General features: G+C 42.8%; 1 protein-coding gene across 3 annotated transcripts; it reads left to right on the forward strand.

The window, feature by feature from the left end:
- Positions 1-28,213: 28,213 nt before the first annotated feature.
- On the forward strand, positions 28,214-60,611 carry LOC140914908 (granulocyte-macrophage colony-stimulating factor receptor subunit alpha). 3 transcript variants are annotated; one of them, XM_073353909.1, is made up of 12 exons: positions 28,214-28,385; positions 38,591-38,708; positions 38,896-39,029; positions 42,235-42,361; positions 43,037-43,166; positions 43,252-43,424; positions 43,649-43,794; positions 50,389-50,424; positions 53,377-53,506; positions 55,111-55,210; positions 58,938-59,028; positions 59,963-60,611. In XM_073353909.1, the coding sequence occupies exons 2-12, from the start codon at positions 38,624-38,626 to the stop codon at positions 60,032-60,034; spliced, it is 1,224 nt and encodes a 407-aa protein (XP_073210010.1). In that variant the 5' UTR covers positions 28,214-28,385; positions 38,591-38,623; the 3' UTR covers positions 60,035-60,611. The 3 variants fall into 3 exon arrangements, with proteins under 3 accessions (XP_073210010.1, XP_073210029.1, XP_073210019.1); XM_073353918.2 differs by lacking the exon at positions 28,214-28,385 and adding an exon at positions 34,702-34,791; XM_073353928.1 differs by lacking the exons at positions 28,214-28,385; positions 38,896-39,029 and adding an exon at positions 34,701-34,791.
- The last annotated feature ends 337 nt before the right edge of the window (positions 60,612-60,948 follow it).

Raw genomic sequence — 60,948 nt, forward strand, 5'->3', positions numbered from 1 at the left:
AGCAGTGACTCATGGGAGTGGGGTGAAGCAGGAAGCTCTGCCACACGCTGCCCTCACCTGTGGGTACCACCCCAGAAGTTCCCATTGGCTGCAGTTCCCCCTTCCCGGGAAATGGGAGCTGCGGGGGGCGGTGCCTGCAGGCGAGGGCAGCTCATGGAGCCCTCTGCTGCCCCCACCCCCGTCCACAGGGGCCACAGGGATGTGGTGCTGGCCACTTCCGGGAGTCATGTGGGGCCATGGCGCCACAGGGGTGGCAATCCCATGGGCCAAATCCAAAGCCCTGAAGGGCCGGATCTGGCCTGTGGGCCATAGTTTGTCCACCCCAGCCTAGTCAATAGGGCACTGGGGTGAGACTCAGAAAAGCTGGGTTCCATTCTCAGCTCCGCTACTGGCCTGCTGGGTGACCTCAGGCAACTCATTTAATCTCTCTTTGCGTCAGTTTCCCCATCTGTAAAAAGGAAATAATGATTCTGACCTCTTTTGCAAAGTGCTTAAAGGTCTATGGATGAAAAATTAAGAGCTAGGTATTATTCACTGGTGCTCTGCGCACTTCATGGCTTCTCCGTTTCCAGTAGCTATCAACTTGGACTTCATCTACGTTGTCTCAGACCTGACTACCGAAGGGTAGGTCTATATTGCAGCGCATGCAGACATAGCTGGCTTGAGTACCGAAGGAATGACGCCATGACAGCGGGTAGTTCAGTGCAGGCTGGCCACCTCAGTTATTACCCAGTAATTGTAAGACCCATGCTGAAGCGCTTGCTGCTTCAGCTTCACTGTTTTGGTACCCGAGTGAGCTAGACCAGGGGTTCTCAAACTGGGGGTCAGGACCCCTCAGGGGGTCACGAGGTGATTACATGGGGGTCACGAATTGTCAGCCTCCACTCCAAACCCTGCTTTGCCTTCAGTATTTATAATAGTGTTAAATATATAAAAAAGTGTTTTTAATTGATGTGTGTTTTTAATTTATATTAATTTATTTAATTTAAAAAGTGTTTTTAATTTATACACTCAGAGGCTTGCTGTGTGAAAGGGGTCACCAGTACAAATCTCTGGGAACCACTGAGCTAGACTAATCTCTCTCGGGCATGTCTGCATGAGATGCAATCACACTCCATGGCTGCAGGACAGACATCTGGTAAGAGAGAGTTTTTTCCTGCATGCATCACTGTGATGGCTGAGGCAGCCTCTTACTCCTAGACTTGAACTCTTGGAGACTGAGGGAAGAACCCTTTTGATGGAGGGTCCATGAGTGGGGAATTAGCTTCCCCAGGTGGCGTCAAAGGTTGGGGGGCAGACAGATCTTTTTGGCCAATCACCTGACTATGGATCATCACTGGGGACATTTTTCTCCTGACTCAGGCAATATAAGGAGTGGTGCTGTTTATGCTGTCTTCTCTGTGCCATGTAATTGAATCCACACAATGCAATCAGATGCTGTGATCATGGACAGAAAAATAATAAAGTAATAAATAATCACATATGAATACATTTCCCGCTCCAAAAATAACAACTTGATTTTTCACAAGGTAGCAGTTTAGAAACCTAAATCAGGAACCTTTTTTTCTCCTCTGCCTCGCTGGTTGTGCAGCAACTCAGATGTGGGCTCTCCCTTGCTCCATCTACTCCTCACTAACCCCAGAGGCCTACAAGAATGAATTTCTTTAAACAGCCACAGAGTGAGTGTGGGGGAGAGGAGTGAGCAAGAAAACGTGGGGTTTTACAGCCCAATCCAATTCCCGTTAAAGCCAATGGAAAGACTCCCAATGGCTTAAAGCAGAGTTTGATCAGGTCCATAGAGTCCAATTCTTCTCCAAATTTAATCAGTGAGAGTTTTGCCATTGATTTAATGGGAATTGGGTTGGACTGGAAAACTCAGGTTGAGTCCAGTCAGATAGAGCTGAGACAAAAACAGAGGGCACTGACAGGCACCCATTTATTCCATTTCTTCAGTCCACTCAGCAGGGCGTTGGGGAACCTGGGCATGTTTCCCAAGTTACATACTGGGTCTCTAGAAAGAATCCAGTGTGACTTCAAAACATATTTGTTTACCCTTTCTGTGGTTTACTATTGAACTACTTCCCGAAGAGTGTATGTGCTAGAGAAGGGCAAGAAACTACACAAAGCTATTTCTTGGAAATTATGCATCACTCTCCTTCCCCAAATTTTCAACCACAGTATCTAGCCTTTTTCTCCAGGCAGGTCAGCTATGGTAGTGCAGGTTACATAGTCCAGGTTACAGCATAGCAACAATGTCACTGATCCTTGTGGAGTAGAACACAATTCCTGAGAGAGAAGATGACACCTTGGAGTGTCTGTATGCCATTTTGGAGAGAAACCCAACTCTATTAAAGTCCTAAGACTAGAATACCCACGGTAAAGTGGGCTGGAACTCCTCTCTTGCCTCAGTGATGAGAGATTGCTGAGAAATATCGTTTCCTAGCAGCCTATGGGAGTCCTAGGTTAAGGTAAAGTATGTTTGACAAGGGGCTATATAAATTCTGCCTTCTTCCACCAGAAAGAGAGGCTTAAAAGGACTTCAAAGTAAAACCTTGTGGGAGGACGCTATGCTAGCTTCAGCACTAGGAATGGAAAGCCCCGGAAAGGGGAAGTTTGGGTATGTGTTTGTTTTATATAAAGGAACTCCATGGGTGTGGCTATTTGATTTGTTCTCCTACAGCATGTTACTGCACAGCGAAGGGAAACCAGACTTCCTTATCTATTATAGAATCATACATTATAGAATAGTTATAGAATCAGAAATGTAGAGCTAGAAGAGACCTCACGAGATCATCTAGTCCATCCCTCTGCAGGACCAAGCATACCTAGAACATCTCTGGTGTTTGTCTAACCTGTTCCACATCCTCCCCTACCTAACTGTTCAAGTGCTTAACTATTCTAAAGCCAGTCTACACTACAAACGTACATTGGTATAACTAATGTAATAAAACATCCACACACGCTGAGCAACATAGTTATACGGCCCTAACTCCTGGTGTAGACAGTGCTGTGTTGGCGGGAGAGTTTCTCCCATCAACATAGCTACCGCCTCTCCCAGAGGAGTGTTAACCACGCTGAGGGGAGAGGAGAAGCTCTATCCTCAACGTAGTAGCGTCTTCATTCAAAATGTGCAGCTTTTTACATGTAGACTTCCTGTTATAGTTAGAACATTTTCCTAATATCCAACCTAAATCTCCCTTGCTGTGAGCTAAGCCTGTTAATTCTTGTCCTACCCTTAGTGGATGTGGAGAACAATTTATCACCATTTTGTTTATAACCTTGAACTGATTTGAAGATTGTTACCATGTCCCCCGTCTACCTTCTCTTCTCTAGACTAAGTTCTTTCACACAGTTCTTTCAACCTTAGTCATAGGTCATGTTTTTTAAACATTCCTTATATTTTTGTTTGCTCTCTTTTGACCTTTTTGCAATTTGTTCACATCTTCCTTAAAGTGTGGTGCCCAAAATGGAATACAATACTCTAGCTGAGGCCTCACCAGTGCCGACTGGTGGCACAATTACCTCCCATGCCTGTCATCTCATAACTTTAGGTTAGTTGAGAATGTCTGTTGGCTTTTCTGAGCACTTGAAGTAAATTCTGCCACCACCTCTTTGACCAAAAAGGCTCAGCTTCCCCAAAAAGGAGAGTGGGGACAGAATTCTGGGAGTGCAGATACTCTGCAGGGTTAGATGAGGAATGAGGAATGGAGACAGAGGATACATCACGACGTATAGCTGCCTGAGCTCCTCTGCAGATTGTGGGATAATTTGGTGGACCCATTGAAAGGCTGGTAAGCAATGCCAGCTCAGTATTATTGCTATTATTATTAATATTGCAAATGCACCAACAGGTCCCAACTAAAATTGGGGCCCCAATGGACTAGGCATTGTATACATGCATAGTAAAAGCATCCCTGCCCTAAACAGTTTATAATTTAACTAGACAAGAAAGAAAAAAAAGCAGGAGAAATAGCATGCTATTATCCCCATTTTAGTGGTGAGGAACTGAAGCAGGGAGATTAAGTGAGTTGCCCAAGGTCATGCAGGGTCTGTCTACACTGCAGTTGGAGATGTGATTACAGCACAGGTAGGCATTCTCCTGCTAGCTTTGTCCAAACTTGTGCAGCTAAAAATAGCGGCAGGATGCAGCAGCATGGACTGTACAAGCCTGCCTGGAGCCTCGGGTCTTATTCCTGTTCCTACCCCACACTGTCCATGCTGCTGCATCTTCACTGCTCTTTTTGAGTCATGCTAGCTAGATTAACGCTAGCAAGGGAATGCCGACCTGTGCTGTAATCACAACTCCAGCTGCAGTGTAGACAGACTCATAGAACATCTATGGCATAGCCAGGAATTAAATCCAGATCTCCTAAGCCATTATCTAGCCACAAGACCATCCTTCCTCTCTTTAGGGTAACAAGTAGCTTATGGTTAGACGTTTCTTCTACCGCTGTAGCACTTAATCTGGTTAGAATAAATATGACCAAGGAATGAAGGAATATAATTGGGCAGTGTAGGAGAACAAGGAAAGTTTTTATGGTATGTTCAGTTTTTTCTCTGTATTATCATACACGTCCCTTACCTGAAGTCCTAACGCAGTCAAAACTCCCTGTTACTTTACAGAGTAAGATATTTAGGAATAGGCCCGCTGTGAACAATTGGATTCTGAAGAAAGATCATTTATTCATTTAGCAAATCTCTTCCTTTGACAGGACACCATTCTCTTTTACTTTACACTTAATTCCTACTATTGCTTCAGTGGGTATTCTTTCAAAATAGCTTCGTTATATGTTAGCTTTCATTTGGTATACAGCAATGTATCCTTTTAACTGGCTCGTAAATCCTTTCACCTTATGAAATCTTTAAAACCTCAGGCCTTAATTTTCACAGTGGTTCTATAAAACCCCAGGCCAGACTCCGTTAATGCTGCTATTGATTCACGGGAAGCTAGTTTTAAAAGGCTGTTTCCTACTCTCAGTTCCAGGGATTTATTTACAGGGCTACCTTTCCGGATCCCCAAGCTAAATTGTTTGTCTCATAAATCATGTAAGGGCCTTGACAGGAAGTGTGCAATAAAAATGGTGCTATATTGTGTTCCGAAGGCACTCGCACTGGTCTTTTGCTAATCTGACACACAGTCATCTCAGCAGAACCGGGAGAAAAATTCAACCCCCCCTGATAAATCCATCTCTTTTGGCTGCATTTCCCAGCCCTCTGACATTCACCCACAAACTCCAGTTGCTCAGGATGATCAAACCCAACCCTCCACACTCAGTCAAAAATAAATAACTAAATAAAGCAATTGTAGGTGGTGGGCCTTTTTCCATCCATTGTCACTGCAGAATCAGGAAAAAGACACGGTGTGTCTCAAACGTTTTCTCTGTCTGCAACAAGAAGTCCTAAGATTTGTACAGGAAGGGTATGTCTACCCTGCGGATGGAGAGAGCCTCCTGACCCAGGTAGATAGACTTGTGTTAGTGGCACTCACGCTAGCATGCTAGAGCTAGCTATATGGACATTGCAGCTTCCCAGGAGATACGGTGGGTCTGAACTTGGGTGGCTGGCCTGAGCCTCTACTGGTGCTGCATGGTCCACACAGCAATTTTTAGTGAGCTAGTGCAAGCCTCACTAACACAAGTCTGTCTCCTGGGTCGGGGGGCTTGCTCCCATCTGTAGTATAGACATACAATTCAGAAGTGGCTTGTGCTAATCCCAGCCCCCAAACATCCCAGCTTCTTCCAGAGTGGGAAATGAGAAAAATGTAATAGAATCATAGAAGATTAGGGTAGGAAGGGACTTCAGGAGGTCATCTAGTCTAATCCCCTGCTCAAAGCACAACCAGCACCAACGTAATCATCCCAGCCAGAGCTTTGTCAAGCCAAGCCTTAAAAACCTCTAAAGATGGAGATTCCACCACCTCCCTAAGTAACCCATGCCAGTGCTTCACTATCCTCCTAGTAAAATAGTGTTTCCTAATATCCAACCTGAACCTCCCACACTGCAACTTGAGACCATTGCTCCTTGTTCTGTCATCTGCCACCACTGAGAACAGCAGAGCTCCATCCTCTTTGGAACCCCCCTTCAGGTAGTTGAAGGCTACTATCAAATCCCCCCTCACTCTTCTCTTCTGCAGACTCAGTAACCCCAGTTCCCTCAGCCTCTCCTCGTAAGCCATGTGCTCCAGCCCCCTAATCACTTTCTTTGCCCTCCACTGGACTCTCTCCCATTTGTCAACATCCCTTCTGTAGTGGGGGGACCAAAACTGGACACAATACTCCAGGTGTGGCCTCACCAGTGCCAAATAGAAGGGAATAATCACTTCCCTCAATCTGCTGGCAATGCTCCTACTAATACAGCCCAATATGCCATTGGCCTTCTTGGCAACAAGGGCACACTGCTGAGTCATATCCAGCTTCTTGTCCACTGTAATCCCCGGGTGCTTTTCTGCAGAACTGCTGCTTAGCCAGGCAGTCCCCAGCCTGTAGCAGTGCATGGGATTCTTCCTTCCTAAGTGCACGATTCTGCATTTGTCCTTGTTGAATCTCATTTCCTCCAGGTGTTTTTGGATTTCCTACTGGACTGGGCTTATTTTCCTTCTATGATTTTCTTTTCCTGAACTCTGCTGAAGTTATTTGGCAGCTTCTCCTCCATAATTAATTGTTTTAATTTTGCTTGCTGCTGTTTTTGTTTTTACTGAGTTTCAATGACTGATGACAATTGAAGTTTATATGCTCAACACCTCTGAAAATCAGGTCCTAAATGGCTAAAATGACTTGACAAAGGTCATTCTGTAGCTGAGTGGAGAGCATAACCTAGGTCTCCTGACTCTCAGTCTATTCATCGATCTACTTCAGTGGTGGGCAACCTGTGGCCCATCAGGGTAATCTACTTGCGGGCCACGAGACATTTTGTTTACGTTGACTGTCTGCAGGCATGGCCCCCCGCAGCTTCCAGTGGCTGCAGTTCGCTGTTCCTGGCCAATGGAAGCTGCAGGAAGCAGCGGCCAGCACGTCCCCACAGGCTGCAGATTACCTACTGCTGTACTAGACCATGCTGCTTGTCTCAGATAACTCTTGGAGTGGTTCCTCCAAGCAAACCTATTAAAGTGCTCCAAAAGGGTTAGAGCTGAAGGCTATATCCATCCCACTGTCAGCACATTTTACTTTGTCCATCTCATACTGCACTGAAATAGAACTGCATTTAATTACCCTCATTCTTCTGACCTCTTTGGCTAGGGAAAAGGATGGTTCTAAAAATCCTAACAAGTTACGCATGAAATAGATTAACAGAATCAAGTTTCCTAGACCCCCAGGAAAAGGGGCAGTAAGTGCCTTTATATTGCTCTTAAGCAAGTTTCTCTGTTTGACTCAGCACCATGGTAAACAACTTTCACAGGGAGATATGACTAGATCTCCTTAACCTGGGGGATGAGAATAAGAAAGACTCCCCCCACCACACACACACACACACAGCCAGACAAAAGAGAACGAATAAGTGAAAAATTCACTTAATATATAATCATGTGACTTCACTATCCACATGAGTACAATAGCTAGAAAGTCCCTCGGTTTCCCGGCCTTTCTGAAGTATTTGTGAAACTAACAATTCTGAAGAAACAGATTCCTGTCTACTCCAAGCGTCATCTGCATACTGTTGATTAATAGCTAAAATCCTCCTTTCTAATTCAGTGGAGAAATGAAAATAATGAAAGCAGTTTAAATATTCTAAATATGCCAAATTAGCATAAGAAGAACATTTAGCACAGCAATGGGACATGACAAGACAGGGAGAAAGTCAAATTCAAATGCCTTCAAGAGCGGAACAAAATAAATAAAATAATAAAAGAGGACATTGAAAGAGGATATTCTCAGAGTATTAAAAACACTGGTTAGACTTAAATGTACCATTCTAAAGGAGGGAAATTAAACTGCTTTCATGCTGATGACGGGTTCTGCTCAATAATGATCTAAAGCAATGTGAACTGACACACGTTCATTTTCATCATCTAAGTCAGATGCCACCAGCAGAAGGTTGATTTTCTTTTTTGGTGGTTCTGGTTCTGTACTTTTGGAAAGTTGTTCTTTTAAGACTTCTGACAGCATGTTCCACACCTCGTCCCTCTCAGATTTTGGAAGGCTTTTCAGATTATTAAACTTGGGTTGAGTCCTGTAGTTAGCTTTAGAAATCTCACATTGGTACATTCTTTGCGTTTTGTCAAATCTGCAGTGAAAGTGTTCTTAAATCGAACAACATATGCTGGGTCATCATCCGAGACTGCCATAACATGAAATATATGGCACAATGCAGGTAAAACAATAGAGCAGGAGACATACAATTCTTCTCCAAGGAGTTCTGTCACAAATTTAATTAACATATTTTTTTAAATGAGCATCATCAGCACAGAAGAATGTCCTCTGGAATGGTGGTCAAAGCATGAAGGGGCATACGAATGTTTAGCATATCTGGCACATACATACCTTGCAACACTGGCTACCACAGTGCCATGTGAATACCTGTTCTCACTTTCAGGTGCCATTGTAAATAAGAAGCGGGCAGCATTATCTCCCATAAATGTAAACAAAGTTGTTTGTCTTAGCGAATGGCTAAACAAGAAGTAGGACTGAAGTGGACTTGTAGGCTTTAAAGTTTTACATTGGTTTGCTTTTGAGTGCAGTAATGCAACCAAACGAAAATCTACATTTTGAACATTGCGCTTTCACAATAAAGAAATTGCACTAAAGAGGTGAATTGAAAAATATTATTTATTTTGTTTATCTTTTTTACAGTGCAGATATTTGTAATAAAAATAATAATATAAAGTGAGCACTGTACCCTTTGCATTCTGTTGTAATTGAAATCAATATATTTGAAAATGTAGAAAACATCCAAAATATTTAAATGAATGGTATTCTATTATTAACAGTGCTATTAAAACTCCAATTAATTGCAATTATATTTTTTATCTCATAATTAATTTTTTAATAATTTGGCAACCCTAATTCTTATACTTCTAATATGTATTTTAACAATAGTAACACACAGATGAGCCAGACTGAATCCAGCTATGTATTTGTCAGCATTCTGTTGAGGCTTGGGGATCTTGCCATGAGCTGGCACCTGGTCTGCCAGTGTCACATTTGCCTCCCCCAATTCTGGGACTGGCCAGGGACTGAACTGCTCTCCAGGGCTGCTCTAACTTGCATTGGCTGGAACTATCTCCCTAGTGGCCATGTCACCTGCCCAGAATTGCCAGAGTATAGCATGTTCTAGCTCTGACCCCTCCCATGCTGGCATGCCCTGCCCCTTAACCCTCAACATCGAGGAGGGTAGAACAAGAATAATAAAACCAGCATAGCGGGATCAGGGAGAGAACCTTTAGCCCTGAGAAATCTGACAAATAAAATAAGAATTATTGGGTGGCTGGCTAATTCATCTCTCCTTTTTCCCTCCAGATGTAAGTGTCATTCCCTTGTTGTAATAATAACAACAACAAATTAATACTGCACTCTCAGATAGCATTTTTCATTGTACTTCTCAAAGGAGATAATATCATTCCCCCCATTTTATAGGTGGGGAAACTGAGGCAAAGAGATGGGAACTGACTTGCCCAAGTTAACCCACCAGATTAGGGGCAGAGCCAGGCAGACAACCCGGGTCTCCTGAGTCCCACTCCAGTGCTCTTTCCACTAGATCACACTGCCTCCCACTGTCAATTTTCATGACAGCAGGAACTATACATGACTAGAGGCACAGGTATTGTATTTCCATGTACATTCTATTGCTGGAAGCAGTCCTTTCATTTCCATATCTTCTTATATGCCAAGTACAGGGACAAATTATATGGGGCAGATCCTTAATTGGATTAAAGCAGCAGAGCGCGATTCAAGTCAATTGAGCTATGCTGATTTACTGAAAGATTTACTGATTACAGGGGAGGTGCTGGCCTGATATCTTTCCTATATGGCTTATTTAGACCTTTCTTCTTTTGTGACTGCCCACTTACGATGTTCTTCTTACATCCTGGACGCTTTTCTAAAAAAGATATGCTCTACGAAATAGTTTGGGGAAATTCTATGGCCAGGCTTATACAGGAGGTTAGACTAGATGATCACAATGGTCCCTGCCGGCCTTGGAATCTATTAATCTGTGATCAAATTTGCCAAGCCTGCCACAGCTCCCGCTCATTAACATTCTCACCTGCACTTTGTCTGCATACGAGCTATAAAGCATTTGGGACTGGAAGTTTAGGCCATTTGTTTTTGGCCTAATAGACAACTTGGAGTGGATCTATGAACGGAGCATACAGAAGAGTGGAAAGGATTTACACTTACCTGTGAAGCTTATGCTTCAGGAAAAATAATGGGCCAAATGAGAAAAAAATCTGTATTTCCCCATTACACTGTGTTGTGTGTATTACATGGTCATGATTTTCTCAGTTGCAGGAGAAAGTCCTCCACCTGGTGGGAAGCCTTGCTCACACCTTGTTTCAATGTATGCCTGTCTGAAAGCACAACCTCTAAAGAGCTAGGTGTTGTTATTATTATTGTTTTGATTGTTATAGAACTATAAAGTGAGACAAAAACTGGGCTTTTCTTGCATTTAAAGTAAATTTCATTTTTTTCCCTTTAACAAAAAAACAGATACTACTTCTTCAGTGTATAATCTACGTTCTCTTTTCTTTTGCAGTCATTCCTTCTAAACAATTGGGAGATATTACATTGTATATGTGTTGAATTAAGCGTAATTTCTTTTGTTTAAAGTATGTGATGCTAGTTGTCCATTGCTTATAATGGCTTGGAGTGCATTATTTCTCCCCCACACACACACACACACACACACACTTGAAAATGACATTGAGAAACTTTCTTTGAAATGTCCACTAAGGACCCTCACAGCACTGAATTATTTTATTTTTTTTTAAGTCTGTCCTTAGGAACACTACTCACCTGCTGTACTCCCCTTTGATCCATCTCTGGTGATTTCTCAAAGCAGATAGCAAAGCAGTCCGGATAAGGCCCCTAAGAAATCTTCTCTAGGTTGAGGATAGCTAGCTCGCCTCTCTGGCCAAACCGAGCTAAGACTCCCATGGAATCACATTGTCAGTCAACCTAGCTAATGGTAGGAGACGTCAGAGGCTCTGACTGGCTCCTCTCCCGCAGAGTGAGCAGTCCTCTAGGGGACTGAAGAGGTTTCTCCTACAAACTAATGAGGGTTTCCTTTGCAGGGCCACAGCCCTGGAACACTGAGCAATGCTGTTGCTATTTGTGGCTGAGACTAGCACATAACATCATGTTAGACAGGGAAGTTCACTAATAGACACAGGGTTAGAGCCACAAAGATACAGAGGCATCTAACTGCCGCAGCTCAACATTTAGGCACACTGACATCTTCAAAACCATCCCTCAGCTACTGCCTAAGCTTACTGGCTCGTAAGGTATCCTAGGTGGCTAAGTTTCTGCCAGTGGGCATGCACAAAGCTGCCAAAGTCCTGATGCTGCCCCACAGCTAAGGAGCTTCTTGGAGCTGTTGCTCGTGCTTAAGCCATGACAGGATTTTCAGACAAGGCATTCCCTAGTAAAGTAGCGTGGCCTGATCTGTTAGGTGTTTTCAGAGCACACCTACAGGATCAGGCCTCACACACAAAATACAGCATAGGGTGAGCAAGATGGGAATTTGTCTGGCTGTGTGCATCTACCCAGAATGCTCTGTGGTTAGGGCACTCAGCTGAGATATGGGAGACCCAGCTTCAAATCCCTGCTCCAGTTAATATTTAATTATTTATACATAGCGGAACAGCTCCAACAGGAGAAAATGGAGGGAGCCACACCCAGAATAGCCAATAACCCAGTGGGAGGTAAGAGAACAGGGTGTAAGTTTCTCCTCCAAATCAGGCAGGGCAGGAATTTGAATTTGGGTCTCCCGCATTCCAGCTTAGTGCCATAACCATGGAACTATTGGTTATAATAGGAGGATTGGGGGGAATCTCTCTCTTTTTATGACAAGGAAGGGCTGGCCTGCCTTTGGCATATAACTCCAGGAGAATGTGTATAACACTGACAGACCCCGGTCATCGGTGGGTGGGATCAAACCTGGGACCTCTGGAGCTAAGTCCATGAGCTCTACCGCATGAGCTAAAAGCCAGCTAGCCACTAGATGGGACAGAACACCACACCCAAGGTGGGTTACACATGCACAGCCTCCCTCCAGCCCATCAGTCAGGTGCCTAACGACCTTTGTGAATCTGGGCCATCAGCCCCACCCCTTTCCTCTGCTTTTCACTCCTCGCTAGCTTCGACAGCTGCCCACTCAACACGCGGACTTCTGAGGATCCCTTTCTTAGGTGACTAACCCTCCCCAAGTATTGTACTGGGAGCCTGGGCTGAGGCTTCTTCTAGATGGCAAAGTGCCAAGAAGTTGGGTGTTGCCACACATAAGTCTCTTTGAGGCTTTAGCCCAAGACGATTGCAGACTGTAAAACAAGAAGAGCTTTTAAGTAGCTCTATTAAGGCAGTTCCTAAGCTCAGAGTTTGAACAAACATCTCCTGGAGGCAAAGTCCTGAAATGGTGAGTTGATCAACACCCAGAGAATTATAATTAAATGTAATCAAAGAAAACGTGATTTTTTCAAATGAAAAACATGTTGGCACTGTGCTTACTTGCATGCTCCTTGGTGGACTAATGTTGTAAAGACTTCCCTGTCACAACAGGCATGATACAAATTATCACTCCACTACTACTATATTGGGTCAGCCCTGAGGGTGGAAACCTGGACAAGGAAAATGGAAGTTGATTCTCCAGCAGCATCTAGAAGGGTGCTGGACTGTACACAGAGCTTAACAAAGTCTCATACAACAGTGACAGATAAGCTCCTGACCAAATCTTCTTTCTCATGAGTGTATGGTCACAGCAGTCAGGCAACTGAGGGGCAAAAGGGAAACACGTTATCCTAAATTTTAGAGAATTCCACATTTAAAATCCTAGGAAATTGCCCTTTTTTGGATTTAATTTGACATTTCAAACACAAGTGGCTTTTCTGTAATTTGGGACATTTTTGGAGGGAGTACTCTACACTTTCTGAAAAATCAGACCCTTAAAAGGTACCTCGGGTTGGGTGCCCAAAATCATTTTTGGTCATTTAGGCCACCGTGGACTGTCCAATACTAGAATGTTTACTGTTATTTGAACATACCCAACACACTAATCCTGTTTTACAATAAAACTCAGTCTTTAAAGAGAGATGTGAATGCAGCTTTCACTTAGCTGAGTTTGCATTGTTCAGAGAAAAACAACTTGCATTGTTTCAAAAGATCTCTTCAACAATATATGTACTATCAAAAGTGCAATGTAAGTTTCTAAGAACTCTGGATGTTGCACAAGTGCTGTTTATTCCGTTACAAGATGATTCCATGTAGTAAGAACTCCAGCAACTCTTTGAATGATATCAGCATAAACTGTTTTACCTATTTCTTTTTTTCAGCTTTCGTTTAAAAAAACAAAAACAAAAATACTTCATATGTTGCTAAGATTTTCTGAAGATTTTACTTACAGGTAGTATTCTTCTTAGGTCTGCTCATAATCCAGGCTGCTCTCAGTCTTGATGCGAAAATAACATACCATTCACAGTAGATTAGAAGATCTGCATAATCATCCCTCTTTTGCTACATAGTTTGGTCAGCTGTGACATAGTTAACATTTCCATTTCAATCAGCATCACTGGGCTTTAGAATTAGGCTCCTTTGAAACAACTAAAAGTCGTTCATCAGGAAGACATTGCTTCACCTGTTTCTGGTTCACATTTTGAGGGTCATCTTCATAAATATAAGGACGAGAGACTTTTTAAAAATGAAAATATGAGGCGAGATTCTGTGCTGCACCGCTACGAGTATGTCTACACAGCAACTGGGAGGTGTAATTCCCAGCTCGGGCAGATGTACATGCACTAGCTCTTCTCAAGCTAGAGCCTAAAAATAGCAGTGTGACCACCTAGCAGCACAGACAAGCTGCCTCAGTATATATCTAGGGGGTCAGCAGGCTCGCACTTGGGTGGCTAGCCCATGCAGCTAAGGCTATACTGCTAATTTTAGCATGCTAGGTTGAGCAGAGTTAGCACATGTGTACATCTGCCCAAGTTCGGTGCTAGGAACCAGGACATAGGCATTCTGGCCTACCAGTCAGAGCAGGAGTCAGGGCTAGTGGGTAGAGCAGGAGTCCAGGTCAGGGAACTGAAGCGGGGATCAGAACCAGAGAGTAGAAGCACAGCTAGGACCAGGAACCTCAGCTGAGGGTCAGAGACAGGGTCAGATACCAAATGCCAGAGCCCAGGGTTGAGCCAGAGTTGGAGTCAGAGGTCAGAGCCAGGATTGGTAGCCCATGGTCAGGAGCGAGGTGAAAGGGCAGGAACTGGAGAGACACAAGGATCAGACACAGAGCAGGAGCAAGGTAGGAGTGAGGAGCAGGAATAGGACTGGATACAGACTGCAGGAAACAGGCATGAACAGAGTCCAATGTAGCAGCAGAAAGAAGTCTGAACAGTTGCTTAGACAGCTCACCAACCTCACTTCCTGGCTTAAGCAGCAGGTATGGACCAGTCAGGAGGCCACAGGCCTTGAGTGTGCCAGTAGCACAGCTTGGGGGGCCTGACCTTCCAGGTTTAGAGACCTAATGCTTTGCCTATCTCCTGAGTGGCAATGTCAGAGGTCCAGGGTTCTCACAGTCCTGAGTTCTAGACCTACACTCTGAGACACATAAGTGCTGGATTTATGCCTCCCAGTAGCTGTACCGCCCTGGGCACAGCCTAGAACTCACATTCCAGGAGACAGCTTTAAACCATTGAACAATAGTGCAATCCTGACTTGTTCTGGGACCCCAGGCATAATTTCAACAGCCCCCAAAGCTCGTGTGAGTTACAGCAGCCTCCCTAGCCTAGAATCTCCACCATGCTGCACGTTGCAGCCCCACCCTGGTGACATACTGCTCCTGAAACAAGCACAACCGTGCTCTAAGACTTTCAGAAGAGAGCCTTATAGCTGCCATCTGCAGTGCCTGTCCCAAGGGCATCTTCCCACAGCCAGACCTGTGGCATTTAGGGTACTTTTACAGCACACTAGCCCTTTCACCCACTGTAAAGAGACTACAGAGGGGGTGAGGGGCTCACCCATAGTTTCTGGGTGGAGCACAAAATACAGCCAATGGATAGGTGTGATGTCATGGAAGAAGGCAGGAAGATGTTTGTGAGAGATGGAAATGAAAAAGGGTATTGAAAATGGTGTCTTTGAATTTGGCAGAGTGGACAGAGCTGAGGGGAACATGAAAGAGGATCGGGTCAGAGATGATAATGATAATGATAATATTGTTGCCCCTTGATCCAAACAGCTAGCCTATAGGTGGAGCCTTGCTAGGCTGTTTCTGTTAGGAATTGAAATCAGATATACTACTTAGGTGTTTCTTTGATGCGAGCCTGCTTATTTACAAAGAATGTACACAAAGTCCTGTTTCCCTGAACACGGTAGGAACAAACAACAGGAGGCAGTTTCCTTATTCAGACATCCAAGCCTACTTTCCAGCCAGTCCTGTGCCCAAAAGAATCTCTCTCTCCTGGCTTTCTCTCAAGGCCACCCTCACAGTCATCAGTGCTCCTTTGATGGTCTGTTTACTTTCTGGTTTCTTTCACACACAGACAGATACCTGCAACCAAATCAGTGCCCCAGCCCCTGCATTTGCAATCAGTTCCCCTAGGGACACGTGGTGCAGCTTTGATTCAGGATTTACCTTGCTGCTCCATTTTGTGAGAGAGAGCTTCTATTGTTTCAGCTCTTTTATTCCATAAGGGAGTTTAAGTGCTCCTTCCATTTACTCTGAATGAAAGGTGGATAGCACACCCATCAGCTTCAGCGAGGTCTGTAATTACCCATGGATCAAACACACCCTGTCAGACACCAAGACCAGGATAAAAATATTTAGCTTTCATACAGCACTTTCATCAATAACCTCAGAGTTGTACAAAGGAAAGCGTGTGTCGTCACCCACATTTTAACAGGAAAAACAGATGAAGAGCAATAGTAGGTGGGGACTGAGCTATACGGGGCCTTAAAAGGAAAAATGTTTGGGCTTTAATGCACAGCATGATGAGGAACAGAAAAGTAACTCCAAGAGGAGTGACATGGTCAAAGCAACAAACAAGAAAAATGATTTTGGCCACAGCATTTTGGTGTGGATGAGGGCTATGGATGGATCGATCTCTAATATGGTTAGCTTCCCTTTTAAATAACTTACCTTCACCCCTAGAAGGCCCCAGAAACGCTCCTATATGTAGGTTTCAGAGTAGCAGCCGTGTCAGTCTGTATTCGCAAAAAGAAAAGGAGGACTTGTGGCACCTTAGAGACTAACCAATTTATTTGAGCATGAGCTTTCGTGAGCTACAAATGCTTTTGATGAAGTGAGCTGTAGCTCATGAACGCTTATGCTCAAATAAATTGGTTAGTCTCTAAGGTGCCACAAGTCCTCCTGTTCTTTTTTCCTATATGTAGAGATATCATTTATTCAGACTCCTCCCACCCCAAAGTTTTGAGGGGATGGTGGCCAGGTCACCTCCATCTTAAGGGCAAACAAAACGATAGGACGCCCCTGAGCAACATAAGTTACACCACCCCCCAGCGCCCATGTAGACAGTGCTGTGTCGGCAGGAGAACGTCTCCCGCCGACATAGCTTCCACGCCTCGTGAAGGTGGAGTAATTAAGTCAATGTAAGAGCTCTCGCCTGCCAGCTTAGAGTGTCTTCACCAGACACATGACAGTGGCACAGCTGCATCAGTAGCGCTTCTAGTGTAGAAATTCATGAACCAAGAGCTGATGTAAACTTGTAATATTAGCTCTGGAAACAAGCTATCAAAATCATAATGGCAGCATTTTACACCCACTCTGCCTTCACTTTGCATAGGTGTAAATGATTACACCAGCTGCAAGGCTGTGGAGAACGAGGCTGATTGTCACTTTTTTTTAGGGAAGGCCATTTGTGTGTGTGTGTGTGTGTTACAGTGTTAGAGATACAACCCTAAGTTTTGCAACGAGGGAGGGTTGAGCTCTTTTGCTTTAGCAGTCATTGCTATGCAATAGCTTTTTTAATAAAGAAGCAAGACATGAAAAATAGGAAGTGAAATGGTAAAATCACCAGAATTGAGGTTTTCATGGTTCACTATGAATTTTTGGAACTGGTCCAGTTGCATGAATAATTCTGTGAAATGTCACTGCACTGGCTTGGAAAAGGGTTCAGCGTTCAGCCTTAACTTCTGGAACTGCCTGACTTTAGCATTCTTGATTTCTCAACCTGGCTACTGAATTAATGCTACCGTTTTTTTGCTTGAGTTATACCATAACCAGAACAAACTAAAGGCATAGCTTTGAGCTGGAGATGTGTCTGAACCAAAGGCCTGGACCTGAAATACCCTCCCAGGCCTAACACTTGGAGGAGTTTCAGAATCAGAATCGAGTGGCCAGGTCCTATCTCTATAATGGGCCAAACCAAACCCTTGCCTGTGAATATCCCTGGAATTGCGGGGTAGGATGTTCACAATTTGGATCTGAATTTTGCAGCTCTGGCCCATCTCTGTCTATGTATCACCCACAAGAGGATGATCATCTGAAAAGTTGCATTAGTAGAGTAGCTAGAGTTGTAAAAAGCATGGTGCTTTGGTTGTTGTTACTATTTTTTTTAATTTCATGTGACCATTTTAGCCATTTAATTTGGGGCAATTTTGTATTCCTAGAATGTCAGTTTTCCACACCATTCTGTGAAATTCTGAGCAAATTCAGGGAATGCATTCTTCCTTCCTTTTTTAAAATAAAACCCACCTAATTCAATACATTTCATAATATTTGAGCCACATTTGTAGGTATATTTCTCAGTCAGGTATTTTGATTCCTGCTTTTCTGTAAGGTGATGATCACTCAGGCCCAAATCCTCACAGATATTTAAGCCACTAACTTCTGAGCTGGGCATAAGGCTATATCCACACTACAAAATTATGTCAGCCTAATTTACGTTGGCATACAGCCACAGCAGTTATTAAATCACTTGTGAATGTGCACGCTTGTCTCCTTGTGTCGGCGGTGCACGTCCCCACCAGGAGCACTTGTATCTATTGTGTTGTCAGTGTGGGGCATTGTGGGATGGCTCCTGAAAGCCAGTAATGGTCGACATAAGCAACGCAGTGTCTACACTGACACTGCGTCAATCTGATTACATTGACCGTGACTCTATGCTGCTGAGGGAGGTGGTGTTACTAAATTGCCATAGAGAGGCAGTTATGTCAGTGGGGCCCAAATTTAAGTGAAGACACTTCCACAGCTAGGTAAATGCAAGGCAGTTTGCGCCAACCTAAATCCGTAGCGTAGACCAGACCTAAGTTACTTCTTCCTTTTTCATAAAGCAGCTTAGGCCCTTATTTGCACACAATCAGTTGCTCTGACACATAGTAGGGGTGGATCCACAGTTTCCTTTTTCTGGGTCTTTTTCTGGGTTTAAATGAGTCAGACTACATTTTAGCCACTTCCTATTTTGTTTTACATGAAAAGTATGGTGAAACAGATATGTGGGTTCACAAAGAAGAAAAGATACTGATTGTTCCTCAATTAATATACATTTTTACTTCTGAAGAACAGCATACCTGTGTTAGTACATAGCAATACCTTACCACAGAGACAGATGAACTAGGCACTGTGCCAACACATAGGAAGACCTGGTCCCTGCTCTAAAGAACTTACAATTCTGTAAAAAGAAAAGGAGTACTGGTGGCACCTTAGAGACTAACCTAGGTTAGTCTCTAAGGTGCCACCAGTACTCCTTTTCTTTTTGCGAATACAGACTAACGCGGCTGCTACCCTGTAACCTGACAATTCTGTGTCAACAGACATATGCAAAAAGGATACTTCTTGCTAACAATGATAGTAGTTCAACAAATCACAAAGATGTTCTCCAAGTGTCAAGTGAACATGTAGTAAAACCTATCAGTAGTTGTCAGGACTTCAGATTTATTAGTCCGAACAAACATGAATTAATTTATGGGAGAAAAGAAGTCATCCAGCCACAGCTTTTTGTGGTGTTAGGCAAGTATCTATTTTTTATCCATGTCACAATCTTTACAATGGTGGTTAAGCAATAACTTTCTATTCTATATAGGTTTTTACACTGTGCTCACCACCCCGGTATCTGAGCATCTTCCAGTAGTGCATTGACCAACATGATTAAAGTCTGTCATGCTTTGTTTGTTCTCTCATCCTCTCCCCATGCGGAGAAGCATATACAGTGAAGTATCTCAATGTAGGTCTGTTGAGGGTGTTTTTGTTTTAAATCCACACGTTGCTATTTATTTATGTTAGAGAAGGCAAGGTCAAAGGAATGCACCTTCCACTTGGGATGGAAGATGGTGAGACTGGTGATTGTCCTCATTTCTTAGGGGAGGTCATTCCAAAGTCTTGGACTGATCCGCAAGAAATTTCTGTGTCCTGCACAGACGAGCTTTACCTTGTGGTAGAAAGCCCCATTGTAATAGAGGTGCACAGTTGTCAGCCACAGTCTTCATCCTGGAGCTTTAGATGACTGTAGCGATGTGAGGCTCACCTGTGTGGTGCCTCCTGCTGGTCATCTCGGGAATTAGCTCCTTCCAGCCTTCAGAGCACCCTCTGCAGGCCAGTGTCTCGCCTGCTGCTGGCATCCAGGTCCCTCCCGGACCCCAGTGCCCTTTACCCTGCCCCAGCACTATCCCCACACTGTGGGTCTCCCCTCCCTGGGGAATCCCCAACCCTCTAAACCCATCTTGCTTCAGTGGCTACTGACAGTCATCATCTAGCCCCCTTTCACTGGGGCAGACTGCAGTCTATCATTGGCAAGGGGTTAGGACCTGCTGCCTTTGCCTATCCCTGGGCTGCCCCTCTGCAGCCCCAGTACCTTTTGTAGGCCTTCAACAAGGCCTGCAGCCTGGGTGTTTACCAGGCTGGAGCTCCCCAGCTCCCTTTGCCCTTCCACAGCACTGCTCCACTTCAGGTACCTCCCTCTCAGGCAGCTAGCCCTTCTCCCTCCAGGGCTGGAGAAAGACTCCAGCTCCTGGCCCTCGGCCCTCTTATAGGGCCAGCCGTGGCCTGATTGGGGCATGGCTCCAGCTGTGGCTGCTTCCCCCAATCAGCCTAGCTTTTCCCAGTCACAGCCCTCCCCCAAGCAGCCCTCTCCCAGGGCTGTTTTAGCCCCTTCAGGGCCGGAGCGGGGTGATCACCCCGCTACATGACCTTTTAGATACCCTGGCCCCAGATTATGGAGTGCCTTAAAGATAAGGATCAAGACCTTAAATTTAATTCAAAATTCTATGGGAAGCCAGTGTAGAGACTGGAGGACAGGTTTGATGTGCTTGTGGTATCCTGTGTTGCTGCAAAGATGCACTGCAGCATTCTAGTTGAAGTTTCCTAAGCACTGGTGGCTTCATGCTCAGGTATATTGCAGTGCTTTAATCTAGATGAGCGGTGATAAAGGTATGAATAACTGAAGCCAGGTTATCGTCCACCAGGAGAGTCTCCCAGCCCTTTGAAGATGGTAGAAAGCATTACTTGCAGATGCTGCAGATGCTGCCAGCAAGGAACCCAAGAGTACTAGACTACAGACTGAATTGACCAAAGAGATTGCATCATAGTTTCAAACTCTTCAAAATTCTTTCCTATGTCCGCCAACATCGTCTCTGTTTTGCTCAGGTTCAAGTTCAGCTTCAGCCAGCTGTTCTTCACCCACGAGCTGATCTTGTCCAAGCGCTGAGCCATTGTGGGTGGTAGTGGTGTGGTCAGATATAGTGAAGGATAGGTAGAGCTGTGTGTCACCAGCATAGTGCTGGGAGTTGAGTCCATGTTGTCTGATCAGTTTAACTAGTGGCTGAATGTACACGTTGAAAATGACAAGGGGGAGAATCACCTTGTGGAATTCTGGAAATGAGAGGGCCTGTTAATGTTGTACAGTTTCCCATCACTACTCATTGGGTGCATCCTCCCAGGAAGGATTCAAACCATTTGAGCACATTACCCTGGGCCCCTGCCATTTTTCTCAGGTGGGACAGCAGTATCTCGGTCAACAGTGCTGAATGCTGCAGAGAAGTTCAGGGCAATGAGAATGGATGTCTGTCCTCTCTCCACCCGACAACAGAAGATCACACATCAATGCCACTAAAGTGATTTCAGTTCCATATTGTTCCCTGACACCAGATTGTACCAGGTCTAAAATGTTAGTTTCAATTAGATGAGTTTAGCTAGTTTCTCCATGAGCTTCTCAGGAACAGAAGGTTTGATATTGGGCAGTATTTGGCTAGAACTGATGCATCCAGGGTGGGGGGTTTCAGTGTTGGTTGGATTATTGCATGTTTGAAGGAGAAAAGGAAGATTCCTTCTGTAAATGATACATTTGCTATTTCCATCAGGAGTAGCACCAGTTTTTCATGACTGACTTTCAGAAGCCAGGAAGAGCATGGCTCAGGTTCACAAGTCTTGGGTCAAGACTCTTCTAGGGTGTCCAGAACTTCTTGATGAGTGAATGTACTGAATTTTGGGAAGGCAGGTGGGCTGTGGTTGGCAGGTACAGGCAGAGCAGATACATACTGTTTGAGAAGGCTTCCCAAATGTGCGTAACCTTTTCAGCAAAGAGGGATAATAGTTCTTCACAGCACTTGTGCTCAGTTTTAATGCAGGTTGTAGGTATACAGGATTGATGAAGAGGTTTACCACCCTGGGTAGCTCCTTGGGACAGGATTTGGCAGCTTCCGCAGAGGCTGATAGGAAAATTCTTTTGGCCTGTAATACAGCCTCAGCATAGGCTTTGAAGAATTCATTATGTTTCATCCTGTTTGATTTAGCCTTTTTTTTTCCTGCCATCAACACTCAAGTTTCCACCCCCCTCTTCATACAGTGCAGGGCATCAGAAAACCCAGGAGATCTATGTGGGCAATGGAGAGGAAGGGACCATTTGGAGACCAGTGCGTCAGTGGCCAAGGTCAGTGAAGAATGGTAATGATTCACCAGATCTTTGACTCCTTGTCCTGTGGAAGGAGTGCTGCTGTCTTTTGGCAGGCTTTGGAATTTGTCAGAGTCCATGAGCCTTTGAAATTGAATCAGGATCATTTGTCTTTCTTGTTCCCAGGGAGCTGGACGATCTCTGACAACTGCCTTAATGAGGTAGTCATCTATCAAAGACAGATTGCGGATTGTGATGTCTATGATCTTGACATTTAGGCTGAAGATCAGGTCCAAAATGCGACTGGCTGTGTGTGTTGGACCAGGGGTGACCCATGAAAGTCCTAGGGAGGCAAGTGACAAGATTAATTTTGGGGGCTTTTGCATCTGTGGCCTTGTTGCTATGCATGTTGAAATCTCCCAGGATGACAAGTCTGGGTATTTAATCACCATCGCCATCAAGGTATCAGTGAGCTCCTTTATGAATCGTTTAGTCTGTGATGGTCTGTAAATGAGTATAAAATCAGTTTGCTTTGGTTCTGGCTTCTACTGTCAGATGAATGAAAGAAGGCAGGAAGATGTTTGTGAGAGATGGAAATGAAAAAGGGTATTGAAAATGGTGTCTTTGAATTTGGCAGAGTGGACAGAGCATTTAAGGTGTGCAGACAAGATGAATGCAGTGCCATCTGCCTTCTTGTCCTCTCTGGGTCTCTGATGTGCCGAGTATACTGGAGGGACAAGGTGGGCTAGCACAGGGCTTGCGGTGTCATCCAGCCAGGTCTTGGTGATCCAGGTATATTGGGTGCTTAATTGCCGATGAAGTCATGTATCGTTTCTTATTATTAGCAGCAGATCCTGCATTGTTCAGCCTCAGCTTTAGTTTGTGTTGCTTTGTGCTGTCTGCTTCTGACCTGTGCCTAGTCAGTGGTCCTGTGCAGTGTATAGGTGTAGGATGTCTGGAAACCGGTTTCTTACATCTGCTTTTCTATTTCTTTGGTCAGTTCCTCCCACTTTGAACTGGTGATGAAGTGGACGGTGCCATGGGATGATCTGAGTGGAGGAAAAGTTGACTGGTTTGCCAGATGCCATGGGAAAGGCAGGTCTGTTGGATACCTTTTGGGAGCTATAACCTGGTAAATCCTGGAAACAGGCAAAGTTGAGGCAGTGTGCTCCTGGGGTAGAGTTGTTGTGCGGGAAGCATGGTGGCACAACAGCAATGGAAATAGTAATAATAGTGACTGTTGGTAACTTTCCTCCATATCTCAGCTCTGAGATTCTGGAAGATAGTCTCATTACTTTGTATTTGAAACCAAGATCTCTTGTGGCTTTCTGCTGCAGCGTCATGTGGTAGCTGATCTACACACAAACTTGCACTGAAATAACTGTCACTTTTAATTCACACCATTTGTTATTTCAGTGAAAGTCAGAATACAAGTGCTCTAGACTGACAAGCAAAATCAAAATAAGACACTTTTATTCCAAACTTTCACACAGACTTGCACCAAAATAATAAAAAGCTGGGAACTAAACCTGATGTAGTTATTTAGGTGCAGATATGTGTGTAGATAAGCCCCCAGGATATACTTGTACCTCCTCTTGTTAGGCTGTAGCTCTAGTGGCAATAGCTTAGAATCATAGAATCTCAGGGTTGGAAGGGACCTCAGGAGGTCATCTAGTCCCACCCCCTGCTCAAAGCAGGACCAATCCCCAATGAAATCATCCCAGCCAGGGCTTTGTCAAGCCTGACCTTGAAAAACTCTAACGAAGGAGATTCCACCACCTCCCTAGGTAACCCATTCCAGTGCTTCTCCACCCACCTAGTGGAAAAGTTTTTCCTAACATCCAACCTAAACCTCCCCCACTGCAACTTGAGACCATTACTCCTCATTCTGTCATCTGCTACCACTGAGAACAGTCTAAATCCATCCTCTTTGGTACCCCCTTTCAGGTAGTTGAAAGCAGGTATCAAATCGCCCTCATTCCTTTCTTCTGCAGACTAAGCAATCCCAGTTCCCTCAGCCTCTCCTCATAAGTCATGTGTTCCAGTCCCCGAATCATTTTTGTTGTCCTCCGCTGGAAGCTTTCCAATTTTCCACATATGTCTTGTAGTGTGGGGCCCAAAACTGGACACAGAAATCCAGATGAGGCCTCACCAATGTCAAATAGAGGGGAACGATCACGTCCCTCGACCTTCTGGCAATGATCCTACTTATACAGCCCAAAATGCCATTAGCCTTCTGGGCAACAAGGGCACACTGTTGACTCATATCCAGCTTCTTATCCACTGTAACCCCTAGGTCCTTTTCTGCAGAACTGCTGCCTAGCCATTCGGTCCCTAGTCTGTAGCAGTGCATGGGATTCTTCCGTCCTAAATGCAGGACTCTGAACTTGTCCTTGTTGAACGTCATCAGATTTCTTTTGGCCCAATCCTCTAATTTGTCTAGGTCTCTCTGTATCCTATCTCTACCCTCCAGCGTATCTACCACTCCTCCCAGTTTAGTGTCATCTGCAAACTTGCTAAGGGTGCAGTCCATGCCATCCTCCAGATCATTAATGAAGATATTGAACAAAACCGTTCCCAGGACCGACTCTTGGGGCACTCTGCTTTGTACCAGCTGCCAACTAGACATGGAGCCATTGATCACTACCCGTTCAGCCTGACGATCTCGCCAGTTTTCTATCCACCTTATCGTCCATTCATCGAGCCCATACGTCTTTAACTTGCTGGCAAGAATACTGTGGGAGACTGTATCAAAAGCTTTGCTAAAATCAAGGAGTAACACATCCACTGCTTTCCCCTCATCCACAGAGCCAGTTATCTCATCATGGAAGGCAGTTAGATTAGTCAGGCATGACTTGCCCTTGATGAATCCATGCTGACTGTTCCTGATCACTGTCCTTTCCTCTAAGTGCTTCAGAATTGATTCCTTGAGGACCTGCTCCATGATTTTTCCAGGGATTGAGGTGAGGCTCACTGGCCTGTAGTTCCCCAGATCCTCCTTCTTCCCTTTTTTAAAGATGGGCACTACATTAGCCTTTTTCCAGTCATCCAGGACCTTCCCCGATCACCATGAGTTTTCAAAGATAATGGCCAGTGGCTCTGCAATCACATTCGCCAACTCCTTTAGCACCTGCAGTGCATCCGGCCCCATGGACTTGTGCTTGTCCAGCTTTTCTAAATAGTCCTGAACCACTTCTTTCTCCACAGAGGGCTGGTCACCTCCTCCCCATGCTGTGCTGCCCAGTGCAGTAGTCTGGGAGCTGACCTTCTTCGTGAAGACAGAGGCAAAAAAAGCATTGAGTACCTTAGCTTTTTCCACATCCTCTGTCACTAGGTTGCCTCCCTCATTCAGTAAGGGGCCCACACTTTCCTTGGCTTTCTTCTTGTTGCTAACATACCTGAAGAAACCCTTCTTGTTACTCTTAACATCTCTTGCAAGCTGCAACTCCAGGTGTGATTTGGCCTTCCTGATTTCACTCCTGCTTGCCTGAGCAATATTTTTAAACTCCTCCCTGGTCCTTTGTCCAACCTTCCACTTCTCGTAAGCTTCTTTTTTGTGTTTAAGATCAGCAAGGATTTCACTGTTAAGCCAAGCTGGTCGCCTGCCATATTTATTATTCTTTCTACATATCGGGATGGTTTGTTCCTGCAACCTCAATAAAGATTCTTTAAAATACAGCCAGCTCTCCTGGACTCCTTTCCCCCTTATGTTATTCTCCCAGGGGATCCTGCCCATCGGTTTCCTGAGGGAGTCAAAGTCTGCTTTTCTGAAGTCCAGGGTCCATATTCTGCTGCTCTCCTTTCTTCCTTGTGTCAGGATCCTGAACTCGACCATCTCATGGTCACTGCCTCCCAGGTTCCCATCCACTTTTGCTTCCCCTGGTAATTCTTCTTGGTTTGTGAGCAGCTGGTCAAGAAAAGCTCCACTCCTAGTTGGTTCCTCCAGCACTTGCACCAGGAAATTGTCCCCTACACTTTCCAAAAACTTCCTGGATTGTCTGTGCACCGCTGTGTTGCTCTCCCAGCAGATATCAGGGTGATTGAAGTCGCCCATGAGAACCAGGGCCTGTGATCTTGTAACTTCTGTTAGTAGCTGGAAGAAAGCCTCGTCCACCTCATCCCCCTGGTCCGGTGGTCTATAGCAGACTCCCACCACGACATCACCCTTGTTGCTCACACTTCTAAACTTAATCCAGACACTCTCAGGTTTTTCTGCAGTTTCATACCGGAGCTCTGAGCAGTCATACTGTGCTTGTACTGTGGTACTGAAAAATTAGAGTTCAGCCCCTCATGATAATTTATGAGGGGATGGTCGGTACATAATATAATTTGATATTCTCATTTCCTATTAGAAGAAAAAATACCTAGGAAGTTACATTAAAATACATTAAAAAGGTTATTTAGGTTGGACAGTCAACTACTTGAAAGTTAGGAAATGCAAGATTTATGGTTGCCTGTGCAACCTGTTTCTTCTCCCTGGTGTATGCGTTATAATACGGTCTTTAATTACATGATCATATGCTACTTTTTTCCACAGAACCCCTGTCTTATTCAGGGCACAGCACTGACACACGAAGGGGGCAGGGGGTCAAGTGCTTGATTTTACAACCAAAATAATCTTCTTTTAAGGTGTGTGTGGGGGGGGGGGTTATTCTACATATATATAGGAGCAGAGTCTGATTTCAGTTATGCTGATGGAAAGCCAGAGTAAATCCATTCTGGAGTTACTCCAGATTTACTCCAATATAAGTGATATCAGAATCTGGTTCACACAGTCTGTAAAGGTCTCAGGATGAGATGATGTGAGAAGGAGAAGGAAAGAGGGGAAGAAAGAATCTTACTTCTGCAGCTACCATGATGAAGGTTGCTCAGTGAATAATATCCGGCAGGCCCCTCGCCACTGTTGTTGTGGCTGGAAGTGAGGAATTGAGACCCTGAAGAAGAGGAAACATCTGCTTGAATTTGTACAGAGGGAAAAGTTGCTGTTGAGAATCAAACTGTAGGAGATCCAAGCAGCCAAAAGCACGGCAGGTTTGAGGAGATTGGTCTGTTTGTATTTTCTCCTGCCATTAGATAGAATATGCAATGTAGATATGTGAGTTACCTGTAAATATATGTGGTTTTTTATTACAGTCATAGCTCCCAGGAAATTAAAGACTAAAAAACCATATGCAAACAAAATTAAGGTTGAGGAGACTTAAAAGGGACAAAAGCAGAAAAATGCAGAGATATGGTATAGATTGTAAGCTCTCTGGGGCAGTGATGGTATTATTGTTATTATATGTGTGTACGGCACCTAGCATAATAGGGCCTTGACTCCTGACTGAGGCCTATATGTGCTATAATAATAAAATAATAGTAATAATTAATAATACATAGGCTGTCCTTGACTCATTAATTTTGCCTGTAGTAAGATTTGTAGGACAGAAGTATGAAATGTTATTTACTGTTCTAAATCCCCTGAAATGAATGGGCACTGAATGGAGAAAATAGATCGTATGTTTCAAATCAATTTTTTTCTCTTATTAAACTGAGTTTTTATGATCATGAACAGATACAACACACATCCCGAACTGTGACGCAACTCCTAATAAACCAATGCTCATTTTTACTTCTAGATATACGTGCAAGTTAGTATTTCAAGTTCTTGAGCCAGGTTCTCCTCACGTGAACGCTGAAGCGTAATTCTATTCAGGAGTGACTCAAATGAAGGTAATGCAATTTCACATGTGTGAAATCCGTGTGAGAGGGGAAGCAGTCCCGGGGGTGCATATTTAAAGTTCAGCCATCTGTACTATTGTTTACTTGTTATCCAAGCAGTATTTTTGATTTGATATGGTAATAGTAATAAATATTAATGTTTGTTTCACAGTTCAGTGTAGAGAAGGATGTTTGTTAAACAGATGCACGAAGGTGCCTTGATCCCGTTACACACAATTATACTGCTGTGTTTGCATTGGTCCTGTCTAATAAGATACTTATTGGAACAGAAAGCTCTTTTGGTGAGAAGAACTTACAGGCAAAGTATTGTTTGTGGAAGAGGGCTTATTTGTAGGAGATAAATTTTCTATATGTACATTTACATCCAATGGTAGACCCAAAGGCACAAATGGACCAGATGAAATGGGAAGAGGGTGTCTTATTAATTAACTAGATGTCCATTTTGTGTGAAATTATTTATATTCTGCAAACAAGGAGATTAAAGAAGTTCCGGAAACTGCGAAGGAAATGAACCAAAGAACTGTCTCAACATCAGTCTTGCAACACTTCCCATGAATCGGATACTATGCAATGATAAAGCATTGTCGCAGCAGTACGACAGCTTCAGTCTCAAGCCATTTCAATCATCTCTGAGTCTCAGACCCAAGACCCTAAGTTAATTGAGATACCAGCCTTTTGCAAGGAAGAGGTAAGCTAGTTTTTGTCTTTGTTTTTTGTCTGTTTGTCTGGGGTTTTTTATTTTTATTTCTCAAGGCTCCTATGACAAAACACAAACATTTGCAATGGAAAAAAAGCTATATTAGACTGAGTTCATCTACCTCCAAGTGCAGATTTGAGGATGGTCTTAGCCAAAATTGTGATGGCACATTATTATTTATGATTTATGATCTGAAGTTAAGGATACATATCTAAATGTGAGTAAAGGGAGTGATCAGATTCCCAGCATTGCCTGCCAGGTCCAGGAAAAACATTAGCAATATTTTCCCTCATCTGTTGGGTTGCTTTATTTTGTCTGACATCTATTTTGTGTATCCAGGAGAAATGTTGCTGTCTCTTTCTTCTTTTAAAAAATAATCTAACTGGAAGCATTTGTATGTTGTCTCCTGTACATGAGTTTGTGTTTGGTAAGTTGCAGATCGCTCCATAGAGTGAATCAGTTCTAGGAATAGCATGAATTAACTAAAAAGAAAAGGAGTACTTGTGGCACCTTAGAGACTAACAAATTTATAGCTTACTTCATCAGATGCATTCAGCCGGTGAAGTGAGCTGTAGCTCACGAAAGCTTATGCTCAAATAAATTTGTTAGTCTCTAAGTCCTCCTTTTCTTTTTGCGAATACAGACGAACACGGCTGCTACTCTGTAACCATGAATTAAATGTATATTTTAATGACTGATATGTATCCTGGCTTTTAATTTTATTTCAATCCTTTAATAGTAAATGTTACACATATATGGTGCTCTTAGGATCTCAAAGCAATTTATAAGCATCCATTTATCCTCACAACACCTCTGTAAGGTAAGTATTATTATCCCTATTTTATAAATGGCATTTCTATTTGAGATAGAGACATATGAACGCCATTGGACAAGGGACTGCTCAGCCCTCATTTGGAATTCTGTGTACAATTCTGGTTACCCATGTTCAAGAAAGAGTAATTCAGCTGGAACAGCTGCAGATCAGGGGAATGGCAAGCCTGTCTTAGAAGAAAAGACTCTGCTTGCTTTGGTTAGTCTATCAAAGCAAAGGCTGAGAGGGGATATGATTGCTTTTGTAAATACTAGCCATCAGTAAATTCAAGTTGGAAATTAGAAGCATTATAAGTAGGGCTGTCGATTAATCGCAGTTAACTCATGCGATAAACTCAAAAAAATTAATTGTGATTAATATTTTAATCACGATTAATTGTAGTTTTAATAGCACTGCTAGACAACAGAATATCAATTGAAATGTATTGAATATTTTGGAGGTTTTTCTACATTTTTATATATATTGTTTCCATGTTGTAATTGAAATCAAAGTGTATATTTTATTATAAATATTTGCACTGTAAAAATGATAAACAAAAGAAATAGTATTTTTCAATTCACCTCATACAAGTACTGTAGTGCAATCTCTTTGTCATGAAAGTGCAATTTACAAATGTAGATTTGTTTTTGTTACTTAACGGCACTCAAAAACAAAACAATGTAAAACTTCAGCGCCTACAGGTCCACTCAGTCCTACTTCTTGTTCAGCCAATCGCTAAGACAAACAAGTTTGTTTACATTTGCAGGAGATAATGCTGCCTACTTCTTGTTTACAATGTCACCAGAAAGTGAGAACAGGCATTTGCATGGCACTTTTGTAGCCAGCATTGCAAGGTATTTATGTGCCAGATATGCTAAACCAGTGGTCTCCAACCATTTTATGCCCAAGATCACTTTTGAATTTAAGGGCAATCCAGGATCTACCCCGTCCCTTCCCCGAGGTCCTGCCCCTTCCCCAAAACCCCACCCCACTCACTCCATTCCCCCCCCTTAGTCACTTGCTTCCCCCCACACTCACTTTCACTGTGCTCAGGTAGTGGTTTGGAGTTTGGGAGGGGGTGTGGGCTCTGGGCTGGGGCCAAGGGGTTCACAGTGGGGTGCAGGCTCTGGGAGAGAGTTTGGGTGTCAGAGGGGGCTCCGGGCTGGGGCAGAGTGTTGGGGTGCAGGAAGGGGCACACGGTGCTGGCTCCGGGAGGGGGCTCAGGGCTGGGAGTTGGGGTGCAGCCTCCCACTGGGTAGCACTTACCTCCGGCGACTCCCTGTTGGTGGTGTTGTGTGGTTGCTGCTAAGGCAGGCTCCCTGCCTACCTTGGCCCCATGCCACTCCCGGAAGGAGCCAATGTACCCCTGCAGCCCCTGGGGGGGCACAGGAGGCACATGGCTCCGTGTGCTGCCCCTCTCTGCAAGCACCACCCCCGCAGATCTCATTGGCTACAGCTCCCCATTCCCAGCTAATGGGAGCTGTGGAGGCGGTGCTTGGAGGCGGGAGCTGTGCACGGAGGGAGACCCCTGCCCCCGGGGCCATGCTGGCCACTTCCAAGAGCAGCATGGGGCTGGAGCAGGCGATTAATTGTGCAATTAATCATGATTAATTTTTTTAATCGTTTGACAGCATCTAATTATAACCATCAGAAGAGATAGATAGGTAGCCATCCTGCAGCAAAAAAACTTCAGGACCAGACTTCAAAGAGCAACTGCTGAGCTTCAGTTCATTTGCAAATTTGACACCATCAGCTCAGGATTAAACAAAGACTGTGACTGACTAGCCAACTACAAAAACAGTTTCTCCTCCGTTAGTGTTCACACCTCAATTGCTAGAAGAGGGCCTCATCCTCCCTGATTGAACTAACCTCATTATCCCTAGCCTGATTCTTGCTTGCATATTTATACCTGCCTCTGGAAATTTCCAGTACATGCATCTGAAGAAGTGGGTATTCACCCACGAAAGCTTATGTTGCGTCTGTTAGTCTGTAAGGTGCCACAGGACTCTTTGCCACTTTCATCAGAGAGAGAGGTTCTGGAACAGCCTCCCAATAGGAGTAGTGGGGACAAGAAACCTCAATGGTTTCAAAATGGAGTTTATTAATGGGATTATAGGTCAGGGTTGCCTGTGATAGCAGTAGACTGGACTTGATGATGCAGGAGGTCCCTTCCAGTTCTATGTGTTTATATTCTTTTATATGCGTAAAACAAGCATGAGTGACTTGCCCAAGGTTGCACAGCTAGTCAGTGGCAGAACTAGGAATTAGAATCTAAAAGTAGGGTCTTCCATCCCTTTCTCTCTCCACAGATGGTACTCTCTCATTAAAGACCTAATAAAAATGAATTTGTTGATATTTGCTCCCATATAAAGCCAAGCTGATTCTACTTACCCAGTGATAGTGGCCACAGTAATGATAGCCCTCATTACTTGAAAGTTGCATATAGGGCTATTGGAATCAGTTAATCACTATTGTATAATCTCACCAATGGAGAACCGGAATCAATCTGGGGAAAATGGACACATCCATTCCAGCAGGATGTTACCTTGTAAGAACTAACATTTCCAAGATCCTTTCCCATCTTAGCCTGGGTCTTGAGGGGAAGATGAGATAGATTTGGATTATTATTTTCATATCACTGTAACCACCCCGTCCCTTTCATTCTCCGAATAATGCTCGTCTCGATGCCCTGTTTGGACACTTTTCACACAAGCATCTCCACACTTTCCTCTATGCCTTTCCCTGTGCATGGAACACCTTTTCTTAACTGGTTTCAGAGTAGCAGCCGTGTTAGTCTGTATTCACAAAAAGAAAAGGAGGACTTGTGGCACCTTAGAGACTAACCAATTTATTTGAGCATAAGCTTTCGTGAGCTACAGCTCACTTCATCGCATGCATTCAGTGGTTTTCCACTGAATGCATCAGATGAAGTGAGCTGTAGCTCACGAAAGCTTATGCTCAAATAAATTGGTTAGTCTCTAAGGTGCCACAAGTCCTCCTTTTCTTTTCTTAACTGATCCTTTTCATACTGAAGTCCCTCCCAAAGACCCACTTCTATTGTAATGCCGACAAGAAACTAACCAGCTGATTGTGGCAAGGTTGGGATTTACTTGGGAAAAGTCGATATATTTTATACTAGTTTAGAAAAACCCAAACCTTGTTTTAACAAGACTTCCCAATCAGAACATAGCCAATTACCACCTCACCACACTGCTTGTGTGGCGTACATCCTTTCCCTACCCTCCATCTTGCTGTTTGGTCCTCTTTGTTTTGTCTGCTTAAGAGTATAAGTTCTCCTTTTGCTTACCACGTTGTGAGTACTCCTGAAAACATATAAATAATAATAGTCATAGGGCTTGTCGACACTAAAAATGCTGCAGCGGTGCAGCTCACCACTGCAGCTGGGCCGTTGTAGCACTTCAGTGAAGAGTCTACCTACGCCAACAGAAAGGGCTCTCCCACGGGCATATGTAATTCACCTCCCTGAGAGGCAGTAGCAAGGTCTACACCGGGGATTAGGTCAGTTTGACGGCATCGCTGCTGGGTATGGATTTTTCACACTGCTGAGCGACATTGTTCTGCTGACCTAATTTCCTAATGTAGACCAGGCCATAGTTAATAATAGAAGGTAACATATAAATGCATGGTTTCAAAGAGGGCAGTATGTACATTAGGAATGCAGTGCAAGTCCATGGCTCTTCCATTTATTCGTGCATTTTATTTATTTTCATTTAAATTTTTCAAAGGCCTCTCCCCAGCTCTAGGTGACCTGGAGGTTATTTAAAGCAACAGTCCACCAAAGAATAATCACACAAGCAGCAACCCATAGTCCACACACCACAAAATGAAATTATATACAAAGGTACATACCACTCACAACCCCCATCCCATTCAAACCTTATACCCTCCCTGAAAGCCCCAATAGATAGATGGCCTTTGCCGCATGTCCTAACAGTCTACAGACTCAGGACTAGAGCTAGGTGAAATTTTTCAGTCAAAACTTTTATTTGATGAAAAATGCAGATTTGGTCGAAATGAAATGTTCAGCTTTGGGTCAAGTGAAATATTTCATGTGACCTGAAATTATTATTTACTTTTTGATTCACCAAACATTTCAAAAAAATCAGTTTTGGCTTGACCCACGATGATTTTATTTTATTTTTTGAAATTGCCAGTAAACTGAAAAATTTCCTCAGCTTTACTCAGCCTATCAGCAGAACAAGGGAAGTAAGTGCCAGAGCCAAGAGGTCTCACTGAAAATGCTCTCCAGCAGCTCGCTCTAGTTTACCCTGAGGGGGTTCCAGCTTGTCATCCCTCTGCTGACAATATGGCTGGATTAACTCGGGGGGGGGGGGCACTCTATTTCAGGCAGATTCTGGAGATGCCAGTGCTACACCAATAATGGCCAGTTAGCTATAAAGGAGCCCTATTTACACTAGTACTGTACCAACAGCTGACTCAAAGTGATGCAAGGCCTTGCTCCTCACCTTGAGCAGACTGTAAAAGGGGTCATGATACTTGTAAGGTTGTTAAGGTGAAACAGGGACTCTTTGTGGCCCTGTATTCACCCCATAATGCATTATTTAAAAAAAGAAGAGTGAACTTTTAAAGGCCCCAGGATTACCCCAGAGAATTTCCCAACATGTCCTGATTCTGGAAGGAGAGTTTACAGCACTGTTCCTTGTTGAGTGGTGGGGCAAAGTCCATTCTGCAGTGGTGCCTGTGAATGTTTCCAACAGCAGCATCATAAAAACATGCACTGCGCTTGCAAAATCATGGCTAGCATCATGGTGGATGAGCTAAGCAGGGGGAGAGTGAGATTTTGAAGGTAGGATAGGAATGACAAGGGGAAACAATGGGGAATGAAGACAGAGTAAAGGGAAACAAGAAATTAGGGAGGGAAGGAAAGAGGGATCGAGTGGGATGCAGATGAGCAAGAGAGGGATGGTTAGGAAGAGCTGAGAAGAGGGACCAACAGTATCTAAGATTCCTGAGCACATCATTGGAGACAGATAGAAAACATCTTTTGTGTCGAATTTTCGCAGCTTTCTGTTCAGCTCTAGCACTATGTGTGATTTGTACTGAAGCGTCAGCAAACTCTCATCCCAGCAACTGTGCCCGTATTATTGCCACACAATGACGTCATGAGAATGATTCTGCAGTGTTTAAAAGAGAAGGTCTCGGCAACGGTCTGTCTGCACTGCAATAACAGTATATCTTGGCTGTCCCAACCTGGGTTTAACGTGGCTTTGAAGAACAGTGGGTACGAAACTATTCTCCCTGAAATGTGGGGTGCCCTGTGGAAATGTTTAAGGGTCTAATATAGCTTGAGGATATGGCTATGGTTCTGTCTGCACTACAAAATTGTAATGAGTTGTAACCAGTTGTCATGGATCTACAGGGTCCGTGCTATGCCTCAGACTTGAAGTAGTCTCCTGGGAGTACCTCTTCAGTGCTCCATACCTCCAAGAAGTCCCACTTTTCCTCCAGGATAGGCCACACAGCCTCAACACCTCTGAGACTGGGCCTTCAGGCTCCACCCCTCCTGTTTCTCACTGTGAGCTCTGAACAGAGAGTCTGACTAAGGTAGACCTATGTTGAGTGACATTTTACCCTCTTCAGGGGCCAATGTCCTTCATTAAGTATTTGCAGCAACACCAGGCAGCCTTTTCAAAATGGAATGGGTTTTAATAGTCAACTGGAAAACAGTGTTGGGAAGTCCTTAGGCTAGCACAGAGAGGCAACGGGTAAGACAGAGTTCATACTGGCCAAATCCAGGGTTCCACCAAGCTAGTCTGCCCTAGAATCCATCTTCTCTCTCTCTCTCTCTCTCTCTCTCTCTCTGTCCCTTTGACTCTGAGTCCTGAATGGCTCCTGTGTTCTCTGTGAACCCTGTTCTAACACAATCTCCTATCACCTCTCATCTTTGATCTCTGGACACAGACATGCTTGTTCACATGTTCAGCTTGCCAGAACCTCCTGTGGGTTAGTGGTAACGTTCAGACACTGGGGTTCCTATTGTCTTTTCCGGATCCTCCATTGGTATGTGTTGATTCCAACCAGCTCTTGATGGTGCATTCATACTACCCCAGACAGCTAGGTGACCCAAACACCTCAGACCTCCTGCTCAGTTGCAGGAGACATATTTTAACCCCTCTGTCCCGGTAGGTAACAATCCCAAGCCCAATGGGGAGAGGCATGTTGCTCATAAACATATTCCAGAGTATTCTCACTTTCATAACATTTCTCCTGAAATGGCTGTAAATTGGGCTGTAGAAAGGCCTTAAGAAAAACAATTCACAGAATAAAAACATCATATTTCCGTTTCCTTGAGTTTGCGATGATTAACCCCCCTGAGAGCAATTAAAATCTTATGTAAGAGAAGAACTTTTCTCATCATGATCAGAAATTCCAGTAATTAGTGTTGTTTCTTTGTACTGTAATGGTTTTTCTAAGGAGAAAATCTCCTTTAACAGCAAAACAGGTACTGAAAGAAAGAAAAGATTTCTCCTCCTAGAACAGTAATACTCAGACGTCAGTGGTTCAGGAGCCAAATTAGTGATCAGCATTTCCCAAAAGAGCCACAGTAGTATGAATTCATTGTTTCATTTACTGTAGTACAATATATTCATATTTAAACAGTATGACAGGGGAAATATAAATATATATAAAATCACAATAAAATGACTGACCAAGTATTATTATTTTATCAAATACAGTTGGTTAATAACATAGTAAAAGCGGCAAAGAGTCCTGTGGCACCTTATAGACTAACAGACGTATTGGAGCATGTTGCATCCGACGAACTGGGTATTCACCCACGAAAGCTTATGCGCCAATACGTCTGTTAGTCTATAAGGTGCCACAGGACTCTTTGCTGCTTTTACAGATCCAGACTAACACAGCTACCCTTCTGATACTTAACATAGTAAAAGCATCCTGATTGGTTAGTAACTTAGATTAGTTAATAATTAAATCACATTGTGTTTTAATATCATATGCTGCAGAGAGACGCAGGAGACACATTAAAGAGCCAGTAGTGGCTCGCGAGCCTCAGTCTGAATATCACGGTCTTGGAGGAAATTCAGTTTCCTATGAGAAGAGTGAAATAATGGATCTCTTGTTTAGTATTTCATAATTAGCCACTCTGAACTAAATTTAGATGTGAGTCTAACTGACTCTCAGGGAGTCTAAGCAGGTGTAACGTGGGTCTGCTCAGTGTTGTTACACCAACTTAGACTTGCACCCACTTGCCAACATGTTATTTACACTCTCTTATACATTACCTCTCGATCTGGCCCACTGAATGTAAGGCACTAAAGTCTTATTCATGAACTTAATTTCATTGGGACTACTCATGCAGGTGAAGTTAAGCAGATGTGTGAATCTTTGCAGGATCAAAGCCATAGCAAGAGTAGAAGAGGGGTCAAACAAGGGAGATGTAGCAGAATAATGAGCAGATGAAAGAAGGCTGTAAAATTAAGTGGAGGTATGATCTACTTCTACCCTCCTATTAAAATGCAAAAATAACTCCTTCAAAATTAAACAGTCTGGAGAACATGGTGAAATTTTTGTCTCTCTCGCTCTCGCTCTTTTTTTTTTTTTAACTAACTTTGGACCAGAACTTAAATCTGAAATCCAAATCCAGCTTGGACCCAGCAACCACACTAAAAAAATAAACCTCCAAACCTCAAAATGTATTAATTACTGGATATCAGGCAAAATAGCTACTTGTTATTTACCAGTAGTTACTTAGAATTGCTCAGAATTGTTTAATATTTGTTAAAAATTACTCTGTTTCGAATTACTAACTCCCAGCAAACTTATTATTTGGAATCTATTAATGATTGCCTAGAATCATTTAATCACTAATAAATGACAAGAAAATTGTTTTACTGAGGATTAGTAATATAAACCTAAATCATTTCTACCAGATACTGAGTACCTCCAGATAATTTTTGTTGGGAATTATCTAGTGATTTTTAAGTAGTGAATTCTGATTTGTACTAAAGCAATCACTTCTTGCAAATCTGCAAATATCAAGAATGATTAGGGAGGATCTGAGGGCAGTGGGGAAGCCACCAGGAGCAGAGCTGCCAAAAGCCATCAGAAAGATGGAGATAGGAGAGGGCAGAATGGTGGAGGCAAGAGAGCTCCATGGGGATGGCCTCTGTCTCAGCAAATCTTCTGAGATTGGTGGGGAGCTGAGTCCCTTGCAGCTCCTGAGGAGAGATCTTCTCCATTCATCCCGCATGGAAGCAGTCCAAGAAAATTTAATCCAGCAATACATGGATTTTCCAGGTGTGAATACTTGGTATGATTAGAACTGAGAAACTGCTGAACTAAATTTCTTCAGATAGTTTGTTCTTTAGATTTCACAAAGATTTACAAAAATAGCCAATGTTTGAACAGTTGTTCAAGAATTCTAGAGATTTCTGTATGTAAAGTTCCTGATTGGGACTGTTGGGACAAACGTATTGTTTTCATTTGCATATGGTCCAAGCATAGAAAATTTCAGCTCTAGAGTATTTTATAAGAGAAAGTATTAAGGAACTGAAAAGAGGGATTTATAATGGAAGGGATAAATCAATGAAGTCAATGACAAATAGCAATGCATAGCAATATAATTAATTTCACCATCCATGGGTGGAGGAGCCATACCAAAAATTAAGCACGGTAGAAAGGGGATTTCTTAATAAAAAAAAAAGAGGAAGCTAGTCAAAAAGTCCATAAAGTCAAAAGTGAAAAAGTGAAAATCCTTAGATCTAGTATGGAGGTTATTTATTTAACAAAAGACAAAGGCGACTCTGAATGGTCCTAAAGACGAAAGGAAGCAGGTAGATAAGAAAAAAAATATGGTAAGACACAAGATTTTATTTCTCCACACAAATTTCTTTCAGAAAATAGAAATCCATCCAAATGAAGTCAGTTGAAAGCACTATAAACTATGACAGGTAAAAAGTAAGATGGTTTTAAGTGGGCCAACCCAGATTTTAAATAGGAGATAGGTAAAGACATTAAAAAAATAAGAAATAATTTAAATGTGTCAAAAGCAGGGTGTCTGTGAATGAATTGGTGTGTCCACCCAATTACCAGGGATTAAAGGGAGCAATTAAGGAGGAAAAGGACATTGCAAAGAAGCAAAATTATTTCTTTACATCATTCTTAACCAGAAAGACTGATGGGGAGGAGGGATAGCTCAGTGGCTTGAGCATTGGCCTGCTAAACCCAGGGATGTGAGTTCAATCCCTGAGGGGCCATTTAGGGATCTGGGCCAAAAATTGGGAATTGGTTCTGCTTTGAGCCGGGGGTTGGACTAAATAATCTTCTAAGTCCCTTCCAACCCTGATATTCTATGACTGATATTCTGTTTCTTCTCTTGTAGGTTTCATTCCTGTCTATTTCCAAGAAAAAAAAGATGTCCGCCACTCTAGGATTTATTTCCATGTTTTGGTGCATCATGTTATTTCCTATGTTGCATGCTGTCATTTTGGATACAGAGTGTAAGTATAATACTTCAATTGAGATAATCTAAAGGACTGGGTTTAATTCATCTCACTCTAGGGATATTTGCCCATCTAGTTACGCTATGTATTGTCATAGCAGGCCTGCTAAATACTAGCCTCTGCACCTGAAAACTTTGAAAAATCTTATTGCATCCTCTCTGATATTAATTCATAAAACTTTCAGCGAAATCATCATCTTCACCCATTGCCAACTTGACGCTGAATCCCAGAAAACTAAAGCTGACCTGGGACAGCAGTGTCACCGTTACTGAATACAGCTGTTCTATGCATGTAGGCCTGCATATGGCGAAGAAAACTGTAAGTTTTCTATTTACTTATTAAAGGAAATAATTAACTGTACTTTTTTCTTTTCCTTTTATGTATTTGATCTATAGAGAAAACATATATATGTATCACTTGTAGAATCATAAAAGCCTAGAAAATGACAATATGTTTCCAGACTTCTTAGAGACTTTTATTACATATATTAGGGCAGGTTCAGTTCCCAGTGAGGTATATCAACTGAAGGAACCAACTAGAAACACCCCTTAGCCCAATGTCATTCAATATCTTTATCAATGATCTGAAAAAAATGTACATTGAATGCTGGTAAAAACTGGTGGAATAGTAAATAATAAGTTATACAGAGAGTTGTAGATGACTGGGGGAAGTGGGACCATTGGAACATGCATTTTAATACAACATAATGCAAGGTTCTACACTTAGGAACACAGAATGTAGGTCACACTTACAGAATGAGGGACTCTATCCTGGAAAACAGTGACCCCGCAAAGGACATAGGGTTCATGGTAAAAACCAGCTCAAAATGAGCTCCTGGTGCAACTCTGTGCCACAGGTATGTCTACACAGCAACGGAGAGGTGTAATTCCCAGTGCAGGTACGTAGTCACACCCTGGCTCTGCTCAGGCTAATGCCTAAGAATAGCAGTCTGGCCTTGGCAGCATAGGTGACAGGTTGGGCTAGCCACCCAAGTACAATCCTGCCCAGTCACCAGGTGTATACACAGGCAGCTAACCCAACCCGTTGTCCATACCACCACTGCCCCACTGCTATTCTTAGATGCTAGCTTGAGCAGAGATAGCATGAGTATTTCATTTCCAGCATGGGCAGACAAACTTCCCAGCTGTTGTGTAGACATACTCTGAGAGCGCTACTGCGATTACTGGAAATATAAGCAAGAGCATATTGAATAGGCATAGGGTGCTCTGTGTACAGCACAGCACGAGGAGCGCTTCCACTGACCTAACAGAGGCAGTGTGGGGAGCTGAGCCATTAGTGAGCTCACTCTGTTTAGCTTATCAAAGAGAAGGTTAAGAGGTGACTTGATCAGTCTGTACATACCTACAGGGGGAGAAGACTTCTAATAATATAGAGCTCATTAATTTAGCAGGCACCTTTCTTTGTAGCATCGGCTGCTGGCCTCTCTCAGAGACAGGATACGGGACTAGATGGATAACTGGTCTGATCCAATACAGAAATTCCTAGCACGCATTCTTGTGATCCACTGTATCTGGTAGATACAGCAAAAGCAGAAAAGTCCTCCTGATGACAGCATACCTTTTTATAAAGGACTGTTTGGAGACAGTGGCTGCAAGAGGGGGACTTTATTTGTTTCACATTTTGCTGTTTCTCTGACGGGCCAGGAGCACTGTTGGCGTTAGTCTTTTTTTGAGAATCAGAGAATGTACTGAAATGTTTGCCTGGAACAAAGAGAAAAAGGTTTTGTTTAGAACTGCCTGGACATCTTAGTGTGTGAAGCTTCCCTCTGCAGGAATAAGCCATGTAGGGGAGTAGAAAGTCTGGAGACATGCATTTGCAAAATTTCCTCCTTTCTCTTAGGCAGAGGGGTTTGCCCTCACATAGAAGTAACTGGTGATTTGGCCAGATCCTCAGATACACACAGATTCCTGAGATTCCACTGGAGGGAAGGGGTGTCCAAGCAGAAGGCCCTGGCTTCCACACTGTCACATAACCCTTTCCTGCACAGTCCCTGCAGGCTGTAATCCACACAAATTACCAAATTTCATTTGGCTTGCTTGTGTTTGGCCAAGAGGGGAAAGAATCTAATGAAGCACAGCTCCTACTCAAGCCCTGATCTCTCCTGCCCCTGCTGTGGTGCTGGACTCCTGCAGGGCCCCACAGAGGAGCTTTGGGACTTAAGGGAAGGTGGCTGTATAAGAATATATCAGATTTAAATAGTAGTTTTAGAAATATCCATCACAGTTTTATACACTCTATAGCTCTGAATGTGCTTTCAGAGAGAGCTTTCAGAGTGGAAGGATGGTCCAGGGGCTAGGGCACTAACCTTGTGTCTGCTCTGCCACGGACTCTCTGTGTGACCTTGGTCAAGTAACTTAGTCTTTCTGTGCCTCAGTTCCCATCTACAAAATGGAACACTCACTAGCTTATGAGGTAATCAGATGCTGCAGTGATGGGGGCCGTATAACTACCTATGATAGCTAGTTACTGGAGGACTGATTCGGCTCACGGCGAGGTCAAATATCATGATGGGGAGTAGGCCACAGGGAATATAGCTCTTCCTTTGAATGCATGATAAACACAAGAGACTTCTATTTACATTTTTAAAAAGAACAAATAAAACCTTACCTTTACAACTCTGTCAGTCAGGCCTCCTTCCATTCTACATTCAAATGGGAGCTGCCTTCCCCAATATACCAGGATGCATTTTCAATATTTCAGCTTCCTTGTTCACTGATTCTCATTTTTCAAGACTATGATCTCAAAGGGGATCGTACCACTGCTTCCTTGGGGTTCGAGAATTTTTCATTTAAAAATAGTGGCCCTGAGTCCCATCTGTGTCACTCCAGTTTATTCTGATGTAACTCCGTTGGATGTAAAACTGCAGTAATATAGCAGTGAATTAAGGCCAACATTGCTAATCTTTCTGGCTGTGAAGCTAAGTTCCAGACCATAAATTGTTTCAATAATTGGATGTATTGTATATTGTTGCACAAATCGACAGACAGCAAACATTTTATAATAGGGGTAAAAATCATATGCACACCATCTTTAATTAGTCCCTCTGTAATTCTTTGGACAACAACAAACTTTTGGAAGACTTTTGATAATGCATGGGGGAATCATCTGGATGCAGATCTACCCTTGCCTTTCCAGAAGAGAAGGGAGCTTGCTGCTACCATCATTTGATCCCTGCAAAAGCTTCTATACTCTTTGTTGAAGGAACTCCATGGAGTCTGGTGGGAGGGCAGTAGAGGAGAGGTTACTGCTTGCACTCCAGGGCACCTCTCTTTGTAGATCCCCTAGACTTCCCTGCAGAAATATGGGAGGCAATTCATGCAGCTGGAACTGTGCAAACAAAGACCCTACCGCTGAAAAGACTTACACCTGTGCTTAACTTTACACACTGTGAGAAGTCTTACAGGTTTCAATTGACTTATGCTTGGGCTTTTCCCATAGTAAGAACAAGTTAAAACTGGGAAGGAAAAACAAAGGATTAATACAAATGCATGTTATTTTTCAGGTGTACAATAAAACCTGCATGTTTAACACAGAGCTCGCTCAGCCTATACATAAGGGGGCATTATTTCAAGTTCAAGCAATGTACAACCACACTTCATATTCAGCAGAAGTCAGATTCATTCCTCAAGGTAATGCATTAGTGTTTGTGAAAGGTTCTGTCTATCTACAATATTTTGAGAAAAAATTCTCAGAATACATTTCATTCTAGAAGTGATCATTGATTTCATTTTTTATTACAAATGCTTTTGCAAATCTGCTACAATGATGCCATTTTGTAACCAACCGTGGCCTCAGTTGTGCAGGTGACATTGTGGCAGAAGAAGGGTCCACTTTTGCACAGTAACTTGCAGGACAGAAACATCTGTGTGTGATATAATTGTTTTTCTTATGTCAATCTCTCCGAGAAAGTGGGGATTAAAATGGCGCATAGCACAATAAAACAGTGACCACATTAGGCGTCTCCACTGAAGCAATTTTTGGCTAACATGAGCCTCATTCTGGCTGACTAATACAAACTGAGCTCGCTAGTCATATTTTTAATGGGTATGACAACTAGGTTTAATCACCATGTTTAAATGTAATGCAAAAGTTTTCAAACTTTGGTGCCTAAAATTAAGCACCTAAATACTTAGGTACCTAAAATCATCAATAGAAGCTGCAGATGCTCAAATTCTCTCTGGGTCTGACCTGGTGTGTGCAGAGTTGTACCTGCTTGTACCAGTAGTTCACCTTTTCTTTTTCTTCTTCTTCACAAAGCCAGTTGCTAATATATAAATACACATGTAACTTTTCTTGGTTTCCAGGCATGAATGGAACATCTGTTGAAAATTTCTCTTGTGTGATTTACAACATTTCCTTCATGAATTGCACTTGGAAGGCTGGCAGGAATGCTCCAGAAGACACCAAATATTTTCTTTTCTTGAAATACCCAAAGTAAAGAGTTTTCATTGGCTCAAGTGAATTAAGATTTGGCAGATGACATTTCTCGTGTTTAACTGAAACGTTTTGGTATATGCAGGGAAGATGAACAAGAATGTCCACATTACATAAGAGATGCACTTGGAAGACATATCGCATGCAGTTTTCAAGATGTGAAAGACATTAAAGAGAAAGTTTACTTCCTGGTGAATGGGTCCAGCAATGAATTGGAGATTCAGTTTTATGATGAGTACATCGACTTATATAAAATTGGTAAGGAAAAAGTTTCTTTCTGTTTAATTTCCATTTTTACTACAAGTAGCGTGAACCATTCTTCACTGGGAGAAGGGCCTGCATTTGTTTCAGAGCTGTGATCTTTCTTTTTTTAAAAGCTGTTTCTAGCCCTTATGGTTGCAAAGGTGGAATTCCAAATGTGAACTGATTCTTTATCAAAAGCTGATTCTTTATCAAATGTAATACTGATTCTTTTATTCTAGAAAAACTCACTCCTCCATCAAATATCACTGTAAACTGTTCTGAAGAGCAACTACAGTGTACAGTGCAATGGAAACAGCCCCACCTAAGCCATCTGGAAGGAAATGCGGCTGAATGCTTTGAATATCAAATTGAAATTCGAAATAACGTAAGTATAATTTTTTGAATGACTCTCATTATGAATATATATTTTCTGTTTATCCATCTATAATATATAAACAAACATGAACCTCTCCTACACTATGAGTCGCCTCTCCTTCCCTATCTGTCATGCAGTCCTTTTTAGATCCAACCCTTCCTGCATGCTACATAGTTTATTGCCTCATTTGCTAACCTTGTCCCATAACTGTCTTTCAGCACCTGCAACTGACTGTGCCCACTCTCTTCTCTACTTTTGTTTCTCACCAGCATTATACTTGCTCTTACATCATTGCTAACCCTAACACAGCGATTACTTTTCTGAACTCAGATCCAACAGCATGCATCCACAGAGACAGTGGAGAGAACTAGACACTACAATTTGCTGTCCACTGAAACAGGTGAAAACCCCAGCTTACAATGCCATTCATTAGCCTGGGATGTGAAGACACATAGCTTTTATCCCTAAGAGTGCAGGTCACTAGATGATTGATTCACTAATTTAACTCATCCCCACCTCCAAATATGTCTTTTTGCAATGACAACCTATACAATATTATAAGCAAGGCTGATAACACCACCTATTATTAAGGTTACCCGACACTTCCCAGTCTAAGACCTTGTTTTTGGTTACTTATAACTTTCCCAAACTTTAACTGTTTGGGCTGAAATTTTCCATAGCAGGTATTAGCCAAAATGGTGCAGCCATTTCCAAGAACGAGACTAGAGAAAAATACAGTTTTTCAACATTAAAAGAATTCTAGCAATCTTTTTCTTTGGAAACTCAAGGCCCCATTATTTGGACCAGGGATCTGACATTTGGCAAGAGGTGTCCTTTGTGTCAGGGTGTGCCTTTTACCATCCATGTGAAAATCTGTCCAAATTTGAGCAGGTGAGAAGCCTTTGAAAAATCAGTTTGCACTTGCTCAGTAGAGACTTGCTAAATGCTGGATGCACTGAGCATACCTGAGCCTCTCACAGCTCCTAATTTTGCCTAGACTGTGCATGCGTGTCATCCCCAGAGAGCTGCTGAGCATGCTCCAGCACAGGCCTATGAGGTTATGGCTGCTCCTGGCTGCTCCAGGCAGGGTGGGACTGAACATTGGAGCTGAGAGCTGGGCAGCTGCCTTTCCTGTGCTCTCAGTGCACCCCTGCTGGTGCCCTCCCAGTGTGGAGGAGGAAGACGCCAAATTCAGATTCAAATGCAGAAGCCACAAGAGCCCAACCTAAGACATTGTAGGGGAGGCCTGGGGGAGTAGATTGGGACAAGAAGCCTTGTGGGGGGAAGAAAGAGAGTGTGGGGCGGGGGGGGAACTGAGACTGGATGAAAGGAGACTGTGACTAGGAACCAATGGGGCAGAGAGAAGGAGGTTGTGGGGGGGAGGAGAGACAGATCTGACAATGAGTTGGAGTGCCGGATAAGAACTGGGACTGGCTGCACAAAGAGACTGGGACAAGGAGACTGGGACATGGAGGGTAAGGACACAGAGTGGATGAGAAGCACAGGAATGAAGACTGGAACTGGGAACCATCAGGGATGGGGAATGTGAATGTGTGGGGGGTGAGTAGAGGCTGCAGGGAGAGACAGACAGATCAAGGAGTCAGGACAAGGACCTGGGAATGGTTGGACAAAGGGAAGACTGTGTCTGGGAGCAGGGCAGAAAACTAGGACTGGGTGTGGGGGAGACTTGGAGCGGGAGTCTGGATGGGTGAGATTAGGACCTACTAGACAAGGAGCCTGGGATTGGGATCAGAAGCTTGAAGAGTGGAGGCTGGGACTGACTAGGTGAGGAGAATGGGACTGGGATAAGCAGCCAGTGTTGGGGTCTACAGGAGTCGCTTGGGTTAGAGGGGGAAGGGCAGAATGGGTCATGTTTGTGGGGAATGGGCAGAAGAGTCTTTGTCCACAAAAGAACAATTGCCTCCAGAGCCTGCAATGAAACCCAAGATCCCAGAGTCTCCACATTCTTCTACAATCAGCAACTGTCTGTGAAACTCACTGGTAAAGCGTCCCATCCCCTTCTAGTGCTGGGCTAGTAGTGATCAATAATTAAAGACTGTATCATAATGCATACTACAAAGGGGCCAAATTAAGTTTGCACAGGAACTTTAATTTTTGTGCTACATTTTGAGTGCTTGACTTTGTAAACATAAAGTTCTTTTAACACAGGTGTTTTGTGTGTGATTTCATATATGGCATTTGGCAGGGGGTGTCCTTTGTGCCAGCGATGTTCCTACCTGTTTATGTGTTTCCATTATAAAGGTCATGGTATAGACAACCTTTGACATTTTCAGCACTTCACTTGGACATTTAACATTGTTTTAAAGTAGCTTTTTGTATGGACTATACTTTTATTCCACTTGAGATAAATTGATTGTAAGAGTTTGTTCCAGGAGACAGGGATTTGCACTAATTAACCAACCTTTTAATGCCTTCTGTATTCAACTGGTGTGATGCTAACTGTGCACTGGGTTACTACAACTAGCTGGGACTTGGAGCAAGGAGAAATCAAGACTGTGATGTGACATTCATAAGCCCAAATTCAGCCCTGGGAAAAAAAGGTATAACTGATGGGGATTTTCCGTCACTGGAGTTGTCACCCCTATGAGAGGTGGTAGCTAGTTTGACAGAAGAATTCTTCCATCAGCCTATCTGGGTCTACACCAGGAGTTAGGTCAAACTAACTACAGAACTTGGGTGTGTACGTTTTTCACACCCTGAGCAATATAGAAGAGCAATCTAATTTTTCAGTTTAGACCAGCCATCAGTACTTACTGAGGCAAAACTTCCCTTGGTTTAAGAATTGGGCCCTTCAGATGTTATATAAAAGGAACTCAGTGCCAGAGCATAACAGGAAAATATAACTAGAAGGGCAGAGTATCAGATCAAAGAATAATTATATAAAATTAAGGGAGGAATTTAATCCTGTTCAAAGTGAAATTTAGACCTTGAGCCTACCAGTCCTAGTAATTTTCACTCCATATGTCTGAAGAAAGGGGTCATAGCCCACAAAACCTTATGCTCTAATAAATTTGTTAGTCTTTCAGGTGCTACAAGACTCCTCTACCAGGTCAGAAAGCCAGTACCTTGTTCCCTCAATATTAGCAGTTAAATCTGAATTACATTTATAGATTTGTGGGGGGGAGGGACAGGCTCCCTGGACTCCCCCTGAGTTCCACTGTCTGTCATTTACCTCCTCTTCTCCCCATTTGGCAGTCTTTGGGGAATCTCTTTGCAGCCTTATGTTCTTATGCCTACCACCCACAAGCAGAAGTTTGGCTCCTGTTCTTCCCTTCCCTTTACAAGAGGGGAAAGTCTGGCTGGAACAAGGATCAGCCTCTCAGGCAGCCCCTAGAGAGTCTGCTCTAAGGGCTCAGTCTCTCCGAATCTATTGCCCCTTCATGGGGTTTACCTTCTACTCTTCTTCCTGGGGCTTATTGCTTTACTATTAGTCAGGGTGGCTTCAGGAGTGGTGCATCTTGCGGCTGTCTCCTCCTCGGCTGGACTCCCTCTGTTGCCAACAGTCCCTGGCTGGAGCAACCTTCTTCCTGTTTACTGCCCCCTCCTGTGGTAGGTTTCCCCCTTTTAAGCTCCTCCCACACCAGACTGAATAAGCCTTGTAGGTGTGTCTTGTTAGCATGGAACAGGCACAGAAGAGATAGTTAGCCTCTTCTATACCAGGGTAAGAGCATGTCCCTTCATATGTCCTACCCCTCAAGGTGGGAACACCATTCGGGGTTGAGTTGTCTCCATCCCCAATCTGTGAAAATAAATCTATGTTAGCATGGTCCATTCCCACCCAGTATTGTATTCAGAAACTATAAGGTTGTATGAGGGTTCGTATCCGTCATGGACTGGACCCAGCATAGGGGTGCATGATCTGTGATCAGGGAAAAGGAGCTATGCAACGGGTAATACCTGAGGGCTTCTACTGCCCATTGGATAGCGAATGCATCCTTCTCAATAATGGAGTACCACTTTTCCCTTGTGAATAGCTTCCTACGTAGGTAAAGAACCCGGTGTTCTCCCCCTTCAAAGTCTTGTGAAAGGACGGCACTGAGACTGACGTCCAAGGCATCAGTGTGTAGTATGAATTCCCAAGAAAAAAAGCAGGGCTGAAGAGCATGGTTGCCTGGCATAATCATGTTTTCAGTTCTCTGAACACTTCCTTGCACTTGCGATCCCAATGGATTTTCTTAGGGTTGTTGCCTTTTATGAGGTCCATAAGTGGAGCTGCAATTGTGGCTAAGCCGGGGCTAAATGGCTGGTAATATCCTGCCAGACCAAGAAAATGTCTGACTTGCCTCTTTGTCTTGAGGACAGGACATGCCTACACCTTATCAACCACTAGTTTTACCAGGCCACCTCCTCCGCAGTACCCCAAATAGGTCACTTCGCTCACAGCCACCTTACATTTCGCCAGGTTGGCTGTAAGTCATATCTCCTATAGCGCTTTTAACACCTCCTATTAATGCTGTAAGTGGTCTTCCCAGGTGGTACTGTAGACAATACTGATGATGTATGCTGCAGCATATTGATGGTGGGGATTGAGGATCTTATTCATAAGCAGTTGGAAGGTAGCAACAGTTCTGTGGAGACCAAAAGGCATGGTCTTATATTGCAAGTGCCCAAAAAGAGGTGGACAAAGCCATTTTCTCTTGTGAGGAAGGGGATCAAGGGATCTGCCAGTAAGCCTTTGTCAGGTCGATAGTGCTGAGGTGCCTCACTGATTCCAGCCATTCTAATAACTTGTCCACCCTTGGCATTTGGTAGGCGTAGAATTTTGTGTTGGCACTTACCTTCCTGAAGTCGATGCAAAATCAAACCATACCGTCTGGCTTGGGAAATAGAACTATGGGGCTCCTCGCTTCACTTTTGGATTCTATAATCATCCCCATCTTCAGCATCGCTTGTACTTCCTCTCGGACCATTTCCCACATCCTTTGTGACAAGGGTCTAGGGTTTTCTCGGACTGCCTGGCCTGCAGTAGTCTCTAGGTGATGTTGAACCAACCGGTTTTCCCCAGGCGGTTGGAGAACACCACAAAAAAGTCCCCAATTAGTGGGAGGATTTGTTTCCTTTGTGCAGGAGAGAGCCCTTCACCCCCTAGTACTGTTGCTGGAGCTTTGCTGCTAGGCACCTGGGGTACAAATTCTGGTTTTGCTGGAAGAGGAGTTATCAGCAGGGCCTCCCATGCCCTCCAATGTTTGAGAAGGTTCATGTAGTAGACCTTGGTTTCCTTCTTCCTCCTGGGTAGTTTGATCTCAAAGTCCATGGGCACTGCCTGCCTGATCACTTCGAATGGACCCTGCCATCAGGCCATTAATTTAGACTTGGCTAAAGGCAGAAGAAGAAGAACATGGTCACCTGGCTGAAAAGTCCATAACTGTGCCCTCTTATTGTAATTTTGTTCCTGGGTGTGCTGGGCATTCCTCAAATTCTCCCTGGCAAACACCCCTCTGTTTCTGAATTGCTCCCTTAAGTTAAAGATGTATTGGGTCATGTTTAAGGCTGCCACTTTTTCTTCTTCCCACCCTTCTCGCAACAGGTCCAAGATGCCCCACAGTTTTTGACCACAGAACAACTCAGATGGAGAGAACCCCTTAGAGGCTTCTGGGACCTCTCTTGTGGCAAACAGAAGTGGTAGGAGTAGCCAGTCCCACTGCTTGGGGTTGTTGCTGACAAAGCACATGAACATCCCCTTCAGGGTCTTATGAAACCTTTCTACTAGACCGTCAGTTTGTGTATGGTACACCGAGGTCTTCAGGGACTTGACCTTCAGAAGGGAGCATAATTCCTGCAGCAGTTGGGAAGTGAAATTAGTCCCTTGGTCTGTTAATATTTCACAGGGAAACCCTACATGTGAGAAGAGCTTCAAGAGCTCTGGAGCTATAGCTGTCACTTTTGGGGAGCGGAGAGAAACAGCCTCCATGCTTACAGAAGAAAGAACATAAGGCAAGCAAGAGTAGCCACATATGCACCCAAGGAAGCAGACTTAGCCTCAGCCTCAGCGTCCTCTTCCTTTATGTTGTCTCAGTGAAACAGGGCAATGGGGAGGGAGACTTTAATTCAGCACCAGCATCATGCAATTGCTTAGCTAAGGAAGGAAAGAAAGAAAGAAAGAAAGAAAGAAAGAAAGAAAGAAAGAAAGAAAGAAAGAAAGAAAGAAAGAAAGAAAGAAAGAAAGAAAGAAAGAAAGAAAGAAAGAAGATTTAAGTTTCCTTTCTTTTTTAACCTGAAATGCAAGAAGCCCAAACTTTGAATAGAAACCAAACTCAGGAGAGTTATTGGAGCAAACTCTCCAGGTTTGCCAGTCATTAATTACAATCAGGGATATCTGTATGTGATAGGAGGACACTTATTGCATAATATTGGAATCTTACATATTGTACATTCTACTTGCACCTTCTTCTGAACCAAGCAAGCAAGTAAATAATCAAAAAGGAAAAGAAAGAAAGAAAGAAAGAAAGAAAGAAAGAAAGAAAGAAAGAAAGAAAGAAAGAAAGAAAGAAAGAAAGAAAGAAAGAAAGAAAGAAAGAAATGGATTATTACAGGGTAACAAAACAAATAATAAAATAATAAAGATTTTTCTTTGTTTTACAGGCCAATTCCGAGGAAAGCAGCACTGAGTCTCATACGGTAACTATTCTCTTCCCGTACTAATATATGGTCTTGTCCCGGCTTAGCATTTAGTCTAGTGCAGTGTAAAATATTGTTACTAGTCCCTAAATAGTTTTGGTGTCAGTATAACACTCAAGTAGCTGTGACCGTGATCGCTGGAGGGGCCATGCTGAGATTGCTCAATCAGGGTCAACTGCAAAGATTGGGGCAGACGATCCCCAAAACCAACGGTTTATTCTTCTAATTAGATTCACCCAATTAGACCAAGCAGCTTCTGTAATACTTTACTGGTTACCAAGAAGCTAAAATAGAGTTCCCCTTAAACAATCCAAACTTTGGCTCCCACCAAGATAGCCAAGTCTGTCAAATATGGTGAGGATTACTTAAAATCTTATTCACCATATATAAAGTTCTAACAATCCCAAGAGATTGGACATATTGACCACCATGTCAATGAATATTTCAGATTTTACCCAAGTACACACTTACAGCCAATTCTTATTAGCTAATTTAAGATTTATTTAAAAAGAAAAAAAAAGATACTTTGGTTAAAAGATCATTATACATATAGATATGAATAAAGTTCTTAGGTCAGTTTCATAGCAGAAATGGTGAGCTGCTGATTTGCAAAAAGTCCTTCCAGAATCAGTTTAATAGGTTATAGTCCAATAGCCAGTCCATGTACAGAGTTTGTTCAAATTCTTCCATAAGAATTTTCCGGGGCAGTCCAGGGTACCTGGAGATCTCAGTCTTGCGGCTTGAACTTCCTCTGACAAAGTTTAAGCAGATCTGAGATGAAAAGTATCAGGCCCTAGAGTCCTTTTATAGTTTGCTAGCAGGCTATGACACAGCAGGCGTTCCTTGGGTGAAGAATAGGTAATATACATTGTTGCTTTGAAGTAAATCTCTATTTCCTAGGCACACACTGGTAACTAGCTGCATTCATTAGTATAAGGTAATTAACCATTCAAGTAGTTGATAGGTAGTTTACTACAAATTTCAAAGAGAAATAAAGGTAATGATATTATTACACCCCAAGTTTCATCTAAATGTTTTCATATAAATGTTAATATTTCTTTTTCATCCCTGAATCAATAGAATATAATAACAGACAGGAACAGACATTTAGTATCCACAAGCTAATCTGGGCACATTTTAAACATCTAACAAGGTCTAGGTAAACAAAGACAAATACACTCAGTATCTTCTTCTAATTCTCTAACAATACAGGTTTACATTTCAAAGAATTTAGTCTACTTTAACATGGCTTTGAAAACTATCTACAAGGAATGGCCCTGTTTACCATTTCAATACTTGTCTAATATGTCTTTAAGGTTGATTTTGGGTCACTTAGCCTTCTGATTGCTTAACCCTCACTGGCTCAGTGTCACAGTAGCATACTATAAGGTATCTTTATGTATCAGTTTTCTTAAATATATCATATTCCAAACTGTTGGGCCAGAATCAAGGATTTATGTAATCTGGATGGACCCCCTAAAAATTTTTACATGGAGCTGCAGACCCCTTTGGAAATCTTAGTCATAGTTTGCAGACCCACAGGTTGAAAACGACTGTTCTATGGTAATGACAACCTTTCACGAATCCCTTAGATATAATCTTCAGACCCCATGGGGTCCGCGGACCACAGACTGAAAACCACAGCCCTAGCACATCAGGTACTTCATTCAAAGATAGACCATTATCTAACTTTCCACACACCTTTCAAAACCTTCCATTTTCTGTTGGTTTCACACACACACTGATACAAATAAAATACATTATGTCTCTTTATCATAATTTGATGTCGTTTTGCAAAAGGTGGGAAACAAATTGTGTTCCCTTCTTTGCAATACTTTCCCGTGTATGGTGGCAAACAAATAACAACAAAAAACCCAACATCAAAAGCTTAGGACAGTTTAAATTAGACAAAGAAAACTTCAAGCTCTCTAGGAGCCTCAGTATCTTATTGAGTTGGGTTCCAATATGTGCCAAGATATTCACCTTAACAGGAATATGGCCTGTGTACTTCATCTCAATCCAGAAAGCCATCCAAGAGTTAGCAGAACCATATCTTAAAGGAACTTAATCCTAGTAACATAAAGTAGTGTAGGTCTTTACGATATACTGTATAGGAGCTATTGGGTGGACTCAAACACAGTAGTGTCTAGCAGAGACAGTGAATAGCATTGGGAGGACATCTTCTCAGCGTTCTTGTTTCTCCCAGCATAGGTAGGGGAGGAGAAAGGCAAAGGCATGCTGCCATTGTTCCCTATTTTATATCCTCAGTCCATGTGTCTAGAAGACACTTATCCAGACACGTCCTGGTGGGCTTTGCTGAGTCACTGGGTTGAGCAATCTCCCTGGTGTGGCCTTGTGCAACTGAGTCATAGAGTTGAGCTGTCCCCATTGTGTGGTGCTTGGCCAACTGTCATTGAATTGTAAATCCCTTGATTATAAGTCCCCAGCTGATTAATGGTCATTGAACACCCTCCTGGGTTGGAGTCCTTTGTATGTCACTAGCAAATTTACAGTATATTTCAGTAACCATACAACAAAATCTCATAACTTCATACATACTGATGATATACATATTTGGACAGAACAAGGGGTTTCAGCAGATCATGACCTTTCATATGATATCTTATATGGCATGCTTTATATGAACTATCACAACCACATATGAATGATAAATATGGGAGTTTCAGGGTGCTATTATGAGGTACAGTGTGTCACAACCATATTCTGTTTACATAAGCAGGCACAAATATACTCTTTGTAAAGCTTGGATTAACAAATGAAAACTTGCATGTTATTAACATATACATATACAATGAAGAGAAGTACTTAGTCTAACTATTCTGTGTTTGTACAGTGTCTAGCACAATGGGGCTGCATTCTTGGCTGGCCCTTAGGCACTACCATAATACATGTAGTTATTATTAATAATACTAATAATTGCATTGTTTTTAGGTAACAAGAAGAAGCTACACATTTCAGAATTACAATGGGGAAAAAAAATACACCTTGCAAATCAGAGCAAAAGGAGATACTTGTCGGATAAGTGAGAATTGGGGGGAATGGAGTGAGCCCATTGAGTTTGGTAAGGATGTTGAGTATTTTATTTAATTTTCCCTCGGTAATTACCTGTTTCACTTACTGTCTGACCTTCACAGACACAAACAAATCTTAATTAGATTCAAATATTTTATTCCTACCTGCTCAGAAGAAAGTGAGGGAGATTACCATATACCTTTTAATATTTGGGAAGCACTCAGATACTGTGGTAATGAATGCCAGAAAGAGTTAAGACTGAAACAGCAATAAGTGCTCAGCTACCCTGGGGATGAGTGTGGCATATCATAAACACATGTTCCATTGCCACCAGCTCATTGTTGTCATCTCTTCTTCCACCACCATGTCCTCTCCTCCTCATCCTCATTCTCTGTATCCTCATCCCTGTCCTCCTCCTCTTTTGTCGTCTGATGGAGTCCTCAGAAACTCCTGGGCTCCATATGTTGGATCATATTAAAGAAGTTCTGTATTAAAATCACAAATGAGTTTGATTCCCCAGAGTTTAAATTCCAGGGTATTACTAATTAAGAGGTCTCTTGGTTTTTGGGACTGTTTCTCTCCCTCTATGTGTGAAACTTGCAAGCTGCTAATTGTGTTAGTACATCCTAAAACAGAGTCTGTTATCAGAGCAATTCTTTGTAACAACTACTACTCACACAGAGAGAGACTCAAAGCAATACTCTGTAACAACAGAAACAGCACCCAGAGACTCCCCACCCTTTTGTTGTATTCATCTCGCTTTGTTAACAATTGTGATTAAAATAGAGATAGAGGATGTATGTGGATGATGCTTGGTGTGGATAATAACTGAATGATCAGGGAGGTGCCAGCCTAAGAATCCAGTGTCCATTGGCTGAAGAAGGCATCAAGTGGAAATAACCAGAGGACCCCCGGAGGGCAGACTGGAATCCACCCAACAGCCTCAAGGATGGGAGAACCAAAGAACAAGATAACATCTGGCAGCACAGAGCCGTCAGGAATGTGCCTTCTGCAGATTGATTCAGCAACAGCATGATGAAGCAATTCCCATAGACTGGCATAGGAAGAAATTCCTATAAAAATGGACTCTAGCAAGTGAGAACTTTGGGGTCTGATTCTGCAAACCGACTTCCAGGAGCATCAGATGAGCATCTGGCAAGGCCCTGCTCACTCCTCATGTCCAGGCCACCTGGCCAGTGGCTTGGCATGAGCAACTCTAAGGCTGGTAACTATGATAACAACCTTGCAGAACCTCTGTGTGTGTGTGTGTGTATGAATGAATGTGTAAATAAATATGAGATTGAATGGAATGTTATAGCTATAACTAACTGCTTACTATGATTCTTTCTGTATTCACAATAAATGTGGCATTTTGCCTTTTCCCCTTTAATAAGATCCTGCTGGTTTTTATTTTACTGGTATAACACATGGCCCTGGCTGATCTATCCTTCTGTTGGATTTATAAATTCTATCTGTTCCTGAATCCTTTACTCAGTAAAGTATCAGGCTGAAAGGTATTTCAGATTACACAAGTAGGCTTGTCATGCTGGCATTCATTGCTATCGGTCATCTAAGCAGCTATTTGACATAGCCATGTGTGCTCATCTTTACTATGCAAAAAATGTATAACCTTTGTAACTGTCTTTCTTTAAGGTAACCCAGATGATACAGTTCTTACAGCTACAATTGTTTTACTCCTCATAGCACTTGGAACAATCCTAGTGGCATTGGTCATATTTTTTCTCTGCAAAAGGTAAAACTTTTTGTGAAACATGGATATACCCCCCCAAAACAACTTTTAAGTGTCTAAATTTTGCCTGATCTTTTTTTTGCAGGGTGATATTTATAAAGGGATTGCAATATATTAGGGGGAACTGGTACCACCACTATTTATTAAGGTTGCCCGACACTTCCCATTCTAAGACTCCTGTTTTCAGTTGTTTATAACTTTGCCAAGCCGTTTGGACAGAAATTTTCCATGCTGCATCAGGGTGAATTAACTTTCTTTCTTTCTTTCATTCTTTCTTTCTTTCTTTCACGTGAGCCAAAACAGTTCAGTCATCTCAGAGAATTAGGCTAGGAAAAATATGCTGATTTGCATTTGTAAATAAACAAAAACAAAAACAGCGATCTTTTCTTTGGATAGCTCTAATGCTGATGCAGCCATGCTTTGGAGCAGGGACTTGAAATTTGGCAGACTGGTACCCGTTGTGGCTGTTGCTGTGAAAATTGCAAACATTTGGCCTAGTTATAAGCCTTTGAATAACTGAGGTTTGCACATGCTCGGTAGGGCCTTGCTAGAGCTTAACAGCTGAAATCTCTAAAGATTTCACCCTCACCTGCATGCTTGAGTGTCTCACAGCTCCTGATGCTGACCCAACTGCCTATGCACCATCCCCACAGAGTGACTGGAGCATGCTCCAGACCAAGAGTACAGGGGTTCATTCCCTATAATGGCAGCTCCCAGGTGCTCTGAAACGAAGTGGGGCTGAACACCAGAACTGAGATCAGGGAGCCTGTCTCCCCTGTCCTCTCAGTGACACCCTGCTAGCACTCAGGCAACATGGAGAAGGGAGTAGTCTGATTCAAACACAGAGGGATCAAGAACCCAATGTAAGGCATTGCATGAGAAGTCTAGGGGAATAGATCGGGACAAGGAGTGTTGGGGGCAAAAACTGGGCCTAACTGGGCAAGACTAGGTCTGGGAGCCAAAGAGAGAAATGGGGGAAAGATGAAGAGAATGGGTGGGGAGGAAACTGTGATTGGATGAGAAGCTGGGTGAGATTGGGACTGGAAACCAGTGGGATGAGGAGAAAGTGTGGGGAAGGGAGAGAGATCTGACAATGAGCTTGTCTGCAGGAGGAGAACTGGAGCTAACAGGACAATGAAACTGGGACAATCAGCCAGGGGAGATGAGAACACTGAGATTGGATGAGAAGCCACAGGAGAGAGACTGGGAGCAGGGGAGGGAACTGGGATTGGCTGAGCAAGACAACTGGGGACAAGGAACTGAGGCATAAGGGGAGGGAGGACTGGTAATGGCTGCTCAAGGAGGCTGGGAGTTGGAGAGGATGGTGACTAGGTCTTACTGGACAAAGAGGCTGGGATTGGGATCAGATGCCTAAGCAGTGGAGACTGGGACAGGCTAGTGAGGAGAATGGGACTGGTAGCCAGTGGTGGGATAGAGAAAGGACTGGGAGAGGGACAGGTTGGGGGGAATGGGGAAGAAGAGGTAAAGCCTGTGGGGGATGGACAGAAGAGTCTGTGCCCACTAGAGCAGTGTTTCCCAGACTTGGGACACCGCTTGTTCAGGGAAAGCCCTTAGCAGGCCGGGCTGGTTTGTTTACCTGCCGCGTCCACGGGTTCAGCCAATCGTTGTCCCACTGGCTACGGTTCGCTGAGCCCGGCCAATGGGGGCTGCGAGAAGCGGCGGCCAGTGTGTCCCCCGGCAAAATCTGTCAGCAAAATCTGTGAACCACACTGGCAAAGTGTCCCATCTCCCTCTAATGTTGGTCGACAGAGGATAACAACCTACTATTGGTACCAGTTATCTATTAGCTGAAATGGTCTATGTGGTGGAGGTTGAAAGGTTCCAACCCTGCTGATGACCCATGAAGATGTCAATTGATGCCATATGATGGAATTTCTGGGGGGGTTTTCAACAGGCTTTTTAAAAATCATAGGTAATTACACACCAAAAATCCATTAAATCACATTCATGTGCAAAGTCAAGCACTCAGAAGTTAGGAAATGGCAATTTGTACAACCCTGATTTATTGACCTCATGCATGTGCATTATGATACAGTCTTTAATATGACCACATACATACTATTTTTTCCACAGGACCTCTGCCTCATTCAGTGCACAGAATGGTGTGCATTTAATGAACCGCTAGTCAGTATTTTGTTTTATCCTCATTATTCAGTCTGTGGGTCCCAGGCCTTTTTTATTGCACAATATTCTAATCCTGCTGTAAAGACAGAATTACTGATTTTTAAATAGGCTTTTACATGGTGCTCATTACTATAGTACCTTCACTAGAGTGCTTCATAAACATTAATGAATTATTTCATCAATACCCCTGTGAGATGAAAGGGGCTATTTTATTCCCATTTTACAGATGGGAAGAAGAGGCACAGAGAGATTAAGGTCATAACTATCCACTAATTTTGGATGCTCAATCTGAGACAGCTAGGACCTTATTTTTCTGAGTACTCAGAATTATGTAGAACTTCATGTGTTCAAAGTGAAACTTCCATTGACTTCAGTTGCATTTGTCAGTTCTCAGCACTTCTGCAGCTCAGAGCAAGGATTTCAAGTCAGGTACCCTTAAAAAGTGGAACACACAGTTAGTGACCACCTGTGGAAAGTTTGATTTAAGTGAGCACAGAATCTCATAGGAACTCTGGCAGAGGAAGGGATAGAATTCTGTTCTCGAGGGCATCATTCAACTGCCTCAACCTGGAGACCAGCTTTTCTCTTCCTGTGAGCCCTACCTCATTCACTGCACACTTTCCAAATTCTGCAACAAATGAGCCAGGGAACCTACACACAATACACTCATTCACTACACAACCCTGAGCAGGTCCATCCTGTGAATTGAATGAGGCAGGAGTTCTGCAAAATAATATGAGATTATGTAATTAAAGACTATATTGTAATGCATGCACACAAGAGGGCAGAACTAAGATTGCCCAGGCAACCTTAATTCTGGCATTTCCTAACCTTGCACTGCTCAACTTTGTAATCTTAATAATGTTCTTTTATCATAGTTTTTGGTGCAGTTACATACAAAGATTGTCTTTTCTAAAGTTTTGTGTCCCAAAAAGCTTGCAATCTAATTTATATAAGTAAACACCTGGAGTAGTGAAATCAGTGACAAGTCTGTAACTATGCTTTCCTATATATTAAATCCTGTCAAGTAATATTTGTACTGTTTCTTTAACACTGCAGCAGGAAGCCAGGTCAGTGGGACAGAGGTGGAGCAAGGTTTGGGCAAAAGGTTACAAGTGAAACATAAGAACTTTAATAAGGAGCATAATTCTCCACCTGTGTGGTTATTTACACTAATGCAAAATAAATGTAAGTTGCTATCATTCATATTCAATAGCATTTTACATTTACTTTGCAATTATGTAAATGGCATCATAAACTTCAGGGCAATGGAGAATCAGGCCTAAAATGGTTTCCTTATTCTAATCAAGTTCCTTGTTTAGTATTAGAAGACAGTGAATTTCTGTGATTTTTTTTTTTAACCAGTCACAAGGCAAGTAGTAGTAGTAATCAAAATTCTAAACAATTAATTGATGTTACTCCACTCTACGCTAACCAAGCATAAATTTTCAGTTCCTCCACTGAGTCACTGTACCTTGAAAAAGGACAATAAGAAATGTCTCAAACATGTAATAGAAGAGAAAATATTTGTGCATGTCCTATACCCATCTTTTTTTTATTTCACCATTTCTTTTTGTTCCCAAAGATACTGCAGTTTGAAAAAGTTGTTTTCTCCAGTTCCACAGCCAAAAAACAAATTTGATGAACTTTTCCAACTATCTGATAAAAATATACAGGTACATTTTTCTTATGTAAAATTTGTTGATTGTAAGGATCTATCACAGACTGGAAGGTCTGGCACAAAGTCGAGGTTTGCATTTCAATTTACAAATATTAAAACAGTTTGATGTGAATTCTTCTTTGCTGTTGTTCAGTGTTATGTGCTGTTAAACAGTTGTTCCAGCCCACTGGTTCTCCCACTCTAATGCTGAGTGACTATTGATACCGGTCAATTACAGGTATATAGATGTTTGTAATTCTGACCAGTGTCACGTGATTAGGGTCAAAACATAAAGATAATTCTTTTGCCAGCCCTGCTGTGTTGCTTCTTCATACCGTCTTAATATGCTTGAGTAAGGACTGCAGAATTCCCATTCACATTCATTGGAGTTTTGCCTGAGTAAAAACTGTAAGAACCAAAGTGTTTCACCCTTTATCTACAATCTATTTGGGTTAATAGAAAACTAGACAACAGAGAGACATTCACAGACTGAGAATAACTTTATTTTTCTTTACCATGTCTGGGAGAACTGAAAGAGAAGTTCAGTATTCAAATCATCTCCTTTGGTTTTATTCAGTTTGACATGGCTAGTTGACATTTAGCTCTTGACTATCACGTCAATAGTGTTGAAATAAACAAGACTGGCTCTTAGCTGGAAGATATTAATTTATTGTTTTCTGGAAACATCTTTTACATTGCAAAACAATGTAATGTTGATTTTGCCTTTGAGGTATCATAATACTGGTATACCCAATGTTGTTTTCCTCTTAATGATAACTCTCTGATAACCAAGAGGTGGGATTATAAAGAAAAATTAAAGGAAAAAAAGGAAATAATTCCATTAAATACCTTTAACCATTAAATGAATAAACTGAAGTCTCAAGTGGTAAATCTCTAATTAATCTCATGCATGAAACTAAAGGGAGATTTTTTTTTCTTCCCTTCAATAGAGGGAATGTATGGATCTACCACCAACAAAATATGAAACTGAAGAAATAACTACTGTTGAAGAAATTAAATAACTTCTAAAAGCAAAACGAAGTACTTGGATTCCCCAACTCAAACAACTACAAATCCTCATGGCAATTTTGTATGTTTTGCACACTCGTTCCCTTTCTCTTCCCTACAGATACTGCCTAACACTTACATTATAAGACCCTTTTCTTATAACTTTGTCAAATTTGAATCCGTTGGACAGAAGCTTTTCCATGCTGCATGTCTACTTGAGGGTGAATATTCTTGGAGTGTTTAAAAAAAATCCATCTCAGTAATTTGTTAGAACAACTTTAGGGAAAAAAATAAGTTATTTTGCCCATATTAAAAAACCTCTTACAACGTTTTCATTGACAATCTCTAGTGCTTCCCTGCTTTGACACTGGTGGAAATTCAGCAGGGGTGTTGCTGTGATGACACTTAGGACGGAAGAACCCAATGCACAGCTACAGACTAGGGACCGAATGGCTAGGCAGCAGTTCTGCGGAAAAGGACCTAGGGGTGACAGTGGACGAGAAGCTGGATATGAGTCAGCAGTGTGCCCTGGTTGCCAAGAAGGCCAATGGCATTTTGGGATGTATAAGTAGGGGCATAGCGAGCAGATCGAGGGACGTGATTGTTCCCCTCTCTTCGACATTGGTGAGGCCTCATCTGGAGTACTGTGTCCAGTTTTGGGCCCCACACTACAAGAAGGATGTGGATAAATTGGAAAGAGTCCAGCGAAGGGCAACAAAAATGATTAGGGGACTGGAACACATGAGTTATGAGGAGAGGCTGAGGGAGCTGGGATTGTTTAGCCTGCAGAAGAGAAGAATGAGGGGGGATTTGATAGCTGCTTTCAACTACCTGAAAGGGGGTTCCAAAGAGGATGGCTCTAGACTGTTCTCAATGGTAGCAGATGACAGAACGAGGAGTAATGGTCTCAAGTTGCAGTGGGGGAGGT

This window comes from Lepidochelys kempii, chromosome 1 (assembly GCF_965140285.1).
Source record: "Lepidochelys kempii isolate rLepKem1 chromosome 1, rLepKem1.hap1, whole genome shotgun sequence".
NCBI lineage: Eukaryota > Metazoa > Chordata > Testudines > Cheloniidae > Lepidochelys > Lepidochelys kempii.

Excerpts from the sequence above, each read along its gene's own strand:
- LOC140914908 (XM_073353909.1), top strand. The coding sequence starts at position 38,624 with ATGTCCGCCACTCTAGGATTTATTTCCATGTTTTGGTGCATCATGTTA. Across the intron at positions 39,030-42,234 it reads TGCATATGGCGAAGAAAACT|GTGTACAATAAAACCTGCAT; the intron begins GTAAGTTTTCTA and ends GTTATTTTTCAG. Across the intron at positions 55,211-58,937 it reads ATATTTTTTCTCTGCAAAAG|ATACTGCAGTTTGAAAAAGT; the intron begins GTAAAACTTTTT and ends TTGTTCCCAAAG.